The 72,089-nt window shown below is 41.2% G+C and overlaps 1 long non-coding RNA gene across 1 annotated transcript; it reads right to left on the minus strand.

The window, feature by feature from the left end:
* Positions 1–32,145: 32,145 nt before the first annotated feature.
* LOC146395176 (uncharacterized) lies at positions 32,146–60,123 on the minus strand. Its single transcript, XR_014832693.1, has 3 exons — positions 59,668–60,123; positions 58,448–58,559; positions 32,146–34,165 (listed from the first exon to the last, which is right to left on the minus strand). It is a non-coding gene; the product is annotated as an uncharacterized LOC146395176 (long non-coding RNA).
* Positions 60,124–72,089: the final 11,966 nt, after the last annotated feature.

The raw sequence follows: 72,089 nt of genomic DNA on the forward strand, positions 1-72,089 counted from the left end.
CAAAACTGAAGCTGAATTGCTCACCATCACACAGTCAGTAAGTGCTGGGGGCAGGACTTGAACTCAGTCACAGATGGCAGAGTCTTTACTACTAACCCTGCAGCGTTTGATATAAATGCCAACAAAAATTTTTCTGCCCTTGCAGACTCAATATGGTAGCCAATATTTTATTTAAAAATCTCATTAGGTTACTCTCTTTTTAAAAAAATAATTTTACTGTAGTAAAGTTACAATTTTATATCAGTTTCAGGTGTATAGCAAAGTGAATAAGCCATAATACAAATATATCCATTCTTTTTCCCCATATAGGTTATTAAAAACTATTGAGTAGATTTTCCTGTGCTGTAGGTTTTTGTTAATCATCTATTTTATACGGTAGTATGTATGCCTTATTCCCACCTTTCCAATCCCTCCACTTTTTAAAAAGCTTTCTGACCTTATGAAGACCTAAGGAATAAATCTCAGCATCCTATTGCAGCCATCAAACCCTTCTTTGAAGCATAATTTTCCCATAGTTCTTCCAAAAGAGCACAGTCCTTCACCTACCCACAGGTTTTTTTCTGGTCACTAAGCACACCTTGATTCTCCTCTTGCTTATTCATCTTAGTTGGGTTTTACTCATCCCTCTAACACCAGTTTACATATGCTTTATCTCCTCCTCTGAGGTTGAGTCTTCCTTTATGCATCCACTTCACTTGACATTTATTAAATCTCTCACCATTGTGAACTCTCTGAGTTGTTTTCTTTCTCTGTCTCCCCCATCAGACACATTTCTAAGATTAGGGTCCAGTTCTTTGTACCAATCCCATTGTTTAGGACCTGCTTTGGAACATGCTGTATTCTCAACAACTATCAAAAAGCAAACAAAAAACTTACTGGAAATAAAAGAACACACACACCAGAACAGCTAATGAGTAAAGATGAAAAACAGCAAGCATGTAAGCCTTTGAAAGATGGTTTGACCATGTCCACTGAAGCTGAGCATACAATATGACTCGGCAATTCTACTCCAGAGTATATACACTAAAAAATTGAGTATGATTATTGAAAAACTTGATCAAGAAAGCTTCTCATAGCACTATTTGTAATAGACAATGACTGGAAATCACTCAAATACCCATAATTAGTAGAATGCAAGTTAGCCGTAAAAAAGAATGAAGTAATGCCATTTGCAGCGACATGGATGGAACTAGACATTATCATAGTAAGTGAAGCAAGTCAGGCAGAGAAAGATATATATCATATAAGATCACTTATATGTGGAATCTAATAAAAAGATACAAAAGTTATTCACAAAACAGAAACAGGCTAACGGACTTTAAAAACAAACTTATGGTTACCAAATGGTAAAGGTATGGGAGGGATGGATTGGGAATTTGGGACTGGCATATGCACACTATTGCATATGGAATGGCTGGTCAACAGCAACCTGCTTATATAGCACAGGAAACTTTGCTCAATAGTCTATAATAACCTATATGGGAAAAATATCCAAAAAATAATGAATATGCATATAATCATCATTGAATCACTTTGTCATACAGCAGAAATTAACACAACATTGTAAATCAACTGTATTTCAATAAATTTTCTTAAATGAGAAAAAAATAAACCTCAAAAATAGTGGTGTATACGTGCAAAGGAATACTACACAACACGGAGTATGAGCAAACTAGAACTTGGACAATGTGGATGGATATTATAAACACAGCATTGAATGACAATAATGACAAGACAGATACAAAAGATTACATTAGCAGGACTCCATTTATACAGAGTTTAAAAACCAGCAAAATCAGTCTATGGAGTTGAATCCTGGAGAGAAGTGAGAGAAGCTTTGACCAGAAGGGGACCTAAGGGGATCTCTTGAGGGCTGGTTATCTTTTGTTCTTAACCTGGGAGCTGGTTATACAACTTTGTTTCCTTTGTAAAAATTCACCAAGCTGTCATGCAGGTCTGTGTCCATTTTGTAGCTGATTTTAAAGTATCGATAGAGGATATAAGAGCAGAGGAGGCCGGAGGAATGAGGGGAGGAGAGAGTGAGGTGAAAAATTTTATGGATAAATAAATTTAATAAAAAAAAGTTCTGCATTTTTATGAAGTCTCAGGTCCCATAATTTATTTCAACTCTTTATTCAGAACCACAGGAACTGCATCCAAGTTGGCATAAAATCCTATTTAGTTGGCTGGGGATTTTTTTTTTCATTTTTAAAAGTTTTATTAAAGCATAGTTGATTTACAAGGCTATGATAACCTCTGCTACACAACAAAGTGTCTCAGTCATACATATAGACACATCCATTCTCTTTCAGATTCTTTTCCAACATGGATTATTGCAAAATATTGGGTAGAGTTCTCTGTGCTATAGAGCAGGTCCCTGTTGGCCAATTGTTCCATATACCTCAGTGTGCATATGCCAATCCCAAAACCCCAGTGTTGGCTGGGGAATTTTAACAAGTCTCATTTTATATCTAAAATGATGTCTAAGTGAGTTCTCCATGTTTGTAAGGTCCAAAGTGGCACTTCTAGGAGGGGTGTGTCCTTCTAAGCATCCACATGGCCACCAGGGAGCAAACGAGGTATTCTAACGAGGTATTCTAAAACTGTTCTTGCCCAGTTTTCCAAGAACCCATTTACTGAAGAGATTGTCTTTTCTCCATTCTACATTCTTGTCTCCTTTGTCATAGATTAATTCACCGTATGTGCATGCACCAGCAATCCCACTCCTGGTTATCTATCTAACTGGAGAAAACCATAATTCGAAAAGATATATGCACCCCTATGTTCACTGCAGCACTATTTACAATAGCCAAGACATGGAAGCAACCTAAATGTCCATCGACAGAGGAATGGATAAAGATGTGGTACACATATATACCATGGAAAAGTAGCCACAAAAAAGAATGAAATAATGCCACTTACAGCATAATGGATAGACCTAGAAATTATCCTACTAAGTGAAGTAAATCATAAAGAGAAAGACAAATATCACATGTGATCACTCATATGTGGAATCTAATAAAAATGATACAAAAGAAATTATTCACAAAACAGAAACAGATTCAAAGTTTTCAGAACCAAACTTATGGTTAACAAAGGGGAAACATGCTGGGAGGGTTAAATTAGGAAGTTGGGACTAACATATACACACTACTATACATAAAATAAGTAAGTAACAAGGACCTACTGTATAGCACGAGGAACTCAATACTGTGTAATAGCCTACATAGGAAAAAAACATCTGAAAAGGAATGGGTATATACGTATGTCTGACTGATTCACTTTCCTGTACACCTGAAACTGACACAACTTTGTAAGTCAACAATATGCCAATCAAATTTAATTTAAAAATAAAAATAAAGAAAGAACAAGAACAACAACAAAAAAACAGTTTCATTTAGCTTACCAGGGGATTTCTGACTATCAATTGTGTGGGTGTGACTAGGTGTAGACATTTGTCCCTTTGCAGATGGTGGCAGCAGTGGGATCACAGGCCCCTGGCTAATTTGCACTGACCGGATTTCATTCATGAGCCTGTGGCTCCGTCGGACAATGTACCATTGCAGTGGCCAAATTCAGACTGTTACTTTCGTAAGCCATGAGGTTATATTTCTTCCCCATGTCACACTAGCAGGATTTGATCTGTGTGTGTTGGCAAGGCTGGACACATGAAGATCAGCACAAGCTTTGTCAAGCGGTTAGCAGTCCTCTCTTGAGAAAAATGACTTTGCTTTTCCTTTTCCTAAGGCAAGTAAGTGAGAATTTTAGCAGTTATGCTAGTGTTGAATTTCAGATCAGGGAAACTGACAAAGAGCCCTGCTGGGAATAGGAATGTTTCATTTTAGATGTTTTGGCAGCTCCTCGAAAGCAGAAAGTAAGCCTCAGACTGTCAGCCGCTGTCTGTGATACTGCTTGATGTTGACACTGGATATGAAAAAATATTGTACATCTGGGTTGAGAGCCGTGTTATTGTGTGTGTTTTTGTGCACGTGCACACTTGTACATGTGTGTATGTTAGAAATAACTTGAGCACAAAGAACCACTAAAAGAATCACAGATCAAAAGTCATCAAGTAAAAATATTTGAATGACATCCTCCCGCTTCTAACCTTTTCCAGAGAGGCACACACCTTTACTTTTATAGGCAGTTAAAAGCAATTGTGTCTGTCCTGTATGCTTATAATATTTATAATTGTCTTTGGTGTACATATGAGACTGTGTGTTCTTATATAAATTCAATCATCAGAGCCTCATCTATGTGACGAAAACATATGAGGGGATATTTTATTAGCAGAATGCACAACCATTGACTCGACCCTTTTTCCTTGCTGCTTTGATAAAATTTTCCACAAGCTATTCGGAATTATTTGAATTCTTTAGAGATACAAAATCTAGATTTTCTATTCCATGCTTCCATGACACTTCAATTCAAAATGTCCCTGGGAATTATTTGTCCTTAGTTATTGCCGGTTAAATATTTTTTAAATTAAAGTTGATTTACAGTGTTATGATACTTTCCGCTATACAGCAAAATGCCCCAGCTGTACATATGTATATTCATAGTATGTATACACACACACACACACACACACACACACACACACATATATATATACACACAGTATATATACATTCCCTTTCTTAAATTATCTTCCATCATGGTCTATCCCAAGAGACTGGATAGAGTTCCCTGTGCTATACAGTAGGACCTCATTGCTTATCCATTCTAAATGTAATAGTTTGCATCTACTAACCCCTAACTCCCCATCCATCCCACTCTTATCAGTTAAATGTTAATATGCATACATTTCAGAGTCTTTCCTGCAGATTGGTTTAATAGTCAGGGAGAGGTATCAAAAGGCTTGTGGTTGGAGCAGATTGCAAGGAGGAAGGGAGAAGAAGATTGTCAAAGGAGAAGGATGTATTAGCAGGGCACTTTATCATGTGAGAAGAATCACAGATTCCTTTTAGAGTCTGGGAAAAACTACAAATTCCTTCCTTAGAAAAGTACACATGCATGTATGTAAATATCAAATGTCGATGAACATCTTAGCTTGAATTCCCCCAGAACCAGAGCCAAGGCAGGATTTGAGGGCAACTAGTTTATTTGGACAGAACAAGAAACTGCACTGAGGTTGACACAGCGGAGAACAGGCAGGCAATGAAGCGTGTATTATTAAAGGCCTTCTTCACAAAGGCGACTGACACATAAGCCCACAGAGAACTCTGAAAAATGGTGCAAAACACATTCAGTATCATCCCTGCCAAAGGCCTGAACACTCAGCAGTCATTGGTCAGGGCTGCTGCAGGCAGAACCTGAATTCACAAGCGTATCTAATGTGGCTTCTGCAACCCCAAGACAGACCCATGACAGATAGGCGGGGCTTGGCCTCGGGAAGGTAAGCTGGCCTTCACAGCAATGGCGAAATGGTCAACATAGTATGGGTAGGTGAGTTTGCTGTAGGTCTATCTCAGGATCCCCCGGGATTCACTTGATCTCCTAAAGGCCATCTTGGACCAGTCTCTTTATACGAATTCTGATTGTGGGGAAAAGAATTCCTACAGGTGAAATGGCTGATTTGCAGATGACATCACCTATCAACATCTTTGAGGAGGCCAAGTTTTATGCCTAATAGTATTTTCAACTTGTAAACTCCTTCCAGATGTAAGGGCTTTGGTGAGTCAGTGGACACCTTCAGAAAAGTCATGAGCGGTCCTGAGGACTTTTTAATCTCCTCTGACTCACTGTATCTCCTAGGACTCAACATGTGTTCTCTCTTTATGAGAAAGTCTCCAACAGGGGATGGTATAACAATGGGCTTTATCATCCTGGAGAAGAAGCGTGACCAGGCCCAGGAAGCCATTGGACAAGGAGTTCCAATGCCCCTGTGGGACATGGCGCTCTTCCTTTTTGTAACCTCCTTCACCCCAAGCAATGGGTTGAGTCAACTGGGCAGTCCTATCTCAGAGTTTAGGAAACTGAGTTGGGAACACCAAACTGATGTACCCGAATCATCCCATGAGTCACTGTCACAGTGGGAATTAAGTGCTGGAACATCTAAATTCCAGGGCTTTCTTCAAGTCCCCAGGCCTCACCAGCTGTTCCTGAGAATGGGTGTTAATAATAGGCCTGGTCCTCCTGTGAACCAGAATGACTTATTCGCAACCTGGGGACAGAGTCATCCAGAGGAGGTGTGTTAACTCTTTCAGGCCCTCATTCCATGACCAAAATGGTGATAGTGCTCTCATTACTCCTGTGTTCACTGAACTGGGACCTTGAGTTACCAGATCCATTTTATACTCATGTCATTGGCATGTTTCTTCCCATATTGTTTTGGCATTAATGGACATGGTAGGAACCCTGCTGAGGTCTTTTGAAATATTTCAATAGATGAACTTGGGGAACATTAGGTGGTTTCTTACAGTTTCTTTTACAGATGGACATTTACTGCATGACCCAGAAATCTCACTCCTGGGATATGTCCAAGAGAAATGAAAAATTAGGTTCACACACAAAAAATGATGTGCCACTATTTATAGCAACTTTACTTATAATTGCTAAAATCTAGAAACAATCAACTGGTGAATGAATTACTGGTATACCATGATATACTGTGGCATAGGTACTCTAAAGGATACTACTCTGAATAAATACATACCTACCTACATAATTACATAAATAAATAAGCCTGAACATTGTTATGTACAATGGCATGGGTCAATTTTCAATGTTATTTTATATGAAAGAAGCCAGACACAAAAGACCATGTATTGTATAATTCCATTTATATTCTAGTCTAGCAAAATCAAAGGGATAAATTCAGAAAACTGATAGGTGGTTGCCAGAGCCTGAGGATTAGAGAAGAAACTGACTACAAAGAGTAGCACAGGGGAATTTTGGGTGAGGAAACTGTTCTATATCTTGATTATAATGATGGTCACTTGGCTTTAGGCATTTGTTAAAATTCATAGCATCATATACTAAGAAGGGCAAATAAATTATACCTCAGTAATCCTGACACACATCCCCTACCAAATAAGAAAGAAAAATGTCAGATCCATGCAAGATTGCAAAGGTGGTGGTGACATAGGGAGGGGTTTGAAAAGAGAGAAGTGTCTTAAGAGCCCAGCAGAACACTGGGAAGAATACAATAATATGTCAGTGTCTCTGACACAGTTGTGAACAACAGGCACCCAGGGGCCCAGAAACTCTGGGCTTTACCCATGCTAGCAATTAGTATGATATTGGTATATTTTCTCAAAAGCAAAGTCTCTCTCTCTCTCTCTCTCTCTCTCACACACACACACACACACACACACACACACTCCCTCACACACACTCACATACAGAGAGTATTACAAGCTTTGCAAAGTGCAAACATTTCCATTGCTGCCAAAGGTCAGGCTGAGGATGAAGCTCGAAGCCTCCAATGTGCCCAGCTGTCATCTCCCAGGCTCAGTCAATACTGTGAATGTCCAGCTCTACCCCGAACATACCTACAAATACATCTACTTGGAAAATACTGGCACATAAATTTAGAGAGGTTTAAAGTGGGAATGAATACCTCAACCTACGGGGTGGAAAAAACCTGTGCCCTGCTCCTTGTGGGCAACCCAACCTGTTTGAACTGCTAAAAACACTCAGGGCAAAATAAGAGCTGAAAAAAATAAGCTTTTAAGAAAACAGTTCTCTCAATATTCCTAAGTTTAATGGCTCAATATTTAGCATGCGTTTCACAACTCCAGCTTTTTTTGGGTGGAGGTAGGTAGGGGAAATGGGAGTATAGTAAAGGGTTTTCAAAACACTTGCTATTTCTAAGGCTTCTTTTTTTATGTACCATAACGCACTCAGCCTTCTCAGGCACGGGGTCAGGATGTTTCCTTGCTGTGGAATTGAACACTAATGAGGAAAAGTGGGAAACTGGGTTAGGCTACCATGGAAAATATGAAGAGCCCTGGCAAACTTCAGCCCAGGGGCTGACGATGGTTCCAGGGTTATTGGAAGAACTCCTTTTCCTCTCCCCACTTCCCTCCAAGTAACTTTCAGGATCCTGAGCTGTGATGCTACAATGAATTATCAACGGCACCCCAGAAGCTTGTGGTCTCCTGGGACAGTCAGATAGTCAGGGCGATCAATAGACAGGTAAACCAATGGTCACAACAAAGTGAGATGAAGGTGGGCACTGAGGCGCAGAAAGGGCAGGGGGCAGACTCTAGGGGGATAGACTGTCCATATTTGTCTTTGGCTCTCTTACTTGCTGGCTTGTGTGTCTTTGGGCCAAACTGCTTAACTTCTCCCAGCCTTAAGTTTTCCCTCTGTCAAGTGGCAATAATAATAGCACCACCCCAAAATGTATTTGAGGATTAAAATACTTTGAATGGTGCCTGGCACATAGTAAGGGGTCCTAAGTGTGAATCAGGTCAGTGATTTCATGGGAAGGGAGGAGGCTTCAAAGCAGCAGGGAGGTTTAAGCTGAGTCTTCAAGAAAAAGTAAGCACAGGTCACATAGACACAGAGTACCTGCCCATGAGGCTCAGAGGATGTTTTAAACAGGGAAAGAGGGATATGAAAAGGGTTGTAGGTGGGAAAGTGCCTGATATGTTCAAGTTAAGACCCTTAGGAGACCTGAGGAGCAATGGTACCAAGGTACGTAGATGCTCCCAAATGTCCTGTGACATCCTTCCGTGTGCAGCCATAAAGTATGAGCTATATTTTTGATGGACCTTTAACTGGATTGGACTCTTTATTTTGAAGTGTCAAACCTCAAATTTCTGCAAAAAGTTGATGCTTTTGTTACGGTTGGGAAGAATGCTGAATCTCCCTGTAGGGTCAGTCAAGGACCTATGGATGGAGCAGTGGCATTTTGGAAAATGAAGATGGAAATGCGAGCAGAGGCCAAGTTGGGAAGGGCTGTCTTTGGAAGTTCTAAGGAGCTGGTCTGGAAAAAACTGATGATGTGTAAAGGTAACACTGGTGGCCTTGGGAGAGTGAACTTCCTGGGAAGTTCCCACCAGGAGTGGGGAGAATTGGTGGCAGATCAAATGCCCTGAGAAGCCTTTTATACATAAGCATCCTTGGCTCCTAGGAGGGAAGGCTTGGGAGTGGGTTGGAAGATCCAGTATGGAGAAAGAATGAAAGGAATCCTGAGACAGAAATTGTTAGGAAACTATTAAAATATTGCCTTGTGGGAGTTCCCATTGTGGCTCAGCAGTAACAAACCTGACTAATATCCATGAATACGTGGGTTCAATCCCTACACTCCCTCAGTGGGTTAAGGATCCAGTGTTGCTGTGAGCTGTGGTATAAGTCACAGACATGGCTTAGATCCCACATGGCTGTGGCCATGGCATAAGCTTGCTGCTGGAGCTCTGATTCAACCCCTAACTTGGAAACTTCCATATGCCACAGGGGTAGCCTTAAAATACAAAAAAAAAAAAAATAAATAAATAAAATAAAAATATTACCTTGTTAACCTTCTTGTTTCTCTCTACTCACATTTCTGTCTGGTTTCATTTCTCCCTGTCCCACTAATAAAATAAATTGCAGAATGTGCACACATATTCTACATGATGTTTCACACTTATGTCAACTGTACAACTTCTCCAATCTAAAACCAGAAGCTAACCTCCTTTTTTATCCATCTTGAAGCCTCCAACTGAAGACTTACAGAGACCAAATATCCAGGTGTGGGTGGGAGCTCATGATGGTGTGAAACTCTCCATTCAGGCTTCTGTTCTCAGATGCTCTTGCTAAGAAAGTTACCACTGCACCTTCATTTGGAGCCAAATCTCTATTTGTTCTTGATCTATCTAGAATTTCTACTTCCATTGTCACCCCATGTTTGTTACTAAGTCAGACACTCTCTCTCTTTCTCTCTCTCACACACACAAAACAAAAGTGAAATCAGATTCAAGGGAGTATGGTCACCCAAAGTTTTCAGGATTAAATAGAAGTTACCAGATTGTGTGATTTGGTGTGATGGCTGTTGCTATTAACTTTGCCATGAAACAATATATGATACTGTCATATCATGTTTAATGATTCTCTATTGAACAACTTAGATTTATTTTTATGGAATTATGAATTAATCTGTGAATAATTTGCAAGAGCCAGAAGAATTAATGTTCAGTACCCCCAGAACTTGATCCAAAGGCTTACTTCAGACACAAATTGTCCTTTCATATTCTACGACAACTGTCTCAGAAATTCATGTATTGGCGTTCCTGTCATGGCTCAGCAGAAATGAATCTGACTAGCATCCATGAGGACACAGGTTTGATCCCTGGCCTTGCTCAGTGGGTTAAGAATTCGGCATTGTTGTGAGCTGGGGTGTAGGTTGAAGACACGGCTCAGATCTGGCATTGCTATGATCTGTAGGCCAGCAGCTACAGCTCCAATTCAACCCCTAGCCTGGGAACCTCCATATGCCTCGGGTGTGGCCCCAAAAAGACCAAAAAGAAAGACGAAAAAAAGAAAAGAAAAGAAAAAGTCATGTATATTTTGCTGTCTGAACTTGCATTTGCTTTGTGTTAACTTTTTGTGAGTGTTAACAGTGTGCTTTCTCATTTTCTTCATTTAGTATCTACAGCATATAAAACTCCATGTTAAATATTCTCTGCCTGTGCTCAATTTGGAAAACTTTTTAACTCAGGAAAAGACAGAAAATAATATAACAAACACCTACATACTAAGATTCAGAATGAACAAATGTTAACATTTGATCATATTTTCTCAAGATAAATAATGAATATGTCAAAACAATGTTATAAGTAAACATTGATAGGAAAGTTAAATTGTTTTTTACTTCCTATATTTTTAGAGTGGGTAGGTGATGGTTAAAATTTTTGAGAGAAGAATTCCAGACATATGATTTCCCAAAACATCTGCAAGTTCAGGTGTAGCCTGTGACTTTTTAGGCAAGTCAACCTTTCCAGGCTTCAGATTCTTTATGCATAAAGTGGAAATGAAAATCACGGTTAGCTCATAGGCTTGTTGTGGGGTTTAACTGAACTAATATGTGAGTTTGATGCCTAGGAAGTGCTAAGAAAGAGTCTGCTACTGTTATTCCTTTTTGTTGTGCTTTGTTGTTAACCAGCATGCTACCACATAGGTTCACAGTCCAGTGGAGAAACAAACAGAAATCTTTACAACATAATGATAAGTGCTGCAATAGAAGTTAGTGCAGAGAAATGGAGATAAGAGAGTAAACAGGGAGGTGAGGAAGGCTTCACAGAGGAGAGGTGAACTTTGATCCATTTCCTAGAGAAGGAATCTGGTTTGATCAAGTGAAGAAAGAAGTCACCGCAGGCAGAGGGAAGAGCCTGCACAAAAGACAACGGCACAGAAACAGTCTGATGGTGATGTGCGCACAGGGTCCATGGCATGGTAGATGAGGGGAACAGATGTGAGTGAGTGTGGGTCGGGGGCACTTCCAGATTCAAGCAAAGACTGGTAGGTCAAAGAGTATGCATCTCCAAGTGTTTGGGGATATCTGAGTCTGCTTCTTTGGGGGAACTTACATTCCAAAGTTGAACATTATTATTATTATTATTATTTTGTCTTTTTAGGTCTGCACCCAAGGCATATGCAGGTTCCCAGGCTAGGAGTTGAACTGGAGCTGTAGCTGCAGGCCTATACCACAGCCACAGCAATGCAGGATCATAAACCCACTGATCAAGGCCAGGGATCAAACCTGTGTCCTCTTGGATATTAGTCAGGTTTGTTAACCATTGAGCCATGACAGGAACTTCCATTATTACATTATTTATGAGAGGACTTACAAACGTCTCTCCCTTACCACACATCCATCCCTGTCATGTAGGTAACCCACTGACAATGCCTCTAGGAGAAAGACCCTTACACAAGGTCAGGCTACTGTAGTTGTTGTCACACATTAGTGCTGACAACCAGATCCATCTGGGCACCAGTCATGAATTTAGGGTTCCCTCAGCTCCAGCGGTCCTGTTAGATAGCCTAGAACATGTAGTGTTGCCTCTTATGTATCCATCACCAGCTGGACCTAAGGAGAGAGCTGTGCTGTAATCCTGGCTCTGTTCTGCTGCTTTCCCCCATTCAATCCCCAAACATCCTCTCTTCTTTTCTGCTCTGCTCTTGCATCACAAGCAGACACACAGATTGTGCTTTTAGGCTCCATCACCATCTGGCTTTGGTTGGGTTCAGGAGATGGGAATCTAGAAGGGTGTGGGAAAGCAAGAAGAGCGAGAAAAGTTGGGGTATTTATTCCTCTGCCTTCTTTTTTAAAATTTATTTTTTATTTTTATTTATTTATTTTTCTTTCTTTATTTTTTTTTTTTGCTTTTTAGGGCCGCACCCAAGGCATATGGAAGTTCCCAGGCTAGGGGTCAAATCAGAGCTGTAGCTGCTGGCCTATGCTTCAGCCACAGCAATGCAGGATCTGAGCCACATCTGTGACATACACCACAGCTCACGGCAATGCTGGATTCTTAACCCACTGAACAAGGCCAGGGATTGAACCTGTGTCTTCATGTATACTAGTCTGGTTTGCTACCCCTGAGCCATGACTGGAACTCCTAAATTTATTTTTTATTAGAGTATAATTGATTCATAATGTTGTGCCAATTTCTACTATACAGAAAAGTGACATATATGTATATGACTGGGTGCATGTATTCCTTTTCTGATATTCTCTTCCATCATGATCTATCCAAGAGAATGGATATAGTTCCCTATGAAATGCAGTAGGACCCTACTGCCCGTCTATTCTAAATGTAACAGTTTGCATCTACTTACCCCAAACTCCCAATCCATCCTACTCTCTCCCCCTCTCTGTCTTGGTAACTACAAGTCTCTTCTCTCTGTCTATGAGTCTGTTTTGTAGGTAGGTTCATTTGTGCCGTATTTTAGATTCCACATATAAGTGATATCATATGGCATTTATCTTTCTGACTTACCTCCCTTAGTGTAACAATCTCTAATTGCATACATGTTGCCATAAATGGCATTATTTTACTCTTTTGTGGCTGAGTATTATTCCATTGTATGTGCATACACCACATATTCTTAATCCATTCGAACATTAAGGTTGTTTCCATGTCTTGGCTATTGTGAATTGTGCTGCATTGAACATATGAGTGCCTGTATCTTTTTGAATGGCAGTTTCATCTGGATAGATGTCCAGGAATGGGATTGCTGGATCATATGGTTCCTCTCCCTTCTTCCCAGCTTCTCTCTGCTCCTCAGTGGCTACCCTCTGGTGACCCCTGTTCTTTACACTTACACTCATCAGGCTCCAGGACCCTCCATTTCTTCCCCGTGCTCCCTTCAACCCCCTGCCAATGCCAGTGTCAGTGTCTGGCCATCCCCTCTTGGTTTCCTTAGCTCTGCCCACACCCCCTAAAGAGCCCCTTTGTTAAATTATTCCCAGCTAAGCCCTTTTGAAACTGTCATCTCTTTTCTACTAGGACCTTAGTCAGATCAACTCTGGACTAGTTGTACATGATTTGGTCCAGGGACCTTAACCTCTTGGAGTCTCAGAGTCTCCATATGCAAAATCAGGATAATAGTGTTCTCTACTTCTTGAGGTTGTTGAGAGGAAATGATGAGATCATCTGTTTTGAGAGAATATTTTTCAAGCCTCTAGCTTGGTGCTCAACACACAAGAAGGCCCTCAATAAACATTAGCTACTGTTGTCATTGCAGCTAAAACTCAAAGTGTGATCATTATTAATATTCAATAGAACCATTGGGTGTCAGAGGTGGAAAGTACCTGGGACATCGCCAAAGACAACCCTATCGTGTTGTATTTGAGGAAACTGAGGCCCAGAACTCTTGCCCAAATTCACACAGCTCATTAGTGGGAGAGCTAAGGATAGTATAAGTCTATGTTGAAAAAAGGCCAGCTGTGTTTACATCAATTCTATTTAACTTCTTTAATGAAGGTGTTGATTCCTTCGGTGATGTCGCCCACTTGTTTTAGAAATGAGTTACATAAGCCTGACTCCCTCCGCTAACACTTTATTTGCTCTCTCTGAGAGGAGCATCATGCTGTCCCAAAATAAGCAAGAATTCAAGAGAAAATCCCTGTTTCACTGCTCCTGCTCCCTGCTGCTGACTCATTTACTCCTGGGCCTCTGAGCTCTCACACATCAATCACCTGTCCCCCGGGGCCCTAAGAGGCTCAGGCCAGGCTGGCTCAGCAATGCCACCCCCTGAGGCCCCCTGCCCCAAGGAGGAGGCCACTTCCGGGATCTCCCCTCTTTGTAGGGTGTGGTACTAAGGTAATGATCACATCCAGCCATTGGAAGGTCTGTTTTTTTAGAATCTGGGTCAGGCAGTCCTTATAGAGAGAGACCCCAAGCAGCTACATCTTTTACCCACAAGCTTTTGAAAGAGCTAGATAAAAAGCAAACATAGACTCCAGCATCCTACTACTGCCATTCAGATCTTTCACAGTTTTAAACAGATGCTCAAATCACCATGCATTTCAGTTAATGATACCCACTCCCAAGGCAAGCAGATTATTCCCATCCCAAGGTCAAATGCTAAATGCTCCATTATCTTTTTCTTTTCCAAAACAATGATAAACTTTACCTCCTTCCCACATTACTCTTAAAATGTGCTTTGTGCTCAGTCTGCATATGGCTATCAGTGCTGAGCTCACATGACCTGATCTTACTGCATGTGTTTGCAAGATGCCCAAAGAAGAGGGACAAAATATTAGTCAAACGATTTATTTCACTGAATTAAAGAATCAATTCAGGTAAAGCAGGGGAGCAGGTAGCCCGGGGTAGGTGAGGCTGCATGTCCTAGGATAACTCTCTTGGTTGCAGGTGGGCTGGGCTTTCAGGGCGATCCTGCAGGAGCTACTTTGGGCTCACAGCAACATTTTCTCTTAGTTGCTTGTTCTGCACCATTTCAGGCCATTTGACCCACTTCCCAGGCTACCTCCAGCTCAACCACAAGCATGTTTTCACTTATCATACTTGAATATCAGAAAGAAAAAGCCAAGACCTGAGCTCCCTCTTGTTTCTTTTCTTATTTGTTATGTGTGATCTTTTAAAACAAAATAACACTCCCCCTCAAGGTAGGGGAACACTCACTCATAAAGAGCAAGGATGAAGAGAACATTAAAAAGTAATAAAAAGATAATGAGAAAACCAGTGTTACAAAAGACAGTTTCAAAAGTGGAGGAAGGAAACTACCACATGTAGCGTCATGTATTTCCACAGGCTTAACTCAATCTTTACAAGAAACCCTGCGAGGTCTGCAGTACCAAAAACCCATGTGCTGTGGTGCAGGTTGTTCACTGCGCAAGGGGCACAGGGAAGGGTCAGAGGTGTCAGAACCAGCCTGCATTCTGCTGAACACATTGGAGGAAAGGAAATCCTTCTCTAATTTGCATAGAATATTAGTTTGGCTCCCACTAAAGCAGGCCTTAGGCAAGAATTTGGATGCAGGCAGTTAATGGGAGGTAATTCAAGGAAGCATGGTAGGGAACTGAGGTGAGAAAGGAAAGGCAGGAAGGGTGAGTTAATGAACAACCAAGTTTTAATCCCACGATGGGCCCCCAAGAGACTATAGATCATGCCTCAGTATTGTCCTAAGGGAGGGTAAAAATATCTGGGATATTTGTTCATCAACTCTCATCCCTCATTGAGTAAGGGTTGCTCCTAGAGCATTAATACCTTAAACAGGAGTGAAGCACAATCTAGGACCAGAGACCAACCTCAGGCCAGGGGCACATGGAAGGGCCCTTCAGGTGACCTCAGGTGGGCTAGCAGATAGGCTGGACTGCCAGAGTCCTCAGAGGAGCAGGTTATATGCATCCAGACATGTTTGGGTTCATTGAACATCTGTCTTTCAACTGATCCTCTTACAGTAAATGGAAGGATCATGAAAGTGTCAATCATCCTGCCTTTGAAAGGAGAGTAAGTGGCCAAAGATTAATTCCAGAGGCTGGGTGTTCGACCACCTTCCAGACATGGGACCATCATTTTATATCATTTACATAAATTCTCAGTAATGGATAATTCCTTACTAAGGAATAAACTAAGTTTTTACTACATCTAAAAGTCTTACCAGCATTTTTCATCTTCTGGAACTTGCTCAATGTGAAATAAGTTGGTTGCCTAGAGTTCAAATGAAGTCAAGAATGTCTGGAGTTCCCCTTGTGGGTCAGTGGGTTAAGGACCCAACATAGCATCCATGAGGATGAGGGTTTGATCCCTGTCCTCACTCAGTGGGTTAAAGATCCAGCCTTGCCACAAGCTGTGTAACAGGTCACAGACGTAGCATGGATCTGCTGTTGCCAGGACTGTGGCATAGGCCCCAGCTACAGCTCCGATTCAACCCCTAGCCTGTAAACTTCCACATGCTGCATGTGCAGACGTAAAAAGAAAAAAAAAAAAGAATAAAGAATAAAAAGTGCTTGTGGCACTCCTCCGAGACATCCCTGCTGCCCTGTTCTGTCATATTAATGAATCACACATGAATCGCCCTAAAATCTTGAATGTACAGAAATGTTGCATAGATTTAGTGTATGATGATGGGTGTCTGTGTAGTGGGTTGCATCTGGATCCTTCTACCCCCTGTGTGAATTTCCAGACATACCGACCCCGTGAAAGCCCCCATGCCCAGCAGTAAACATCAAGGCCTGGGCTGGGCACCCCAGCAGGATGCCCCAGCCCCATCCTGGCTGCGGCAGCTGTACTGAAGAATCAGGAACTCTTTGTGTCTCACCAGCTGTGTTCCCCCTGCTGCCAAATGGTGACCTAGAAGCTTCCACATTGTGGTGCTGTTTTGTTGTTTCCTGTTTCTGTGCTCTAAGCATTTTATATCCAGAGAGAAAAGAAGACAGAAGAGAAATCTACTTAAATGTCAGCAAAGCCCTGGTCTACACAGCAATATTTAGGGAAGCTAAGGATCCTTAAGTACTTGAGTGGCAGGGTCTTATGGTTAAGTCCAGTGTCCCATTTTAGAGGCCCAGGTAACTGCAGTGGCTTTTTCAAGGCCACATAGACTCTGGTGTCTCTGTCCTCTGAGATCTCTCTTCCGTTTAGGGATGCTGTGTTCTCTCGCAGGCCTACCAGCAGAAACTCCTCCCTCTGTGAGCTGGGGAGAGTCACATGATGTGCTGGTTATTCTCTGCATGTCTTTTTGGGGCATCCTCACTCCTCCTGGCCTTGTGCTGCATCCAGGAAGCTGGGACCACTTCCTTTGCCCCCAGACTTCCAGCTGATGCCAGAGAAAGGTTGGGGATTTATTCTATTCTTTTCTGTCAAGTCAGGTCACAGTTTTCCTGGTGGCTGTGCTCCTCAGGAATGGCCACGACCCCAGTCACATGCCCCCCCCCTCCCGCAGGTGCCCTTACAGGGCTTCCTTCTGTGTGCTCTAAGGGGCGGGGTGGGCAGCAAAGCCTCCCCCATCTGTGGCTGCTGGATGCCCCTGTCTCCACTCCTTCGTCTTATCCACACTTCTATATCATGTCTTTTCAGTTAACCCAGTGGAGGGGGCCAGGGGCTTCTTGCCAAGCCAGGGAATACTCTTAGGGGAGGCTTTTTTCCTTTAAGAAATGGAAAAAAAGGGAGTTCCCCTATTGTGTAGCAAGTTACAGATCCGGCATTGTCACTGCAGCAGCTTTGGGTCACTGCTGTGGCAAAGGTTCAGTCCCTGACCCCAGAGCTACTGCTTTCTTCAAACAGCCGAAAAAGAAAAAGAAAAAGAAAAACTCAGGAGTTCCCATCGTGGCTCAGCAGTAACGAACTCGACTAGTATCCATGAGGACGAGGGTTTGATCCCTGGCCTCTGTCAGTGGGTTTAGGATCCACCATTGCCATGAGCTATGGTGTAGATTGCAGTCATGGCTCAGATCCCATGTTGCTGTGGCTGTGGTGTAGGCTGTGTGACAGCTACAGCTCCAATTCGACCCCTAGCCTGGGAACTTCCATATGTCACAGATGCAGTCCTAAAAAGACAAAAAAAAAAAAAACAAAAACAAACTCTACTTTTGGTTTTGGTGAGAGTCAAATAAGGTGAGAGTCACGTATGTAAACATGCTATGTCTGGCCCCGATGTGCATTTTTTAAAAACGGCTCATTATGTCAGGGTTTTGGCCCACCCACAGCTTATAGCTGAACTAGCTTTCACTTTGATATATGACAGTAGATCCCCACCATCCTCACCTCCATTCAGGTCAGTTAAATTGATACCTCAGGGCACAGTTTGCACTTTGAAGACACTGAAATTGCAGTCCCATGCCTTGATCTGGAGGCGAAACAGCGAGACGTCCCACATTCTGGCTTCACCACTCAGGCAGCAGCTTGCATGGATCTGCAAAGGACGCTGGGCCTCTCCTGCCTCCACCTTTTACTGGAAAGCCAGACCAGGGTGACTCACCGGGGGCCTCATGTAGCAAAGAAGGGAAACTAGTTCTCAACCAGTGGGGTGTCCCCAGTTACGCTCTACCTGGTGTGTTGAGCACAGGAGCTAGGACCAGCCTTGGCAAAAAGACAAAGGGAGAAAGGCTACTCCAGGGGCCCTGCTCCAAGTCTGCCCAACTCTGCCAGTCTCCACCTGGCCACACCTGCCTCTCCACTCTTCCCTTCCACCTGCCCCCTCCCCAGAATCCCGACCTTCAGTCTTCCAAGGACTTCACTCAAGTTCATCCCATGCCCCTCTCGTGTCAGTGAGTACAATTCCACTCACACCTCTGGATGCCTGCCGCAGGCGGTGTTATCTAAGATACAGTAAAGACAAAGATGATCAAGATATTTGTTCATCCATGTCGGCAGATACCATTGTGAGTATCTGTGAAAATACCTGATTAACTCAGATAAAACTTCCAAGCAACCTGCTAAACAGAGATGGCCCTTCTAGTTGGTTCTGACTATGCTTCATTAAGGGTGAAATGTGTGGATGTGGGAGCCCGTCTGCCCTGGCTTTGAAATGCCACGGTCCCACATGCTTTGTGACCTGAAGGAGTAACTTAACCTCTTTGTCCAGTGTGTGCCGGGACCGGTCGCAAAACTCTTCCCAAGCCTGCATTCACAGACATCAGGTTGGTACTTTAAGTGGCAGAAACTAGCAAATGTTATACCCTGGGGCTTTTTTGCCTGGAGAGTCAGTTGTTAACATTTACCAACAAAGGACTTCCTCTTTCCCCATATTTTGCCTCTGGAATGGAGCTAAATAGCACCTACTGCATTGGGTTGCTGTTAGGATTAAATGATTTTGAAGACACAGGTGTCACGTGGTGTTTGCTAAGTATATATGATCATCTATCCGGATTATTGCGATTGTCAATGGAGTTTCTCCTTGGCATTTTTTGGCAATGACACAGCAGCCAGGTATTCTAGAAACCACAGGGCGTGCTGGCCAACAGGGAAGATGTCCCTTGCAAATCCCTATCTAGACTCCTCTAAGACTCAGTTTCCTAAAACAAAGCAAAACACAAAAGTAACTCTTTGCTCAGGATGACTCCGCTTCCTTTTGGGGGCGGCACTGCTCTGCTTCCCAGGAATCAACAGTGATTAGTGATAGAAGGAATAACCCTCCTGACCCGGGGTGATTATCAGGCTGCTGGAGAAGGAAGGAGCTGGGTGATGAAGTGCTGATCTGCAAAAACCGCCAGCACAGGTGTCCAACAATTTCACTCTTGAGAAGCTGGAGTTGAGTTTCTGGGGTTGCTTGGGAGGGATCAGGACATACTGCAGGGTAATAGGAAGGACATGGGGTGAGAAAAAGGTTCCTTCCAAGTTACTGAGAGACATCTGATAGCTCAACTGGGAATGGAGAGTCAGGTTTAATATTGTTTCTGCTTCACATTTAATAATTGAGGTCAACGGTTTATCGAGTCGTCACTGAGGGCCAAAGGGAGGCCAGTCTTCTAAGTGCAGAGAGGCAGCGGTCAAGCCAAGGCTGCTGGAAATAGAGGCAGAGTTTGGAGCTCTAATTCTCAATTGCTGCTGGGATTGGGAGCATTCAAAAGCCCCTTGGGGAGTTGCTGTTGCCACTCAGTGGGTTAAGAACCTGACTAGTATCTATTAGGATATGGGTTCGATCCCTGGCCTCACTCGATGGGTTAATGATCCCGCTTGCCATGAGCTGCAGTGTAGGTCAAAGACAAGGCTCAGATCTCTTGTTGCTGTGGCTGTGGTGCAGGCCGGCAGCTGCAGCTCCAATTCAACCCCTAGTCTGGGAACTTCCATGTGCCACAGGTGCAGCCCTTGGGAAAAAAAAAAAAGAAAAGAAAGAAAGAAAGAAAAGAAAAGAAAAGAAAAAAGAAAGAAAGAAAGAAAAGCCCATTGGCTCTTGACTTTTCACTGTGTCAAGACCCTGACATTAGGTCTTAAAGAATCTTTGAACATTTGTGCTTTCCACCAAGATAAGGCAAAATTGCCTAAAACACAAATATCTTAATAGCACAGATGCTCCTGTCTGATCAGTTTTCATCCATGGTCCCAGATCTGGAAGCAGAATCTAGAAACAGCACACTGGATGTGAAATGTGCCTGTGTTGAAAAGTAGAAAGACTCAAGGGATGCCTTCAGTCTAATAGGTAGCCATATGAAGGCCTCTGGGAAACCAGAGGGTGTGTGTTCTCTTGGGAACCGGGTGCTGGGCACAGGGAGGGCATACAGAGGCAGGAGCCTGACCCCTAAGTGAGGGGAGAGGGGAGCTGAAGGTCAGGGGTGGAGCCCACAGGAAGCACGAGGGACACAGCTGCTTGCTGGCCCTTTTCCCCTTTTTCCCGTGCTCACTGATGGGTTAGAAAGCTCAACAGGAAAGAAACTTGTGATAGCAAAAGGGGTCAAAAATGGGAAGGGCACACAGAGGGCAGCAAGCACCACGGGCCCTGCTGCCTGCCGAGAGGGTGTATTTTTGGCCTGTGGATCTCCTGAGCATAGAGAAATCAGGAAAGGGAAGCTGAGCATTTAATCCTACATAGATCATGGGCTAATCACACCCTGCAAAGTGAGAAGTTGTCAAGGCTTTTCAACAGCCTTGAAACTGCAGGCATGAGTAGATAGATGGCCTGAGCCCAGAGGGAGCACATATGTCACCTGGCGATGCCTTGAAGGCTCACAGCTCTTTAATGCTCCAAAGAAGGAGCCAGTGGTTAAGCAGAGGTGCTACTAAGAGTGCTCTAATTGAGCCGGTATCGTCCCAGTCCTCCCCACTCTGTGTCTCTCTCCCTCACCTTGAGAGGCTCCTGCCATTAGGGGCGGAGTTTTTGAATCTTCCAGAAATCACTTTGGCAGGCAGGAGAGAGGCCCTCTTTCCTCCATCTGGTAAATGTACACTGAACACACGAAATGCCAGGCACATGCCTTGTGCTGGGGATGCAGGAATGAGGTTCGTGCCTGAAGGGGGCAGCCCCTTGGGAAGACCTGCTGCCTCCCTCTTTCAGTAGACTTCAGAGCTGGTCACTGCCACTCCCTGAATTTATATCCTTCTGTCTTTCACTTTTGAGCTCTGAGAAGCCAAGCAAATGAAAATTCAAGGTGCTGAGCGTAGGAGTTTCTTTGCGAAGGATCCAGACTTTATTTTGGGCCTCTGAATTTGGCCTGCCACTCACTCTGCTTTGAGTCAACACCCAGGAAATATTATTTCTCATCTGTAAAATGAAGAAAGCCTGGGGAGGTTTATGCCCACGTTGATCATGTGAGGAGTCAATGAAACAAGGCATATAAAGTACTTACCTAGTGCTTGACAGTAAGCACTCATTAAATGTTAGCTATTATTATTGTGGTCGATATTATTTAAAACTGACCAAAATTGTATTGGGTATTGGCCCCTGGGCTGTGTATGAACAGTCAGGGACTGGGTTTAATTTATCTTGTTCAATTTCTGAAGAAAGATGAACACTTTTTTAGGAAGACTGGCTAATTCCTGGTAGACAGGCACACTCCCACTTCAGACCAGATTTCTGACAAACGTCAATGAAGATTCAATGTTGAGTTTTATCACAAATCTACCACACATGCCTATTTCAAAAATGTGAAGATGAGGGCTTGTTTGCTTGGAGAAAAAGAAGGAATAAGTGAGTACAAGTGAATGAATGAATGATTTTGGTGAGCAATGTTTTCTCTGAGTCTTATAATGATATTCTCCTGCTCTTAAAATGTGTGGCGAGATTTGTATTATTTTGTTTTAGAATTTCCAGTCGTTTTTCCTCTTTAAAATGCAACTTCCAAGGAAACAAATCTTTCTATTGACATTGAAAATGAGTCATAAAAGAAATGTCGCTGCTTTCCTTTTGAGGGATTTTTTTTTTAGGGTTTTCTTTTTTTTTTTTCCATTAAGTTTTAGCAACAGGAAAATATGGCTTTCAGCATCCACAGGGATATGATAAAATGGAAATATATGTCTCTTGTTTGTCCATTACTACAAACCATAAGGAAACTCACAAATCACTCAGAGACTTTCCAGAAAGGTTGACTGTCACATAGCCTCCTGCTCTCTTTATTTTTCCAAAAACCAAACGGGTATTAGGGTTTGAAAAAAGTGAAGCTGATTTAAAAAAAAAAAAAGAAAGAAAGAAAGAAAAGAAAAGCTAATGCAACATCAAAATTCCACAAGAGTCAGTTTTATTGCAGAAACCCTAGAGGATGGATAAGGGGGTCTGTGCTCACAAAGCCTCTGCCTGCACCTGCCAGATAGGCCGATATGCTGGCAAATTGATGGGAAAACCCCTGCTCGCCTTTTCACAGCCACATTTGTGCAAATGCAATTTTTTTTTTTTTTTGTCTTTTTGTAATTTCTTGGGCCTCTTCTGCGGCATATGGAGGTTCCCAGGCTAGGGGTCCAATTGGAGCTGTAGACGCCGGCCTACACCAGAGCCACAGCAATGTGGGATCTGAGCCACATCTGCGACCCGTACCACAGCTCACGGCAACACCGGATCCTTAACCCACTGAGCAAGGCCAGGGATTGAACCCGCAACCTCATGGTTCCTAGTCAGATTCGTTAACCACTGAGCCATGATGGGAACTCCTGCAAATGCAAATTAATGATGGGGCATAGGTCATAACATGTGAGTTAAAGATATTTCTCAAATGTGTAGAAAATGAGGGGCCTTGCCCACCATGGCTGAGAACACTATATGGCGACCAACTTTTAGACTCGTTTGGATTTTCCTTCAGCTTTTTCGCATAGAAAGGGCATATCAAAACCTTTGACGGGCTTTGACAAAAATCAAAAATTCCCTCTTATAGCCTCAGCCCCTAGAGAATCACCTGATGTTGAATAGGGAGGGAGTGACACAATACACACTCATGGGCTGGAGGGGGTCCCTCTGCAACATAGGTGTCCAGTTATTTTTTTTAACGAAATTATTTAGGATGCTCAGCCATCATGGCCAAGATGCCCACCTTCAGCCAAAGTCCTGTACTTTGAGGAAGTGGAATCATTTGGCCTCCCAAAGTGGAAAGGCCCTCTACTTCCTCCTCTGCAAACAAAGGCAAGGGTCTTTAAATGGTTATTTCCAGTTCAGGGAAGAAGAGAGATCAAATCCACCATATGTGGCCAAGGGGTTCCTTTTCTTCTGTGTGAGATACCCCATTTTTAGTTTTTAATTTATTTTTGTTTACATTTTTTTTTTTCTCCATTTTGTCCCGCTTTCTCCTTCCTCATCCTGCTTTCCCATTGTTTCCTCCTTGCAATCACCCACCTGAACACAGGCAAAAACAAGAGAAAACCCATCTCATGCCTTAATCCTTTAGTGTCTCCTCAAAATGACCTCTGCCAAAAAAGTCTTTTGGGGTGCTGTGTTCCCTGTGGTTTTCTATTTTTATTGTTCTCTGTTTGACTTATATTTTCATGTTTATTGGGACTGTGGCCATAGTTTCTTTGACTAGCCCAGATAAGGTGAGAAATGTTACTAATTCACATTACTTGAGCTGAGCATTAGCCAAAACCACTCAATGTCCCCTGAGACATGTTGTCCCAGCCACTTTGCAGTGTGGCTGTTTTAGCCACTTCATGTGACAATTAATCATGTGCCTAAAGGAAAGAGATAAACCTTGAGACAGAATTCAGCTCAGCAAATGTCTATGCATCATCTGCCATGTGCCTATTCTGGAGCTAGGTGTGTAGCGCGTACAGAGACAAGTGTGTCAGAGCCTCTGAAGGAGGGTGCAGGAGAAGCTGAGTGAGAATTTACTCACCAGCAAGTTTACTCCTGTACCTTAAGAAAGACCCAAAGTCCTTGGAGGGTTAAAGCAAGGGAGCGATTATGTTTGCATGTGGAAGTGATGTGTTTGGGATTTACCAGGATGAAGGCTTTCCATACTTTGAGTGTCCAGGTGTGGAATTCAGAGCTTCCTCACTGGGAGGTGGAGTGTCGTGGAAGGCTTTCGTGCCAGGAAACCATGATCCCACTGGTGCTTTGGGAAGGTGCATCTGGCAGGAATGTTCAGGGTAGTTTGTGGATGGGGGACGGGAAGGGGGCTGCCTAGACAGAGACTTCTCCGTGTCCCACTCTTGGTTGAAGTCTTCTTTGCCAATCCCTACTCCATGTGGTTGGAGCAGCTCACAGCTATAAAAATGTGTTGACCCAAGAGGTTTAATATTAACCAACGTTATAGTCAAAGTCAATTTGGAGGATTCAAGAAAAAAAATCTGATGCTAATAGAGAAATAGAAGTCAATATTTGTAATGTGAGTCACAGGCTCAAAATAGAAAAGTAAAACACATTGCTGCTACAGCTCCCAGAGGGCTGTGGGTTACACAGCGCAGCAGATCGGTGAACCGGGCTTGACCACTCTCTAGGGCTATTTTAAAATTTCCTCTGGCCCCTTCCTCTAATTCCTAAATTCCAGTTCCTAGTGGAACTTAACCAGATCTCCAGCCCTGGTGAAGTCATGGCTTGTTTTGAGTGGGTCAATGGAAAAAAGATTTTTTTTCCCCCAAGTTGTATATAATCTTTCTCTCTAGCGATTTGACATGGAACTAACTTATCATGATTTTATTTTGTAGTCAGTCCATGCTTCATTCCACAGTGGTTATCATTGTTTACATCCTAACCTCTTGCCTGTTGCCTATTTTGGAGACGACAAAGACGACGTGCAGGAAACAGAGATATCCAAAATGATATGCCCTTTTTGTTTGTTCAGAATTAAAACCAAAAAGTGGGAGTATTGTCCACTGAGGGACTCTGATAGGTTAAGCAGCTTCTGGAATTTTCCTTGATAAAATGGTCTTAGTGAGCATTGATGTGGCTTTGTTCTGACACTGATATTGATCTGGGGCTGAGGCATGCGTTTTTGAGAAAGTTGGGGAAACTAGAGGGTTAATGAGGATGGAGGAAAAAAATGGGGCAAACTATGGCCAGCATCTCTATGAACAGAAGTTACTTTTTTTTCTTTTTACAGCCACACTTGTGGCATATGGAAGTTCCCAGCTAGGGGTTGAATCAGATCTGCAGCTGAAGCCTACGCCACAGCTTGCGGCAATGCTGGATCCTTAACCCACTGAGTGAGGCCAAGGATCAAACCCACGTCCTCTTGGACACTATGTTAGATTCTTTTCTTTTTTCTTTTTAGGGCCGCACCTGCGGCATGCAGAGGTTCCCAGGCTAGGGGTCCAATCAGAGCTACGGCTGCCAGCTTACACCACAGCCACTGCAATGCAGGATCCAAGCCGCATCTGTGACCTACACCACAGCTCACAGCGATGGCAGGGATCGAACCCGCATCCTCATGATTCCTAGTTTCCACTGTGCCACAACAGGAACTCCACTATGTTAGATTCTTAACCTACTGAACCACAGTGGGGACTCCAGAATTTACTTTCTTAACCTTACTCAGTTAATGGTGTAGAATATGCAACAAGAAAGGCTAAAATTCGCCTATCTCACCCAATGTATTGAAATGTTATGGGGCCAAATAGCATCTTAGCATTAGTCCCCACAGGAAGAGCCACTCATTCAAAACTGAATCTTCAAGGGCTGCACTGAGTTTGATTGTACTCTGATATTTACAACTCAAGCAGTCCTTAGAATGAATCCTCTGGAAGGCCAGAAAAATGTGTTTTGCTCAGTTCCTCCTGACTTCCTTTTTATTTAGTTTGTAGGCAGCTCAGCTTATAAACTTCAGCTGGGATGACATCTGCTTCTGTGTGGTGCTTATATTACCTGGTGATGAGACTGAGGAAGACCAGACAAGGAAGATGTGGAGGATGGTGATGATGGATGGGGTCGGGGCAGGGTTGACTGACAAATGATGAACAAAGCTGGGCAAGTAGCTTAAATGCTCTGTCTTGGAACTGGCCATTTTTCCTCCTTCCGAATCCAGATTGGGTCAAGATTGGCTGGTTTACCACAAGTCACCGATCCCTGACCCAGCATCCGCTTCCTCATCAGCACGATGGTCATAACCACATCTCCCTCCCAGCATGTTTGGAGAAGTTAATTAATGCTTGTGAGGTGTCTTGAGAACACTGATAAAATACACTCTACCTGCCCAAGGTGTTATTATATTATTTTATTTTCTTCTTCATAGTCAAGATCATACCAGTGATAATTTAGAAATGAGACAAATTTGTAAAAAGTATACTATGAAGGCCCCCCAACCACTGGATTTCTATTAGACTGGACATTGTACTTGAACTATATACTTAAGAAGAGGTGCTTAGCTGTGCTTGGGAAATCTCAATTGCTTTCAGATTCGACTTTGGGTTACATTTCATGACAGGACTTAGACCTTCTTAGAAATGGTAAACCATTAAGAGCAGAGCACCTGCACACATTACCCATCAAAATAGACTTTAGTACCTGGCTTCAGAAATGCCCAAACTACACATGACCTTTTGAAGATTTGCTTCTGTTCCTCTATAAGATTGTGTATCTCTTTGGACAATAGACAGGATGTGTAGTAGCTGGTAATTTCTGTTTATTATGCTCATGTGAAAATTGGAGAGTCACCAAAATCCCTCCAGGGAAGGATCCTCCTCTTACAAAACTCACAACCATGATGCATGTGAGGCTGAGATTAAGAGAGCTTTTTTCCCCCTCAAGGAAGGGGCACTGGCCTGAAAACTCGCATGATTATTACAGGACACTGCCATCAGATCTTTCGAAACAAAGGTTGAGATGACCAAAGGGCAGGAGGTCACCTATGTAATAAGATCCACGTGAGACAATTAAGATGAAATGCTTGAAGAGGATACGTGTGTCCTGACCACATAAGTCCCAATAAAATTTTTCTAAGTCGATCTTCATTTTCCTTGAGATTTTCCAATACACCACATCCCGTTCCATATTCTTTATAAGAAATTCATGGATAAAACTCAGGGGATTGGAAAATGTCTAGAAATGAATGCAAAATGTTATCCACTTGTCTGTTTTTTTTGTTTTTTTTTTTTTCTGAATGATAGTTTATCTTCCTTTCACTGTATATTTTAACATGACCCTTAGGAACCACTATGCCATGTAAACTAGTATAGAGGAATCATGTGTATCTAAGCAAAAATTGAGTGAAATTTATATGCAGGCTCAATTTGACCTTACATGCAGATCATGACTTTACATTTCAGATAATATTTAATTATGTTTTCCTCGATGCCACATCCTGATTTTTTTATTGTCCTGTAACCCTCATCTAATCGCAACGGCTCAACCAAAGTCTTAAGTTGCATACAAAGTATGTGACCTTTTATCCACTTGCATGTACAAAAAAAGCATCCTAAGGCGTGTGTTGATCACAGCCCTTCTCAACAGAGAGCAAAGATCATCTCTTGGAATTTGGCCTAAGGTTGAAGGGGGAGGGGGCAGGAACAAAGGGTCAGTATCAAGGTGGGGCTGGAGCCATACATAAAAATCAGTTTCCATTTCTCATTTTCTACCCCACACATCCTGCCACTCAGATGTTTTAGCTAAGGGGAAGGACAGGTAATACTGGATAATACTGAAAATCCTAGAGCTGGGAAAGTATACACAGAGCTGGTGAAAAGAACCCTTGCACTTTGAGTTGAGAGAGTTAGTGGGGGAAAGACCCATTTCCATCCAATATGGTAGAGTAACCTAGACTGAAGATCAGGGCTGGGGACAGGGAGGGAGCATGGGAATCACTTCTCAATACAGTTCTTTTAGGAAATGGTCTGGATGTCCTTGGAAGGCAGAGCTCTAATTTCCCCTTCCGCCATATAACCAGGGAATGTGCCAGGACCAGGTCCACTCAGGGTTATGCCTCAGGCCACGTGATGAGTGGGCTAGAGCTGGTGAAGGAATATTACCTGCCTGATCTAGTGAAGAGAGAAACTGAGATTGGCCAGGGCATGAATTTAAGGGTCACCTTACATGTCATCCTGAATACAGAGAAAAGCCATTGTCAACAGGGCAAAGCAAACCATAAGGTCTTTGGTACACTGGCTATTGAGGCAACATTCCACAGCTCCCCCAAGTCTGCACCTTCATGCTAATCCTCCCATCAAGAAGGGGGAGTCTCTTTCCTCACCTCCTGAATATGGACTGACCTAGGGATTTGCTCTGATCACTTGAATGCTGTAGGAGCGAACTTCCAAACTGAGGCCTTAAGAAAACTTGAGACTTCTGCTTCAACTCTGGCAACTCTACAACACTCTCTTAAAAAGCCCAGGCCATCCTGCTTGAAAGAGAGGCCATGTGGAGAGAGAGGCTCTGGAGGAGGAGAGGCTAGAAGGAGAAGAACCAAGGCATTCTAGCAAACAGCCAGCACTGGGGCCATTTTGAATCCTCCAGCCCAGCCCTGCCCAGCTGACAGCCCAGTGTACCTGCATGAATGAGTTCAGCCAACCCCACATGAAGCAGAGACAAGCTGTACCACTCAACCCTGCCTGAATTCCTGACACACAGAATCATGAGCAATAAAATGATGGTCGTTTGAAGTCACTATGTACTGAGGAGATATGCAAAACACGCTGTAAATAACTGCACAGTGTCTGAATGGCCCTGGGAAACCTAGGGTTCAATATTGTAACCTTTCAAATGTGGGATATTTAAGCAGAAAGTAACAGCATTGTGGTCTTTCTGGTTTAGAATGACACTCCAGGTTTCTCAAAGAATAGCTCTTTGAGGAACAGACTGGCAAAATCAAGTGTAAAAGCAGAAGCCCTCAGTACAGATTTCAGGAGACCAATCCATTCATCTCCTTGCCTGCTGCTACTGAGACTCCTAATAGGCCATCTGTCTTGGTCACAACTGGTGTGGGTGGCTCTGTAGGCTGGATGCTGGAATGGCTGGTGGGGCTGCATTAACTATCTAGTGCTGCTCATACCACCAGCTTATGTACCCACTGCCCAGTGAAAGCAGATAAGGAGTCCATCCCTGTTAACCAGACCCTGAGGACAGATTTGAGCTAGACATTTGATTATCATATTAAAAGGGACAAAAAAAAAAAGTTCCTATTTGCAATAAGTCCATCATCTCAGGTTGTAATTTATTGTTGCTCTTCTTTTCAAAGCTGCCCTTAGTATTAATTCTAATCAGATCTCCCCTAACCAAAGCACCCCAGGGAGATGGAAATCTGGCAGAGCCCTTGAAAACTCCGCTGGAACAGGAACTTGAGCCTGAATGCAGACCCTGCAGCTCTGGTTTCCAGCATAAGAGGATGCAAAGTTGCATGGTTTTGTATGTAATTCTGATGCCCATACATGTTTATTTACAAATTTAAGATTTATCCTCTGTGACCAAGTCAGTAGGGAGATACTAAAATAGTTAACAAAATCTTGAGCATATTTTATATGAGCCAATTGCAGAAGAATAGAGAAAGAATTATTTTCGAATAGTTTGCCTGGGCACGGTATAACAGTTCTTCATTTGCTCTTGCTGTCATTTGTACTATTTCTAATAGGTTTTGGTACCTCTGTGTTTTGTGTTGAATTTCTCAGAGGTGGGGAGAAGTTGGGGCAAGAGTTAAAATTGATATAATCGATTCAATCCCTAAAATAGCAAGATCTTATTAAAAGAAGAGAGGAAAGAGGGAAAATAGATTATTTACCAGCCAATCTCTCTTGATACTCTTTAACTGAAACTATGAAGAATGAACTCAAGTTTAACACACTTTCATATCCCGTGGAGTGTGTGTGCGTGACATTCTGCAGTTACAAAGGTGTTGGCATTGTCTGCACCATTGTTCCTTTTAGAACCCTTAGTGCAATTCCATTAAGTCCCAGTTTAACCCATCAGACAGTGCCATAGATTGGAAACAATTCACCTTCCTGGTCTAACTGGGATGGGCTTTACTCAGATTAAAAAGGGTTAAAGTTCCAAGGGAATCACAAACTCTCTTTTGTTGGGAAAAGTCCTCCTAATCTGCCTTTTCCTCACATTCCAGCCATGCCTTTGCTAGAGGAACTAGGAGATTTCCGGGTCCATGGTGTATGATTTAGTGATTGGTGGAAGGCAAGAATGTTAACCTAGTTGATTACTCAAAACTGATGATAAGGTATCAGACAGGTTAATCTGCTACTTTTCTAACCTCTCCCAGAGAACTTGAACCAAGCCTCCTCCTCCATCGGTCATCTTTATTGCACTTCACATGGAAGGCTAAGAATTTATGAAGGAAATTAGCATTTTGTTCCTTGTGCTTTTGTTTGTTCCATCATTTCATTCCAGGGCGATAAGCCTTCATCTGTGATAACTAATCCTTTCCTCATCAACTAATGGTGATGTCACAATTGGCATACTTTTACCTCAGATGGAAACAAGAAACTGGCAGATAGCTCCTGTTTATACCAAGAAAGTTTTAGCAATAGGGGTAAAGCATTCTAGATTTAACACAAACACTAATTATTATCAGAGTGTTTTCACACAATTGCTTTTTCCTCTGTCCTCATTCCTTCTAGCCATCTCCTCCATAAAACCCTAGACATATTATACAAATGCATACTAACCCTAGATGTATAATAACCTCCAAAAGTATAATAATCCAAGATGTATAATAACCTCCAAAAAGCAGATGCAGAGGCTTAGTGATGTTCTGCTTAACTTGGTCTGCCAAACCTGTTTAATTTTTTAACCTTTTTTTTGGGGGGGCGGGGAGCGGTGTGCTGCGCCTCTGGCATGGGGAATTTTCCAGGCCAGGAGTCAAACCTGCACCACAGCAGTGGCCATGCCAAATCTTTAGCCTCTAGGCCACCAGGGAATGCCAACATTTTGTTTGAAATGTAAATGGTTTACAACATTGTATTAGTTTCAGGTGTATAGCGTAGTGATTCAATATTTTTAACAGATTATACTCCCATTAAATTTTTATAATTTTTTAAATAATTTTTATAATTTTTATAATTAAATGGTTATAATTCCCATGCTATACAATACATTGTAATTGTTTATCTATTTTATACATAGAAGTTTATATCACTTGATCCTCTACTTGTAGCTTGCCTTCCCCCTTTTCTCTCCCTATTGGTAACGACTAGTTTGTTTTCTATATCTGTAGCCTATTTCTGCTTTTTTAATATAAATTTATTTATTTTATTTTTTAGATTCTACTTGTAAGTGATATAACACAATATTTGCCTTTCTCTGTCTTACTTATTTCATTTATCATAATACCCTCCAAATCTATCCATGTTGTTGCAAATGGCAGAATTTCATTCTTTTCTTTGACTGAGAAGCATTCCACTGTGTGTATATTACATTTTCTTTATCCACTCATCTGCTGATGGTCACCTGAGTTACTTCTATATCTTAGTTACCATAAATAATGCTGCTGTAAACATTGGGGTGCATATATCTTTTCTAATTAGGGTTTTCATTTTCTTTAGATATAGGCCCAAGAGTGGAATTGCTGGATGATAGTGCCTGTTTTATATGTGTTCATGAGAAGGTGATAACTCTCTGAAATGAGCAAATAAAAAAGTTTTTCCTTTATACCCCCTTATTTTAGGAAATGAGAAGGTTAAAGTCAAAAGGTTTAAAAGTGAATCATAAATTGTTATGGTCTCAATTGCATCCTAGAAGCATTTGGCATTTAACTAAAGGACGTTTCTCAGTGATAAAAGAGCCCTTTGTGAGGCCATATAAAATTCCACAATATGATTCAATCTCATGTTAGAGATTTAAAAAAACCTCTACCAATAATAAGTATAATATTGATAATAGTATATACAGAAGATATATAGTCAGGAGTAATTTGACCTAGACCCCCAATAAATGTTAAGGCAATTAAAAATCATTAATTCTTCATCTTCTCCATTAATGTTTTATTACTCTTAGAACACACATGCACAGTCACACAAAAGCATGTTATTTACCAGATACAGAGATTTTTTTTTTAAATGGGTGAGATACTTGTGATAAATGAATGCAGGCTTCACATATGGGATGAATGAGAAGTAAAATTCAGATTTAAATACTCTCACCTAAAGTATTATGTTTTTAACTTTACAATAGGCACCCCAAAATTGCCTTAACACTGAAGACTGGGGGAAGTTCAACAAAATTTGGAAATAACGGTGGTCTTAAAAAAGGACATGATAAATCTTTAAGCACCAAATTAATGTGGACTTCAGTAAGAAGTGAATTGTAATTCTGTGCATTAAGCAAATATTACACAGTTCAACTGACAATAAGAAAAATGAGAATCATCGGAAAATCACTTAAGTCTTTTTAACCCAATTTCCTCCAAGTTTCAGAATCTAGAAGCTGTCTATATACAAGGCAGACCCTGAAGATATGTGGAAAAAGCAAGGCATCCACCTGTAGCCAGGTAAAGGAGGCTTCATTCGCCTTGTCTTAGATACGCACAGAGGACTTTCCAGCAGGCTTACACAAGCAGGACTTCTAATCCTCTTGGCTTTATAATCAGCCCTGGTTTTGGTTTTTCATTCATTCCCTGTTAGAAATGAAGACGCATATTTATTCTACACTAGGGTGTCACCCATGACAAAGGAAGACAAGAAATGGCCAAATAAAGTTCAACCTTTCCAAGTATCTGAAGTTACATTATAGTGAAAACAACCCACAAAATGCCTTGCTGTAGAGTCCTAATTATCTAAGGTAAATAGGGCTAAATAGCCCTTTGTTACTTAATGATTATGAAGAAATGAATTTTCTCAACCCTTGGGCTTCTCTGAAACAATCATTACACCTTGTAGATTAGACAGGTGGCTATAAAACAGAAAGTCTTAACAGTGCACTGAGTTGGGTGGAGGGAGGGGAGTGCTAAAGCTGCAGAAGCACATCAGGCCAAGGCAAAGCAATGCATGTGACAGGGGAAGGAGAGAGACCAAGGAGTGGAGACAGCAGCCAGGGTCTAGAAAGGAAGTAACTTGTGTTCCTCTGGCATGAATCTCTCAGCCAGCCAGCCTGGCTGAGCTTCATAAAGTAGCTCTGCTACGTGTTGGTTATGTGACACTGGGTGGGTTAATTAATCTCTCTGATTCTCAGCTCTCCACCTCTGAAAGTATAAAAGTATTGCCTTCAGAGTGCCTTCATGGTGACTTTTTTTAATTGAAGTATAATTGATTTGCAATGTTGTATTAATTTCTGCTATACAGTGAAATGATTCAGTTATACACACATATATATTCTTTTTTATTATTCTTTTCCATTACGGCTTATCTTGGAATATTGAATATAGTTCCTGGTCCTCTACAGTAGGACCTTGTTGTTTATCCATTATATAAATAATATTTTGCATCTAAGAATCCCAAACTCCCAATCCAACCCTTTCCCCGCCCCATACCTAATTGTATAATGTATGTCAATAATTCAACAAAATGTCTAAAACTCATTACACTGTTGGTGTAATGTCAAAAATTATATTATTATCATTAGAGAGTTTTAAAAGCTAGTCCTGTGATAAAATATGTATATGCCCCACAAAACCTCTGTGAAATGAAGCCATTTGGAACCGAGGTGACATGTATGCAAAGTGTTCACATTATGAGGAAATCCTATTTATTAATTCATTCCTTTAACTACTGTTAATTTCTCAACTGCCTTATTCTAGGGACTGTTCTGGTCATTCTGAATTAAAAAAAAAAAAAAGAATAAATCAAGAGTTCTTGTCCTCAAAGAGCATGTGGTTTACGAGGGAAAGAGCACATAAGAAAATACGATAAAATATGAGTTGCTATGGTAAACTTACAGTGTGGAGAGAACCTGGAAATGAGGCCACTAACTCAGATTATGAGAGTCCTGAACGTCTGCTTAGAGGCAGCACCCAATTTCAGTCCTGTAAGATGAGTCGAAGTTCTCCACACTACAAAACAGAGAAAAAGAGTTGCTGCTGTGGCACAGTGCAGAAGGTGCTGTTTAGAATATGACTGCGGCAGCGTAGGTTGCAGCTGTGGCTTGGATTCAATCCCTGGCCCAGGAACTTACATTTGTCACAGGTACAGCCATAAAACCAACCAACCAACCAATAACAACAACAACAACAACAAAACTGAGAGAGAATATTCCAATTAAAAGGACTGCTGCAGCAAAATTACCAGAGCATGAAATATCCAGTTTGTGAGAAGAGCGGAAATCACCAGAATTTCACCTACAGAAGGAATTGTGGGAAATGAGGCTAGAAGTTTACATAAGATAATTACATAAATGAGTTGCAGGTGTGGGGAAAGGCAGTGGCAGGGAGGCAGAGTCTGAAGATGAAGAAGATGGTGGAATCATTGATGTGAGCCTAGAAGAAATGGGATGAGATGGGAGAGGTGATCAGTGCTGAGGTCTTTGGGTCTGGCCTTAGCAGAAGGAGTGACACCTCATCAGCTGAGAATGTAGAAGAAGGAAGTAAAGATGGGTGTGGGTAAAGATAAGATTATAGATGGTGGAAGATAGAAGGAGTTCACCTAGTAGAGCTTCTCTAATGTTAATCAAATAGAAACAAGGCTATTCATTGAGATTAGGAATGTAGGCATGAGCTGAATTGGAGATTTGAGGAGGGGGTGAAAATCCAGAAGAGTGGCTCAGGAAAAAGAGCAACTGTGAATTAACTAATTGTTGAATTGTACAAGAGCCCAGCTGTGTGTCACCAGCTGGCAGAGTTGGGTAATTTTCTCTAGTCCACGTTTGGTTTTCTAGCTTTAGGAAAAATAAAGGCAAATGATAGTATTGCTTCAGATGTAGCATGAAAAAAACTAGGAACCCAAGGAATTTGAGTGCTTGTGAGAAAAGAGTTGGGAAAATCATATGACCATGTAGAAGACCCAGGCTACATATACAAGGACAAGAGTTCAGGAGACAGTGGAAAGGCATCAAGGATGGAGGCATTGAAATATCAAGGATCACTGTAGGGAGAGCAGAGGGACTTGGAGGGACAGGAAGACAGGGAGTGGGATACCGGGGTTTAAATTCTCTGATAGTGTAATTCTGGATAGCAGCCAAATCTAGGGTATGGTGCTTCGAGTGGGTAGCTGCAGGGGAGTGGAAATAAAGTTTCTTTACAGTTTTAATAAATAAGTAAGGAAGTGTGAGGGCAGGTATTGGATGAGCTGGCTACAATGGACATTGTAGACTGATCACAGGAGGTGGATCAGAGATCGTGGTTATGCTTCAAGTGCCAATCTTTATCAAATGATGGGATCTATCAGATTACAAATAACAGTGACAAGGGCAGGGAGGTGGTGATATAGTCATGGCTTGAACTTCAAAGAGAGAAGAGCAAGGGTAAAAAAGAAATGTTGAAGCCACAAAAAGGCTATCCATCATGATGACATAGAACAGTAGATCTGAGCCAGTGGGACATAGAACTGTTAATTTTTGACAGAGAGTGGAGAGAAGAGAGGCACTGGCCAGAGAAGATATTGTGGGAAAGGAAAGACCTGGGGGCTGGAGAGTTCTGGAACATCTCACTAAGTGTGGTCTAAGACTAGCAGCATCAGCATTGCCTGGGAACTGGTTAAAAAAATGCAGGATCTCAGGCCTCAGCCCATATCTAATGAATTAAAATCAGCATATGAACAAGGTCCTCTGGTAGTAGGTATGCCAATTAAAATTCTAGAAGCACTACTCTAAAAATAGGCAAGATGATTACCCATGGGAAGGGAAAGGGGGTTTCTGATGATCCTAGCCCAAAGCCCATGCTCAGAGAAGAAACTGTACTTCTCCAAGGAGAAATAAAATGGTACTCTAACTTGGATGTCAAAGCACCATAAAAATACCAGTTTTAATTCCTTATACGTTCAATGAATTGATTGCTGTCTTACAGTTATTTATGCCCATTGAAAGACTGTTAGCAACAAATAAGTTTCTTCCTTTGACTTCAAGTTTTGAGAAAGGACAACAAAAAGACATTTCCTAAGGGGTACATTGCTTTCAGACCTGGACTTGGTGGGGGAGTCAGGAGCCAGGGCCAGGGCTCAGACTCCTCCACCACTGTACATTCTCAGCATCGAACCACACTTCCTCCTTCAGCCAGTCAGTCCCTCCTGGCCAAAAAGCCAGGAAGAAACCATGCCAGGGAGTCAGTAATTGTATAGCTTTTCCAGTGAACTGCTCCAGATCCACGTAACGGACATGTCAAAGCCTACTTTTCCCTCTGAACATTCGTCAGTGACCAAATGGGCTAGAGGAAGTGGGAGAAATACCGTGAAAAATCCTGGGCTGCACCTCAGAGACTAATAAATAATTACTAATGGGAAAGAAAACAGAGGAAAGAGAAAAAGCAAAGTAGCAGGCAAGACAGGCAGAACAGATTCTGGCCCACAAGAGGGAAACAGACTGGGGGTTAAGTGCAAAAAAAAAAAAAAAAAAATCGAACACACCAAAGTGCAGTGACCCAAAGACAGCAAAGACAGAGAATAAAACTTGTCAGGGAAACTTTCTGTTCTCACATTTGATCCCTCTGCTCACAGCATTTCAATGACTTATTGAACCTTAGAATTGGACTGTTAAATCATTCAGCATATGAGATTTGTCCCAAGTTAAATGGATTGCTTCCCCTTGTAGGTTTTTTGGATGCTGCCTTATTTTTTAAGGAGAGAACTGGAGGGTCTCCGCTAAATTATTGATGTGAAAGAGACTTTAACCCAGGCAGCAGAAATGACCGAATGGAGAAGCATGGGCAGGTGCCATATTGTAATTTGTCCACCTCTTAAATTATGCAGCATATGTATCACGATATATTGAATTTAAAACCTGAAGTATGACATTCAGTAAATAATTCATACTGGCTCTTTCATTAAGTGTGAGCTGAGGCTTAGGATAGTGATACCCAATTTTATCTAGTGCCTCATTTAAATACAGATGTGGGAAATGGAAATGTTATAGATTCTTGCATGATAACTTATGAGTAGTTCATTGCATCTAAAACATGCTCTGCTTTTGGATCTATATACCTTCAATAACAGAAATGTGGACTATGAAATTCTATATGTTTAAATTCTAAGTTATTATTTTTCACTAACCCTTTATTCTTATTTCTATAAATTTGCTATAAAATGGCTTAAAATACTGAAACTAAAACAGTGTTTTGGACCCCCGAAAATACAGATGTGGAAAATGGAATTCTTTAGCACTACTATAAGCAAGGCATGCATGGCTATGTAGGAAACTGGAACTGAATCACACACACACACACACACACACACACACACACACACACACACAATTTACCCAGGAATGGTCCAGGATAAAAATAAATTTATTTTTGTTATTATTTAGAAAAAAATAAATAATAATAAAAAATAAAAAAACTTGGCTTTCATTCCCCCTTCTCCTGTCTGGCAAGTTCTTTAAAATATATAACTGATAGACTGATAGACAGTTATCTTATGAGGGATATTATTTTCTTCTCACAGAAGATTCTGATTCCAAGACACATGCCTGGAATTTTAGGGATGACAGTGATTCATAGAGTGAAAAAAATCCATAAAACACCTCCTTTAAGGCTTTCTTCTCTACAGGGAACTCACAGCCCAGAGATAAATCTCTGATCTAATTCTAGGAGACTATGCACACACATTTGAAACCTGAAATAATCATGCAAAACCACACATGCAATGTTTCAAGTAATGCACATCTTAGCTTCCAGTGATGGATGCTACCAAAATATGTTCCATGATGTTGAGAAAGGAAGGAACTTGAGACTGATAAGGCTATAAGCATCTGAGCTGAGAAGCTTGGGTAGAAGTTTGGAGTTCCCGTTGTGGCACAGCGGAAATGAATCCAACTAGGAGCCATGAGGTTGCTGGTTTGATCCCTGGCCTCACTCAGTGTGTTAAGGATCCAGCATTGCCATGAGCTGTGGTGTAGCCTGCAGACATGGCGTGGATCTGATGTGGCTGTGGCATAGGTTGGCATCTGTAGCTCTGACTGGACCCCTAGACTGGGAACCTTCATATGCCATGGTTGCAGCCCTAAAAAGCAAAAAAAAAAAAAAAAAAAAAAAAAAAAAGTAGGAAGAAGTTAATGCCCTTTTTTATTCCTTCTTACAACTTCCATCATATTTTCTTCATTAGCTGAGCAACTAGCATGTTAAGATACTACTTTTAATTTTGTGAAACTCGGAGAATATGCTCAAAAGGCATGATTCTTGCCTCTCCCTCTTCCCTCCCACACTGTGTTTGAGATACTAAAGATATAAGCAATGTTAACTGATATAACTTTCAATAAGACTGAGCTGGGAAAAGATGGCCAGTGGTCTACAAACCCCAAGGTAAATTGCTTTTAAGTTTGGTGCACCCAAAGACATGATTTTTTTTTACCTTGATCTTAGTGGGTGTATTCATTTAATCTATATTTATAGACAGAATACAAAATGTGCACTAAGTGCTTCTGCCTTGTCATAGTCAGGTAAAATTGCCATTGCACATGAGTTTGTACAGGGTCAAGTGTCAACTCTACACAAAGGTAGGGGTGGAGAAACAGGAAAGACCACTTCTGGATGGAGCAATTAAGGAAGGGTAATCGAGGAAAAGAATTTCGAATGAGTCTTAAAATTAGGGTTTTGTTAATCAGACATTGGGAGAAGGAGTTTCCATGTACAAAGACACAAAACCATGGGAAGACAAGGAATATATAGGTACAAGAAGTTAGAAGATGGGCTTTGTGTGGAGCAATAAAAGGAAAAAAATATTACAAATGGTAGGTGGATTTTGACTGGGGGGGAAGGGCTTTGAAGACAGACTAGAGAAGTGAAAGGCTTTGGGTGAGTAGTGGGGAGCCTTGGAAAGGTGTGAAATGGATAAAGATGTAGTCAAAATGCACATTCAGAAGATTACCCTGATGTGTAGTGTAGAATTTGCTGGAGTAGGGAGGGACAGTGATTAAGCAAGTGCATTAAGAGGCTACTACCATGATTTCAGGTAGAAGATAAAAGTACCATCATGAACTACCATGACGATAATGGAAGCTTGCCATCTCCACCTTCTTACCTCTAGGTCAATTATAACCTACTGTCATCTGCCTTCCTCTATTCAACAGAACCCAAACTGAATTTCTCTTTCTCAAAACTACTCTTCCCCATATCATCCACATCTCGCTTATGATACCACCTGCAGTGACAGCAGTTAGAAACTTCCCAGTTAAGCCTGACTTTCCTCTGTTGAGCCCTCCTTTATCAATCAACCTCAAGTTCTCTTTATCTATCCACATAAGACTTTCCTAAATCTAATCATTGTGAGAACTACACTATCCCTACCTAGCTCATCTAATTTTACAATCACCTTCTAATTGGTCTCTCCATATCCAGCCAAAACAAATAATATTGCAGTTCATCATTTTGAACTTTGATATCAAATTGTCTGGGCTTTCATATTTCTTAGCTATATGGCCAGAAACAAGCTTTTTTTTTTTTTTCATTTCTTTCTGCCTCTCTTCCTTCCTATGTAAAATTATAAATCATAGTAGCTTACCTACTGAGGCTGTTAGGAGAATTAAATGAGCTAATGTTTGTTTAGTGTTTAGAAAGCATCTGGCATCTAATAGATGCTACATAATGTTTTCTGTTTTAATTAAAATAAAAATTAATCCATCCTCCCTACTAGGGAGGCAGGATCGGACCATCCTTCCCCTCCCAAACTCTGTAGGCTAAATGCTAAGCTGTGTGACATGGTGTAAAAATTTTTGCATGACCCAGACTCTGCCTAATTTTCCCATATCATCCTACCACCCTTAATTTCATAATGTCAGCCCAGATAATGTTGAAGCCCATGTAGCTCCACGGATCCCCACACTCAATCACGTCTTTCTGGTTCTCCCCAGAAGAGTCTGTCTGTTAGCCATGCCCCATCACCTTTTCCATAATACTGCTTACTCATTCCTGAAATGCCATCATTTGTCATCATTTCCTGAAGGCAGCTTTCCGAGAATGCCCAGGTTGGGCTATGTCCCTCTCCTCTCCACCTACAAGATAATTTTATCATAGCATGAATTGTATAGTGCTGAAGTCATCTTTATAATCCTACTCTCAGACCAGATTGAAGACTACTTGAGGGCAGGAGCTGTGTCTTATTCCATTTTAAATTACACAGAAATCCGATGCTAGATCTATAATATATTTCTATTAACATTTAAATAAAGGGAAAAAATCAACAAGCTTGGGAGTTCACTAAATGTGGAAATAGTGAGAAAGAGAGAGGTTGGAAGCTGATTCCAAGGTTTGAAGTCCAAGTTGCCATAAGAATCTATGTCATATTTATAGAAATAGGGAAGTCAGAAGGAGGAACTTCTTTGATAGAAAAGAAAAAGAAAAGCCCTGATGAGTTAATTTTTAAACAAACTAGGCTTGAGATGCTAACAAAACAGAAATATGGGCTGTGTGGCACTGTGAGAAAGCCACGGTACATTTTAGAATAATAGTGTTTATCATATTTCACTAGCTTATGCTGCATAACAAACATCCCCCAAGTCTCAGTGGCTTGTAATAGCAGAAGCCTCTTGTTGTTCACCTAACATGTCACCCGTAAATCAGCTGCAGCTCTGTAGTTCTATCACTCTGTTTCTGGCTGCATATGGATTTGGTGCAAATTATCTTCATGGTGAAGGAGGGGATACAGAACCAATCATACAACTACATTTAAAATATATGCTCAGAAGTGACATATTAAATATCCGTTCATATTCCATTGGCCAAAGAAATTTAGATGACCAAACCTGGTCAATAGTGTGGGAAAGTATGGCAAGGGCATGGGAGGAAATGAGATATTGTAAAAATATAATGCACTCTAGCATAGTGGGGCTAGTTGGATTAGGTAGGTAGATCAGGTCAGACACTTGATTTTTAATTGGAGGAAAAAGAGAAACCAACAAAAGAAGAAAGGAAGTAACTTAAAGGCAGTCAGAGAGATAAAGAGAGGAACCAGAATGATTGATTATAATGCAAGTCAAAGGGAAAAATTTTCCAAGAAGTGGTGGACACAACGCCCACTACTGCAGATGTCAATGAAAATGAGGACACCATGGGACTATGACAAGGAAAATGGGGAAATTGGAGAGAAGGGGTTAATTACCTATGCTGAGCCCATGTCTTCATGTATTTCTGATTAGGTGGGCTAATCTAGGTTTAGGGTGGCATTCACAGGATATGATCTAGAATGATTTTGGACACTAAATCCCATAGTGGTTGAGTTGTGTGGATCAGAAGATAAGAAACTGAGAGCATATAACATAGAACTCCTAGTTCTCATAAATTATTAGGAATATTATCACAACGGGGTGGGGTGATACCTCTAGGCCCTGGGTAATTTAGAGAACAAGATTCTCAATCATTGGTGTGGGTAATCCTAGAGGCAGATTTTTTCTCGATTAAGAAAACAATCTTCTACAGCCTATAAAGTCCAACAGTGGAATGGTAGCCTTTATGAAACAACCACCTGGAATTTTTAAAAGAATTTAAATGACCACACAACAAATATGTGTGGAAAAGTGCATAATGCTCTAGATAAAAATTGAGGCCACTGGATCTTTACTGTCCCTTTAAAGTATAAACCTTATACTTTATGAGAGTTTTATGATCACCATACGAAATACGTTGGCTATCATACATCGACCATTTGCTTTTTTGGCTTCTCTAGTCCTTGTAAATAGGTTCAGCTTTATTTTCCCTATTAAACAGGTGTTTTCAGGTATCTGAATGCTATGGTTTGAATTGTGTACTAAAAAAAGCTATGTTGAAATCCTAATCCCCAAACCTCAGAAGGTGACTTTATTTGGAAATAGGGTCTTTGCAGATGTTGTTAAGAAGAAGTCATACTGGAGTAATCTTGGCCCTTAACCCAATATGATTTGTGTCCTTAAAAGAAGAGAAGAGGTGCAACTACTATGGAAAATAATATGGAGGTTCCTCAGAAAATGGAATATAGACTACCATATGATCACACTCCTGGGCATCTATCCAGATAAAACTACAATTCAAAAAGATTCACACACCCCTATGTTCATAGCAACACTATTCACAATATCCAATACATGGAAACAACCTAAATGCCCATTGATGGATGAATGGATTAAGAAGATGCAATATGCATACATATACATACATATATATATATATGTGTGTGTATATATGTATATATGTATATATTCACCCCTATGGGTTTCAGAGGGACTGTGGTCCTGCCAACACCTTGACTTTGGACTTCCAGCTCCAGAACTAGGAGAGAATAAATTTCTATTGTTTGAAGACACCCAGTTTGTGGTACCTTGTTAGAGCAGCCCTATAAAACCAACACACTGAACCAACTTTGGTTTTTTTTTTTTTTTTTTTTTTTTCCTTTTCTCCCGCAGCATATGGAGATTCCCAGGCTAGGAGTCTAATTGGAGCTGCAGCCACTGGCCTGTGCCAGAGCCACAGCAACGAGGGATCTGAGCCACGTCTGCAGCCTACACCACAGCTCACGGCAATGCCAGATCTTCAACCCACTGAGCAAGGCCAGGGATCAAACCTGCAACCTCTTGGTTCCTAGTCGGATTCGTTAACCACTGCACCACGACGGGAACTCCCAGAACCAACTTTGAAAAGGAGCAAAGTTTCATTTGAAAGTCTGATAATTACTTTCTTGTAATTAATTTTAATTAGAATAGAATTCTTTTCCTGAAGCCACAAACCCCCATCAGTATGAAAGATGGATAAAATCCTACCACCTCTGAAGATGCAGGAAAATGTGTGCTCAGTATATTAACATCTGCCCTCCTATGACTTGTCATGAATGAAGTAACATGACTAGAAGAATTCTTTTGTGAAACTTACTTTCAAGAATTGGTCTTGGGAGTTCCCATCCTGGCTCAGTGGTAATGAACCCAACTAGTATACATGAGGACGCAGGTTCGACCCCTGGTTTGGCTCAGCGGGTTGGGGATCTGGTGTTGCTGTGAGCTGTGGTGTAGGTCATAGACACAGCTCAGATCCCGTTGCTGAGGCTGTGGTGTAGACTGGCAGCTACAGCTCTGATTCAACCCCTAGCCTGGAAACTTCCATATGCCGTGGGTTTGGCCTTAAGAAGAAGAAGAAGAAAAAAAGAATTGGTCTTGTTGATCACATCATTGTAAATCAACTACACTTCAATAAAACTTTTTTAAGAAAAGAATCAGTCTTGCAGGTGTTTATACTGTAAATCTTATTTGCTTTAAAGATTTGAGTTCTAGCTTGAGGAGAAAACTCCCTTGAGTAGTTGTAATTACTTTAAGTAGACAGGGAAAAATAACGATTCTTATTTCATTAAATAAAATACTTTTGCTCTTTGTGTTAAATGCAGCTGCAATGGAAACTTCATATTCCATTATTTACATTTTCCTGGGAAGCACTTGCCTTCTGTAGGTTACAAAACAAAGGACAGTAGGCTTTCAATCTAATGGAAAGGATGTGTCTTTGAGACAGGTTATTGGTACCACAGAATGTATATGTGACAGCTATGGTGAAACCCTGGTACAAGTACATATATGTGGGGACAGAAATAGAGGCTAAGATACAGATGTGCCTGGAAACAGTTATCCTTGCAGCCACTAATACTTAATGCCTTCAGCTTACAGGGAAGTCCCCATGATGTCCCCAAGGGCAGCCAGACCAAGCATGAATGAGTCTGAATCCTACTGAACTCATCCAGTGTTTTTAAGTACCCACTATGTAATCCATTGGCCACAGTCCCCTGGAGGTTACACATGATCTATCCATAGCACTTGAGCACCTAGATATTGTTCTCGCAAATTTCTAGATGAGACAAGCTAGTCCAAGACAGGTACCATTCCCTTCCTCATGTTATATAGCAGGTGCATGGCAGAAGGCGGTCTGGGCAGAAATTGGCACAACATTGTAAATAAACTATACTTTAATAAAAAAAAAAAGAAGAAGAAAGAAAAAAAAGAGAAGAGACCCACAAAGTGGGAAGGTCGTATGATAAGAGAGGTAGAGGTTAAAGTGCTATAGCTGCAAGCCTGGAATGTCAAGTGTTGCTGGAAAGAACAATCAAAAAATATGAACACCATGGTCATTTTCTTATACATTTGTGCAAAAGGCACATCATAGTCTACAACTCGTATCCATCACTCTCATACGAGTAAGCCTCAATCCACGCTCTGGTCCACTGTTGTTCTCATCATGGCTTTGTTTTATTTTAAGCCAGGATTTTTCTTTGACTTTGAAATGCCACCAACAAGTATATGCCTAGAAGGAAAATCCATTCCAGATCCACTGTTGTCATAAAACCTTAATCATCTCGGCAAGCAGCCATTTCCAAACTGCGTATGTTGTGCACCAATACTTTCTTTAGAAATATACCAAGACCTATGTGTCCATAGAGAGAACAGAAGTTTGCAATCTCTTTGAGAGTCTGGGGAAAATCACCGCTGAGTCATAAGACAGTTCCCTTCCTTGCCCTGATGCCAAGGGTTCTGCCATTAAAATCAACTTCATTGTTGCTCTATCCTGGTACCGTGGAAATCCATGGATTGCCCTTGAGTTTTTCAGTTCAACTCAGGAACCCAGTACAAGAGCTGATTCTTGGATATGAGGGGACCCTGAGGGGAGGATTTTGCCAGGGAAGAAGCCAAGATTAGAACTAAATAGCTAAAGATGTAGTCAACAATAATATAAAAAAATAAAGTTTGCTGGTTTTGGACACTCTTATATTCCAGAAACAGTCTACACGTTGTTACCATACCCTACAAACAAGGATGCTTCTTAACATTTTCCACACTCTGATGTTGTATGTTTCAGAAATTACTCAGTAACCCAACTAGAAAGTGGCAGAGCTGAGACTTAAAGATACGAGTGTCTGTATCTAAAATTCTATGCTTTTTTTTTTATATATACCTTAAAACCCAGCTTTCCCATATTGAGTCTTAGTAGAATAGGAAGTACACAGTGCTGTCCTGGCCCCCTGTGCCCACAGCATTTTGCTCACAAGCAGACATCACCAACTTGCAAATGGAGGTAAAGCTGGAGAAATTCTTTTCGTGGTGGGAAGTGATAATGCAGCAGGCAGAGTCACATCTCCAGGCCACAAGCCCTCCTTCCTGTCCAGCCAGGCTGTTTCCCAGTAGAAAATGGAAGAGAAGCTCCATGCCTGAAGGACTGAAATTTCAGTCGCTAGAGTTCAGCAAGTGGCCTGAAATGCTGATCTGCTCTTACCAGACCCAGGTGCCCTCCCAACATACCTTCTTTCCACTCTGACATCCCAGAGCCCCACAAGGATGGGCGTTGACACTCACACATTGGCTCAGTCATCAGATTCCCTGCAAGATCTTAGAGACCAGTGCTCTAAGAAATCATACACATTCTAGATGTTCTTCTGAATATCCAATTAGTACATTTCAACAGTGATCAATTTCATGTCTGGTACATAAAGGTGCATGGTAATTATTCATCATCTTATTCATAACAGCATTTCTGTGTAGAATCACCTACTGCCATGTCAATTACATGTGTTTCTTTTTCTCCTACATCTTCCTTTAAAAATGCTATCTGGGAGTTCCTCCACAGTGTCTCTGGAGCGCTGGGTCACAGATTTGATCCCTAGCCCAGCACAGTGTGTTGAGGATCCAACTTTGCTGCAGCTATGGCATAGGTCCTAGCTGCGGATGGGATCTGATCCCTGGCCTAGGAACTCCATATGCTGTGGGGAGGTCAAAAAAGAAAAAAAGAAAATGCTATCCGGTAAGTGCTCAAAGTTAACAATAGTAATAAGATACCATCCTAATGTCACCTTAGATGTGACACACTTAGGAGGGCTTGATGCCACTTCTTTGTTATTCTTAACAAAGGTTTGTAACTTCAATCTAATCATGAGGAAAAAAATCAGATAAATCCAAATGGAGAGACATTCTACAAAATAACTAGGCTATTTAAAGGTGAAGATATCATGAAAGGTACCATTCAAAGGTGAAGATATCATGAAAGGCAAGGGAGACTGAAGGACCGTCACAAATTGAGGGAAACTAAGGGGACATAATAATGCAATGTGGGAGCCTAGGTTAGATCCAGGAACATAAAGGGGACATTATTGGAAAAATGAGTGAAATCCAAAAACATCTGTAGTTGAGTTAATATTGTACCAATGCCAGGCCCCTGTTTTGATCATTGCATGATCAAAAATTTTTTAGTTTTTAGTTTTTTTTTTTTTTTTTAATTTTACTTGGTAAGTAGAGAAAGGCTCAAAAATCAGACTGAGGAGTTGAAACCAGGCTGCTTGCAGTGGAATCCCAGCTCCACCACTTCCAGACTGTGTTGCCTCAAACAAGTTCCCCAAGCTTCTCTATGCTTGGGATTCTTGATTGTCAAGTGAAAATAATAATAAATACCTCATAGATCTATTACAAGCATAGACTAAGACAACATATGCAAACTGTGCAGTGCAGGGCTTGGCACCTGGTAAATACTCACAACTGGAAGCTATTGTCATTACATTTAATCCATACATCTCTTTTCTCCTTGTTGCTGGAGGCCTTGTTCTCGAAAGGACACTAATGGTGGATAATATTGATCATACCGCCTTTTCAGGAATATTTGCATTGTAATGAAATTATATTAAGGAGGCTATGAGAAAATGCAGTGACAGATCACATTATCTAAAGACGTCACCAACAATCTTTCCCATGCCAAAGGCTTTTCTAGGACCTTTCCACCCTCCATCAAGAGATAGCATGTAGGCACCCTCCCTTTGTATCTAGGCAGCTTCTGTAAGTGCCTTGACCAACAGAGTATGGTGGAAAAGATGCTACATGATTTCCAAAGACAGGTCTGAAAAATGCCACTATTGAGAAATGCTTATTCTCTTAAAATGCTCACTCTTGGAACCCAGTCACCATGCTGTGATGAAATCGAAGAAGCTCATGGGAAGACTCACATGAAGAGGAACAGAAGTTGGTGCCCGTATCCCCAGTTGATAACAGCTGACACCAACTTGCCAACTGTGTTAATGAATCATCTTACAAACGTGTCTTCCTAGTCAGGGTGCTCAGGTGACGACACATGGAAAAGAGTTGGCCTGCCCCCATCAAGCCCTGTCCAAATTAAAATTTTGTAAGCAAAAAATACTACTGTTGTTTTATGTATATATATATATATATACATATATATATATATATATATATATATATGTAACATTTTTTTTTTAATACGGCCACACCTGTAGCATATGGAGGTTCCCAGGCTAGGGATCAAATTGGAGCTACATCTGCCAGCCTATGCCACAGCCATAGCAACACAGGATCCGAGCCTCCTCTGTGACCTACACCACAGCTCACGGTAATGCTGGATCATTAACCCATGGAGCAAGGCCAGGGATTGAACCCCCAACCTCATGGTTACTAGTTGGATTTATTTCTGCTGCACCACAATGGGAACTCCGACATCTATAGGTAACACCTTTTGATGGCAGAACTAGAGTAGGACCAGGAACAGAAATGAGATTTTTTTTTAAATGTGGGCAGAATTGAGAAGTGAACCTGGAAAGAGGCTTGAGTAGCCTTGAAGAGTACTCAATGGTCTTGATATGTGTTCATCTTTTCCAGAATGTAAGGCAACTCAAAAGCAGTTTGTTTGTTTGTTCTGTCCATCAGACTAGAAAATGGAACAGAGTGAGCACTGGACCAATGAAGTGAGGCCAAGTCATACAGAGATTCACAGAGAAGCTGGTGCCCACCATCAGGGTCAATGTCAACGTGAGTCCCCAGGCTGGTTTACTGTAGTAGATGAAATTTGGGTTTTGAGGTACTAATTCAGCATGCCTTTTTTCCTCTCCTGGTTTAAATCAATGGAGAACAAATCCAAATGACAAGATAAGAATTTGATCTGGTATCAGAGTTTTGATCTCCAGATAGAGGATCTATGGTATGTTTCGTCTAAGGAAGAGGTGGCTGGGGCCTGAAGGCAAAGTGGAGCTGCCAGCTTGTTCCTTCACATCCTCATCTAGAACATGCCTACAGGAAGGCCTAGGTTTGTGGAGCAGGCACCTGCTGGGCAGTTGCACTGGTAGTCACTGCCTGCCTGGCTCACATTCCAGGGAGAAGTCCCCAGATTTCTCGGCCTTTCTCTAAAAGCCCAGCTCCATCTGACCTGTACCATGTGTGCTGGCTATTAGGGAGCAAAGCAAATTCAATGAGCAGCTGTGAGCAGGGATCTGCCAGAGACAGAGCCAAGGGCCTGGACCATGGAGAGCTGACTCTGCCCCAGCTGACCATCAACGAAGGGAGGAATTGGGGAGGAGCCGGGGGAGAGAGGCAGAAGCATCCTCCCCATCCTTTCTGAGAAGGTGGAGTGTCCTAGTTAAGGTCTGAGACAAGATATGAGCAGAAAAGAGCTTCTTTCTAAATAAAAGCAGAGTGTTTCTGAATAGTACAGTGGCCGGGAGGGCTTGTTAAACCACAGATTCTTGCATTCAATATTTCATTTATGAGAAACAAACAAAAAAACAAGCAAACACAGGCCGGAACATGGCCCCGGGGTTTGGGATGCACATACACACACTGAGGAATATGGAATGATTGGCCAACAGGGCCTGTTGGAGAGCCCAGGGAACTCAACCCAATAGTAGGTGATAATCTATGGGGGAGAGGAATCTGAAAGAGAATGGGTGTGTGAACCCATATAACTGAATCACTTTGTCCCACAGCAGAAACTATCACAACATTGTAAATCAACTATACTTTAATAAAACTTTAAAAAATGAAAACAAAACAAACAAACAACAAAAAACCCCACAGATTCTTGGGTTTCATAGCCTGAGTTTCTCCAACTCAGGAGATCTGGCATGGGGCCAAGAAATTGCAATTCTAACACATTCCAAATAGTCATAATACTGCTGGTCCAGAACAAGAGTTTCGACACAGTATGTTTTGCAGTTAAAGAGACACCAGCACACAACTGAATTGTCTCACATCATTCATCACTGACAGGTGAAGAGGGAACTGAAGACATCGAGGCCTGAGGGACTCAATCAAAGCTCACACAACACAAGTAAGACCGAGGCTTCAAATCAAGGCTTTTGACACCAACTCAAAAATTCTTCTCACTGAGCCATAGTTCTTTACTGGAATAGAAGCAAAACAAAAAGAGAAATCCAGGCATCCTTTAAGCATTTACAAATCAGAGATGAGTATTTTGTGTTCTTATTAATATTTTTTGTAATTTCTTTTATTTTACAGTTTCTTTTGAAAGATTTCAAAGGATCTCACATATATTGAGACACATAGGACACAGAAAGTTTGTGTGTTTGTGTTTTATCTCCACCGAGACCAGCAGAGCTAGGAGACTTGAGTGTCGCTAGAAATAACCATGGTTGTGGTAGCAACCATCATCTTGCCTGCAGATTAGTAAGAGCTGGCATCACTGGAATAAGGAGTGGGAGAGTTGGCTAGTCAAGACTTGTAATTCTTTTCAAAAATGAGCCATTTTCTTAACGGGTGACAAGCCTTCACAAAAATGAAGTAATCTGCAACAGCGCTATTTAAGACAATATTGGGGAAGATGTTTTAAAGAATAAGTACTTTACATCCTCCTTTATACTGCTCCATTTGGATGGCAACCATAACTGAAAAATCTCCATTGGTTCTCTTGACTTCCCCTTAATTAAATTTTTGAAAAACCAAGACCAAAAACCAATCAGTGTGAGGGATTAATGGCAATCACAAGCTAACAAGTTCAATTTTCCATGTCTCCTTTTTTTGCACCGTTAAAATGAGGACAAGAACCCTCGTGGACATTTTTAAAGATTCACACCAATTTTTATGGCCTATGATTATTTAGTTATCACAAGTCACCTCCACTTATGAGTAGGTCTTTTTTTAGATAAATTTTTTTGGCATATAGTTGACTTAGAAAGCTGTACTAGGTTCAGGTGTACAGCAAGGTAAATCAGTTATACATACCTGTTCTTTTCAGATTCTTTTCCCATATAGGTTATTCTATAGTGCTGAGTAGATTACCTGTGCTATACAGCAGGTCAGCAGGTCCTTGTTGTCCATCTATTTAAATATAGTAGTTTGTATATGTTAATCCCAGCTCCCTAAATTGTCACTCCTGCCCCACATTTCCCCTTTGGTAACCATAAATTTGGTTTCAAAATATTTGAGTCTATTTATGTTTTGTAAGGTTTTTTTGTATCACTTTTTTTGTTAGATTCCACATATTAGTCATCTCAATAGGATAGTTGTCTTTGACTGATTTACTTCACCTAGTATGATAATCTCTAAATTCATCAATGTTATTGCAAGTGACATTGTTTCATTCTTTTAAGGTTGAGTAGTATTCCATTGTATATATGTGCCACATCTTCTTTACCCAGTCTTCTGTTGATAGACATTTAGATTGCTTCCTTGTCTTGGCTAGTGTGAACATTGGGGAGCATATATCTTTTCGAATTACAGTTTTTTCCAGAGATGCCCAGGAGTGGAATTGCTGGATCATATGGTAGTTCTATATTCAGTTCTTTAAGGAACTCCCATACTGTTCTTCACAGTGGTTGGCACCAGCTTGCATTACCACCAACACTTACAAGTAGGTCTTGATGCATTATCGAGCATACTTCCATCTAGTGTCACAGTTATTTTGGCCCTCTTAACTTGGACTTCTAGGCACTTGCTTCTGCCCATTGACTCCATTTTATAAATCACAGTTGCCAGCATGCTTGGCCAACAAGTTTTCAGCTCCTATGATGTGTGCATATATTTGTGTGAATATGTGTATGTGAATGAGGGTGAAAGATTGAGAATATAAAAGCTTTCCTAATTTTTGGTACTCTTTGCTTAATAATAATATACTCACAGAAAAAGGACACAAATCATTAGGTGGTGCAGACATTGACAAGTTTTCACAAACTTAACACACCTGAATCATCAGATCAATAAATAGAACATTAGCAGCCTATGGAAGCTCCAGTTGTACCACTTTCCTGTCTCTACCTCCAGAAGGGCAACTACTTTCCTAACATCTAACACTATAGATGAGTTTTAGAAATCATACTAAGTGAAGTAAGTCAGAAAGACAGATACAATATGGTATCACTTATACGTGAGATCTAAAATATGGCACAGTGAACTTATCTACAAAACAGAAACAGACTGACAGACAAAAAGAACAGATTTGTGGTTACAAAGTGGGAGGGGAGAGGGAGTGGGATGGACTGAGAGTTTGGGGTTAGTAGGTGCAAACTATTACATCTAGAATGGATAAGCAATGAGATCCTACAGTATAGACAGGGGACTATATCCAATTTCTAGGGACAGAACAGGATGGAAGATAACATGAAAAAAGGAGTATGTATATACATACATACATATGTGTGTGTGTGTGACTGGATCACGTTGCTGTACAGAAGAAATTGACACAGCATTGTAAATCAACTATAAAAATAAAAAGTAAATTTAAAAAAAGAAGAACTGTAAAAATATGCCCTATGGTTTGTACTCTTTTGTATCCAGCATCTTTTGCTCAACATAGTTTTTATGAAATATTTATTTTTTTATAATGTCCACTTTCATTGCTGGGTAGTATTTCATGATGTAAATTTACTACAATTTATTTATCCATTCTACTGTTGGTAGATACTTACATAACTTCCTGTTTGGGGTTATTATGGATAGTGCTGATATGAGTTTTTGAGTGTATGTTCCTTGGTGCAACATGTGTGTGTTTCTATTAACCATAAACCTAGGAATGGAACTGCCATATCACAGGTTCATAGCTGTGTTTCAGTGCCTACACGACTACAAGCACAGCACTAGAGTTTTGTTTGCTCTCTATTCTTGCCAGGACTATCCTTGCCAGTACTATCCTTGCCAGTACTAGGTATTGTCACTGTGTTTCATTTCAGCCATTCTGGTGAAGGTATGATGGTAATCCATTTTAGTTTGAATTTGCAGATGTTGGATATTTGAATACTGTCTTTGTGAAGTGCTAATCTAAGTCTTTTGCCCACATTTCTGTAACTTTTTTTTTTTTTTTTTTTGCTTTCTAGGGCTGCACCCAAGGCAGTTCCAGGCTAGGGATCGAATCAGAGCTGCAGCTGCCAGCCTACAGCAGAGCCAAAGCAATGCTAGATCCTAGATGCATCTGCAACCTACACCACAGCTCATGACAACACCAGATCCTAAACCCACTGAGCAGGGCCCAGGATCAAACCCACATCCTCATGATTCCTAGTCTGGTTTGTTATCACTTAGCCACAATGAAAACTCCCTCTGTAACTTTCTTAACTTCCTTCTCTGTCTTCTCTAACTTATTTCCTCCTTGTAAGACTGTATCTTACTTCTATTTATAAAACCCCAGTGTCCAACAACAAGTAAATGGATAAGTCCACTGTGGTATATTCACAAACTGAAATAATACTCGTCAATGAAAATAAGTAATATCTGTGATATCTGGATACCCATAGCATCAATAAACTCAAAAACATTGTCCAAAGAAAAGAAGCCAAATGCAAAAGAATACACACTGCATGATTCTATTGGTATGCATTCTAGAAGAGGCAGAACTGATTTATAGTGACATAAAACAGATCAGTGGTTTCCTGGGGTTGGAAGAAAGTATTGGCTGAAAAGGGGCATGAGGGAACATTTCAGGATGATGGAAATGTACTGTCTTGACTTCAGCAGTGGTTAGTTGGATGTATACCTTTCTCAAAACCCCTTGTACACTTAAAATGGATAACAATGGAATTAAATTATACTTCAATAAAACTGATTAAAAGAAAAATTTCCTGAGCCCTACCATGTGTAACTCATAGAATATGGCCAAACAAGGGCTTTTCTTTGGTCTTAGTGACCAGTAAAGATGCCCAAAGACCCAAGTGTACCCTTGGAGAGCCCTATCTCCCTAGAAGGAAATGCAGCATTGCCAAAATCTTTTGAAATAACTGTTTTGATTGAAGACATCACAAAAGGCTGATTCTGGCTACTTTGGCCACCACATACCCCACAAATGGTTTCATTTCCGCTCACTTACGGCTGCCTGCCAACCCAACTAGACAGCCAACACACTTAACAAGCTGGCCCATCACCACATCTAAAATATACCAGAATGCAGGCGTGTTCAACCCAGGACTGAGGAGAGAAGCCTCCTCAGCTAGTTTTCCCAACACTTTACCTCACAGGAGCCAAACCCTAGCCTTTTGTTCCCCCTTTGTCCCTCAAGGGAAACCAGACAGGGACCACATTTCCAGAAGCTCCCCTCCCACTGAAGACCAGAGTTCTGGTATTTTAATGGCCTCTCTCGGCCCATTCACTGAGAACATAAGTGATGGGCAAACCTCACTGGGTTTCCAGGTTTCCATCTGTGCCAGAAGTTGCGAGTTCCTGCTTTTTGACAGCTCCATATCTCCCCAATTTTCTCCTACTTATTTATTCGTTTTTTGTCCTCTTTGCTGGTTCCTTCTTGATCTAGTCCTGCCCTTCAACCATTTACCTAACTTTTCACCCCAGAAAGAAAAAAGGGAAGGAGATGAGATAGGCGGCCTGAGTTCCCTGCAAATCTCTCACCTGGTAAGCCTACTGTCCCTCTCTGTCAATGTGCCCTGGATCAAACAGAATTGTAATCAGGCCCAAATAATTGAGGTGGGCAATAAAGAATGACTGAACATTTGTTGTGGGCCCACAGTCACACCTGGGAGTGCATGGTGAATCTGTGAGTCAACAAGGCTTTTCCTCAGAAGACCAAGAGTGTCACTGACAGCAGCCTGCCAACATCACTTTTGTGGTTGTTGTTGTTGTTGTTGAGAGAGAAGGGAGGCAGATGCTTTATTTCAAAATAAGGCATCACAGCCATGTCCCTGCCACGTGGGAGCCCTGGGCACAGGTACCTGGGCAGTGACAGCCTTCAAGAGACAAGCAGAGGGAAGTCTGGGTGTGTTACTTCCTTGTCCAGAGGGACAGGTTGCCACTGCTATGGTATGTTTCCTCTTGGTTCTTCAGCTGTCCCCAGACAAGGGAGTAAAGGGACCAGGCCCAACATTCTTTAACATCAAGCTGAGGTACCCTTAGGACTAAGTAGCCAAGACTTAGGAAAACTGAAAAAGGAGTTTTGAATAGTTGCAAAAAATATGTGAACACTCTTCCTTGGAGGCAACAATTTCTGTTTCTACAATATAAGAATAGGGAGTTCCCATCGTAGCTCAGCGAGTTACAAAACTGACTGGATCCGTGAGGATGCAGGTTCAATCCCTGGCCTCATTCAGTGAATTAAGGATCCAGTGGTGCTATGAGCTGTGGTGCAGGTAGAAGACACAGCTTGGATCCTGCATTGCTGTGACTGTGGTATAGGCCAGCAGCTGCAGTTCTGATTCAACATCTAGCCTGGGAAATTCCAATGTGGCCCTAAAAGAGAAATAAATAAATAAATAAAATATATGTGTATATATATATATATGAATAATGCATTAATTTCACTATATCTAAACTCAAGCACTGCTATCACCCATCCTTGTCTATACTTTTCTCCCTTAGAAAATAGGAATATTTATTCCATGAGCTATTGTGTCAGCAAAGGAGCTGAGTGGAGTACTGAATTTTTAAAGTAGGGATTATATTCAATTCAAATCTATAAAGCCTCCATCATAGGGCTGGAAGTCAAAGCCTGAGTTTAAAAATGGACCCACCAGCTAGCGTGGGTCATGAGGACAGTGGGGACATGTAGTTTTGAGCCCTTCCCATCTTCCATTAGAAGAATCCCAGAATACAGCATGTCCCGTGACCTTGTGCAAGGCTGGGAATGTCCAGGTCAGAGGCAGCAGCTGGCCTAGGAGGGCTGCCAGAATTTCCAGGACACTGATGCATTCAGAGTAGGAGAAAAAGGAACATTGGAGGGGGTGCCTGGCAGAAGGAGGGGAAGGAAAGCCTAGGAAGCCCTGAGCTGATAAATTCAGATTTGTGTATTTCACTCAGTCTGAAAACACCGATGAGTCACTTATGCTAATATGTATTTTCTCTTTAACACATTTTCCCCAGTTGGTCTGAAACTATACTGTGTCTACTATGAGTAATCTCACACAGTCACAACACAAAATTTGCTTTCCTGCCCAAAGAGCAGCCACTTGTTTTTGGACCAGACTCCCCCGATGTAGCTAAATCAGGGAAACCATTTCTGCCACAGTTTAAGGCCTTTCCACTGCTTTCTGTGAAGCTACTGTGACTGAACCTACTTCTTAAGAAATTTTTCTAGAAGACTACGAGTTCTGTACCCTATTACTTTTCTTGTTCTCTTTAATCAATCTTTTAAAAAATTTTTATTTATTTTTTGTCTTTTTTAGGACTGCGCCCCTGGCATATGCAGTTTCCCAGGCGAGTGATCGAATCGGAGCTGTAGCTGCTGGCCTACACCACAGCCACAGCAACGGGAGATCCAAGCTATGTCTGTGACCTACACCACAGCTCATGGCAATGCTGGATCCTTAATCCACTAAACAAGGGCAGGGATCAAACCTGCATCCTCATGGATACTAGTCAGATCTGTCTATGACTTATCTGTATGAAAAGTCCACTGAGCCATGATGGGAACTCCTAATCAATCATTTTGATTCTCCCCGACTTTGTTTATCATTTTGTCTTTCCATCTTTAGGTAATCTCAGGTCAAAGAAAAAGAAAAAAAAGAAAGAAAGGAAATGATTATTCAAAGCATTATGTGTTTTCCCATCTGTTCTTCTATAATTGTATTGATGGTATTTTAGAAGGGGTTTGACAAACTGGAAATTGACAGAAGGTAGAATGTGCATAGAACAATGATATCAGCAATGCATGAAAAATTATGTCAAGCGAGGTAACTACTTCTCAGCTGCCAATTTCATTGATTAGTAGTGACTATTGACAGTGTTGTACAGAGGAGGAACCGGAGGCCAATTCCAGGCTTCAGAGGAAAGAGGGCCAGGGATTGATTAGTAATGTCTGCCACAGCAGTACCTTTGTGATGAGAGAGAAGGAGATGTGTGGCAGAACTTCAGCACAGACATTTTTTATTTGTCATTTCTGATCTTGGCAAAATATTTATTCAAACAACTAACATATCAAGTGGAGTTCTGCAGTTACTGATTAAATTGAATCAGTAACATTGAAACTGAGCATTTTGTTTTGAGTAGGTACTGGATCAAAATACATCTCAGAGCACTTCTAAATCAGTGATTCCTCATTGACGTAATATTATACTTACCCTGACACAGAAATAAGGGGCTCACTCTGGACAGCCATACCACCCTGAATGCACCCAATCTCATCTTATCTCAGAAGCTAAGCAGGGTTGGGCCTGGTTGGTGCGTGGATGGAAGAAATAAGGGACTCAAAGACTGTCTTCTGGTTTAAAGCATAAACAATGGGAATGTATTTATAATTCGTTTCTGGTGGTGCAAGTCCCTTTCATGTAAACACACTCTGCATCTCCCTGCCCGATGCTCTCTTCAGTGTCCTTTCTCATTTCATGCTCCCATGTGTCCCAAACGAGTTGTGTGACTGATGCCCAGAAGAAGGCATTTAAATGAGGAAACGATGATGTCATTCTTTTTTAACTGTTTGATTTGCTCCCCTTGTGTACCTAGAAACCAGATAGAGCATTGAGCAAAGGGATCTTTGGTCTTGCCAGGACTGAGAAACCATGTCTAGTGAGTGAGTCGAAAGAGAAATGGTGGCCCATCTTTTGCAGTGTATAATTGCTGAGTGCATCATCTGTATGAAAAGTCCATAGATAAGTCTTAAATCTTTAAACCTTAATAAATGTGGTTGTTGGTCTGAAAAAACATGTTTTTTTTTTAGTGTTTAATAGTAACTTTTTTTCATACATGGTAAGAACCTCCGTTTTGCTAGCCATAGGGGATGTAGACTATCCTTTGGCCTAAAGCAGGCATTATTTATTTATATTGGGGTCAGAAATAATAATATGCTAGATTAAATGTTCATAGTAGGTGCCAAAAGGTACGGATATATACAATTGTGCTAAATAGGAAGATAATTTGCTTTTCAGCACTGATTAGTTCTTGCCAAAATAAAGCTCCATAAGAAAGCACTCCAAATCTTATGGGCTTACAATAGCATTTATGTTTCTCACTCATGGGTCTATAGGTTAGCCAGGATCAGGTTGGGGGTTGACTAGGTTTGCCATGTCCTTTGGGTTGGGTTCAAATCTATGCCATGTGTCACTTTTGGGGGGTCTCAGTTATATGAGGCTGTTGCTACCTGGGTACTGATTTTTCTCTTTGTGATCACAGGAGCAGAAGGGAGTGAATGAAACCACATTTTCAATACACTGGCACAGTCATTCCTACCTACATTTCACTGATTAAAGTTCGTCATATGGCCAGCCCCAACAGATAAAAGAATTCTACTTCTAGAGGATAAAAAGCAAAGTTACATGGCAAAGGATGTGGATATATAATTCTAAAACAGGAGGGGTGTGGGAATTGAGACAATGAACCAATTTACAGAAATAACAAAAACTTTCAACTAAAACATCAATTGGGAAAGTATTATAGTGAGATATTTTTTAAAAAATCAGGCTTTAAGGACCAAAAAGATCTGAGTTTGAACCTTGGATCCATTTTTTTTTTTCTTTTCTGACTATGTGACTTCAACAACAGACAGATTTTAGGAAAGCAAGTACTAGGAAAGTGTCCATCAGCAGAACTTAACAGATATCTCTCCCTGTGCTCTGCCATACGTAGGACTTCTTTATTATTTTATTTTTAATTTTTTTTTTTTTTGCTTGTCTGTTCTTTTCATGTGACTGTCTGCTTTCCATATTTGGCAGTTCAAACTCCTCAAATATAGCATCAATTTGACTCAACCAAAAAGTATTGTGCAAGTTGAGGCATATATTTTTACAATGGGCCATGTCTGGTGCCAATGGCCAGTCTATGTCTAGGGCGGGTGCGTGAAGGGAGTGAATGAAACCATGGCTGATGGGGAGTCTTACATAATATAACTTCCTCTGGGAGGCATGACTAGTTGTCGACAAAGGAGTCATGCTTTTAGAGCAAAGCTGCTGTCAGGCTGGGAAGTCCTTTCTTAGAAAGAAGCCACAACTCCCAGACCCTCTTGAGGCTATGCCTCTTGGGCCATGTGACTAAAATTCCCCAACAGAATATAAGCAGAAATTATGTGCATCACTTCCAAACAAAAGGGTTAAAACTCTGGTACCTTTTCTACTATTTAATTTCCTCTTCAGTACTTAGATGGTGATGACTCTGAGGCCCCACAGAATAGCAGAGAGCCACAAGATGGAAAGCGCCTGGATCACTGACAAGGCATCCTGTGAGTAAGAAATAAACATTGAAGGATTAACACTCTGCTTTCTTTTTCTTTCTTTCTTTCTTTTTTTTTTTTTAATGTCAGTCAACCAAGACTGTCCGTTCTGCAGGATTGGAAAAGGACATTTGTCCCTAAAAGGGGGCTGATGGCATAGTAGTCATTGAGATAAGGATGCAGAATGGAGCAAAACATAAAAGGCTAAACAACTGAGCAAAGGCTTCTGCTGGAGAAGCCCAGATGTTCACAATATGATGGCCTGGGGTGGCTTCACTGATACACACTCAGCAGAGCAGGGTGCATTCAATAAGGAGTCAACTGTAACTGCCAGGGAGCATGGCCTTTACGAAGAGTGAACTCCACAGCCAAACAGTTGTCCACACGTTAACTCTCACTTGTTGAGGAAAGCGTCCATTAACACAGAAAAGTAAGGACTTTCTTTGTGGGCCTGTGGCTCCCCTGGATATGGTTTCTGAAATATCTTTCTTAAGAACTAAGCACCTCTCTCTTTCTCTTGGGGTTTCTGCTCACCTAACTCCACCAGTTTTAACAAAATTTGAAAATCCATTGTCTCTTTGGGGAAGGCACACTCCCTCTTAGCTTCCATCAGTACGTGGCATTGATACAAACTATCCCCACTTCAGCTCACTGATGATGAGGGGGAGAGGGAGGTGTTCCCTCATCACTAACCATATCTGGACCCCAACCTGAAGACTGGGATTGTTGGGGTGTGGGGGTGATGGTATCCCAAGCCAGATGACTTTTAAAGGAATTCTACCTTTGACTGCTGGGTATTCCAAGGCCAAATAGAAGCTTGCAGAAGAAAGCCCAGTACCTTGCAGTTCTTTCTCTCTGTCTGTCGTTCTGCCCCCCTCCCCTGTCTTTTCCCTGACACGAATCCAGTTATCCAGTTGCTGCCCACCCCCAGTTGGCACACCAGCCCCAGCAGCTGAATTTACTCTGTGCTCCAGCATTTTCTCTGGGAGCTGTACTACAGTTGCTTCTGCTTCTCTGGTTAAAGCAGCTTCCTTTCTCCCTTGCTGGATCTACATGGCTCACCTCTCATTAAGAGAGTCCAGCCTCAGTCTGTGCATTGCCTCCATCCCACTCACCCAGTTCTTCTCCTTTCCTCTGACAGATTCTCCTTTATCTGACAGGACTCCTTTTGGATCCCAAGAGGCTGCTAGCGTGGCGGCTTCCAGCCATGAGAACAAAAGCAGACTCCCTTTTGGATCTCCATGGCATAGGCAGAAACAAGAACCGTGCCCCAGCAGTAGAGGAATGGGGGTCATTCAGCCTCCAAACAAAGGCTTTATTCTGAATCTTCCTTTCCCAACTGATAACCAGTCTGTCACCGCAAGAGGGAAGGGTGGGGGTGGCAAGGCATTGAAGAGAGGAGGGGAGAGCAGCAATCTTATTAACCTTTCCAAGAGGCTTGTGATTCAAGCTTGTGGAGCTTAACATTTTTTTTTTCTCTCCCAATTATTTTAATGATGCTGCAGAAAAGTCCTAACTTCTGTGCTGAGACTGTGTTGCTGCCACAGTCTGGGCTGATCACATGGTAACATTCCGACCCAGGCTGGGTCACCCCGTAAGAAAAATCAGCTTGGGAAAACCACTCCTCCTACTGCATGCATCTCACTCTCTCTTAAAGGGGGGCGGCGGCGGGGAAGCTTCCTTTTTAAGAGCTTTGAAGCTTAAGTCTCAGATGTGAGCTTTTGCTTCAGAGTTTATTAGTTATTTTTTATCCCCATCCACCACCACCACCAGCCCCCCTCAAAAAAGTTTATGTTCACTCAGCATGGCAATTATTTGACTCTAATTCAAACCATTTTGTGTCATTTAGATCCAGGCACTTTGCTTGATCTCAGTAATAAGGGAATGTACCAAATATTTTTGTTGCTAGAGGAACTATAGTCATATAAGCCAGTTCATCAATCATGTGTTTTTTCCTTTCCCAGTCCTAATGTATTCCTCATTTCATTTTGAGTAAGAAAATTAAGCCTATAACATAAACTTAAAAGCCAACTACTGTAGTCTGTACTTTGAACCCAGATACAAAAGCAAACATTCCTTCCTATTAGGTTTAGATCAAGATGTATTGATTTAGGAGGTTAACTAATACTTAACAGGAGGCTGATTGGGGACTGGAAGTGTGGGAGGCAAAAGGCGGGAGGAAGTAGAAGTGGCTTTTCTTTTTGTCTATGCACATACACACTTATCTGCAGGCGTTGCTAGATTTTCAGTAATCCAACACGAGCATCATCATGATGGCAGGGATTGTAAAGATGGAGAAGAACATCTTTCTGCAAGGCCAGCCTCCCTTCTTCTCCAACAAGAGCAGACTAAACACTGCTGGGGACTGGACTTCTAGTCTGGATTGTCACCTACACATACGCTAACTTTTTAAGCTGTCATTGACATGTTATCTACATAGGAAAAATTATACTTATCATAAGTGTACACTCTGGTGAATTTTTACAGACTGAACACAACTGGGTAACAAGGGTCCAGACTACAAAAGGAAGCATCCATAGCACCTTCATCCCCACCCAGTCACTATCTCACCAAGGGTAGCTACTATCCTAAATTCTAATACAATCATTTTGAATTTTTTTTTCAAAATTTTTTGAAGTTTTTTTTAATGCCTATAACATAGAATTTATTATTTTATGTGTGGCTTATTTCACTCAATATGACGTTTGAGAACTCCATCCTTATTATTGGGAGTAGCTGCAGATTACCTGCTCTCTTTGCTATTCACATTCATTGTGTGAGTGCACCAACAATTCTATACCCATTGTGCTGCTGATGGGTATTAGCGCTATTTCCGCTTTGCTATTTCAAATAGTGCTGTTATGAATATTTGAACATGTCCACCTCTTTGCTGGGCTTATTCCTAGGAAGGGAATTGTAGTATGTGGAGTATGTATGTGATTAGTTTTAGTAGAGACTGCCAGTTTCCATATTAGCTGTAACCAACTGCTATTCTGCCAGCAAGGTATGGGAGTTCCAGTTGCTCTATATCCTCATCGGTACTTGATATTTTCATTATTTTAGTTCTTCTGGAGGGCATGGAGTGATATTCCTTTGTGAGTTTACTTTGCAAGTTTCACACCCACTAATTTTAATTTCCATGCTTCAGTTAATTTCCAATCAGCCCTTAAGATTAATCTAGCAAGAGCCAACCTGACTATCAAGTCTTCCCTCTGCAAGGACTATCGTTGCTATAATGATATCCCCACATCACCTCCTCCACCCACCAACATGGGCTTCTCCTTTTGTTGAACTCTTATTGAACGTATGCATAGAGCCACCCCATTTATACTCGATTAGCCACTGGCTAGTGTTATGCTCTAAATGCTTTTCCTGTGTAATTCTGCTTTTCTGACTGGAGGCAGAGTCCCTTGAGGTCAGAGTCCAGCTCAGCAGGCCATGTGGACCCACACAAATCCACCGGGCTGAGTTCAGATGAATGTGGGCTATGCCCCGATCAGACTGAACTTTGCACTTTCTGCCCAATCATTACGATACCCAAGAGCTTTAGCCTAGATGACTGATATTGATTAAAACAATTCAAGATTCAAGAAGGTAAACAGGGCAGGAAGTTGAGTAATATGGTTTGCAAAAGGATTCTTGGAGTTAGAGCTGGATTTGAATCTCACACTGACCAATTTGGTTCTTTGTAAACTTACAAAGTCATTTTATGCTTCTCAACCTCAGTTTCCACATATATGGAAAGAGAAGAATTAGAGATTATTCAACAAGAAGAGCGTATCTGGCACGTTGTAGGTGCTGGAAAGTCCATCCTTTCTCCATGCTTTCCTTCATTGGAGAGGTCTCAATCTCTCAGCCTTTTAAGAGGGCAAGCAGCCCTCTACACATTTAGCTTGGTCTGGAATTGGCCAAGCCTTCTTTGTCAGCCTCTCTGACAAATATGAATTTCGAAATACATTTAATAAAATTTTACCACAAAAAATACTCTTTCGAACTGAAATTAAGGAGAATGTCTTTTCTGAAGACTAACTAGGTCCCTTAACAGCAAAATCTTTAAGGCAAGGCTAGTTAACAGTTTTCTCAGTAATCTTCATCTTTCTATCTGCTCAGCCCACTAGATAGAGGCTCCTTAAGTGCAGATGATACAATTGCCATCCATCTCTGCTCTCAAGTACGCTCTTAGAAAAGTGAATGAAGATAGGGCTATTTTGCTATTAGTGCTTTTTTGCTCTTTCCTGGAGGTTTTTGGCAGCCTTTCTCAATGGGCAGGCAAGCTTTGGAGCCACGTACAGACTTTGCCCCTTAAAGTGACTCAGGGCTTGGAATGGTGGCCTCTATTTTTCTTCTTCTTGAACATTACTGTGCTGTGCCAGGGTGGGTTGGTGTATCCAAAACCAATTTGGCAGGTCACTCGTTTGTTTCCTCTGATAATGCTACACTGGAGGCAGGGTTACAAAACGCATTCCAGCTGGCTGGACTTCTGATATGAGTATCTCAGAAAGGTTCCATGGCCTTTAGTTAGATTTAGTGGTCAAGATTCCGGTAGAATTCACTTTCTCTTTTCTTTTTAATTTCCAGCCAATTTCAGTAGAACCACATTATTATATTTTTTTTTAGAACCACATTATAATACAGCATTAATACCACTGGTCAAACCATGAAGTATGAATCTTAGATGCTAATCTTATAAACAGATTTGCTTATAAAAAGTCTCCATATAAAGTAATTTTTATTTTTTATTTTTTTGCCTCCAACAGGAGAAATGAATGGGAGTGTTCGAAGGAAGATGGAAAATGCATTTGATAATTTTTCCAAGGCTCTGTCATTCAGTCATGTACCCAGAGGAAGAGTTATTACTCTCTCCATTTTACAAAGATGAGGAAGCAAAAGCTCAGCATGGTGTAATACCTTATTCAAGGTCACAAGTTGAAATCAGAATCTTGAGTATCTGGCTCCCAAGTCTGAACTCTTTCTTCTCTCCTCTCCTGACTAGAGTCCATATAGCCTTGACACAAATCTTTCAATGTTGGAGATATACATGACCTAAGAGGTCAACTCATGTCCTATCAAGCACAGGAATTCCCTCCACCAGGTCCACAACTGCAGGTGACTACAATAATGATAACCCCATGCCTCCACAGGGCATTTTGGATGGCTTTTCCTCTTATTTAGGAAAAAACAAAACAAAACAAAAAACAAACAAACAAAAAACACTTCCTTGAGAAGATTCCGGTAGATTCCAATGGTGCACAAGAGCAGGTCCAACCTACTCATACCAACTCAAGAGCTGACTCCAGCTCCATACTTAGTGACCTTAAATTTGGCACCTTAAAATCAGCTATGATGGGTGTGTTTATACCACTGAAATTGCCAAAACCACAGATCAGGGCTTCTCTCCCCACCCCCGACACTGAGAGTCCATTATTAAACATTTATTACCAAACCACTGCTTCTACCCTGGGAGGACATTTCTACCCTTTGTCCTCACAGAGAAAAGTCCATGTCTTCTTCCACAGCAGCCTCTCAGAGATTTCAGGACAGCTCTTCTGTTCACTCTGTCTTTCTGTAGTAGCTTCACAGAAACTTGAGTTTGAGTCTCAGATCCATCCCATAGTTGCTGAGGAGCCATAAACAAATTATTTAATTTTTCTAAGCTTCAATTTCCCTTTATGCCAAATAAGGATGATTTAAATAAAAAATAAACTTTACCTCTGGGGTGAATGTGAGGCTAAAATGGGACAATGCGTATAAAATGCACTGCCTGACCTATAGAAACTTCTTAATTAACCTTGTTATCAGAAAGATTATTATAATTAATCATAATACCACAAGCATCCATAGAGTTTCTCAGGACATCTAGGAAATGAAATTATACTTGTCAGGGTCCCAGCGGACGCAGGTAGCCCATACAGAGGATTGGATTACAGAGAGTTGAATGCCTAGACCATGTGCAGAATAGTGAAGCTGGTTGGATAGTTAAGGGAGTGAGTAAGGGATATTGAGATCCTCGGAATCCACTGTTAGTGGATTAGGAAGGAATTTCTATGAGCCCCATTCTGAAGGTTCAGGGAAAGGGAGAAGTAATACCAAGAGGGGAAGCAGCTGCACAGGAGCTGAAGCACAGGATCACACCCACTCTCAGGCATGAGGAGGAGAGCCCAGAGAGCAAGTGCTATACAACTGCCATCTTTCTCTTGCCCACTTACCAGTACCATCCAGAAGCCAGAAGCCTGGGATGATTCCATCCATAGATATCACTTTGTGGGGCACAGAGCAGGGTAGAACAAAGAAGGCTGTGGATTAGGGGCGGGGTGGATGTGTGAACAAACAGAATAACCAACCAACACTTGAATTTTCAATCTGATATGAAATCTACTGAATCCACATCTGGCCTCTTTTTCCTGTAGAAGATCCAGATGAAGAAACTGTGCAAAAAATATAATTGCCAAGAGTGGGGCAAGATCAGTGTGAGGGGGTGTGTTTGGTTCTTGGTCTTAATGATGCTTTAAATTCAATGCGATGCACTGAAAAAAATCTAGACCTGAGCTTGCCAGAATTCCTATTAACCTTGTATTTTTAGAGTTCCCTCATACCCCCCAGGAAGAAAGGTCACAAATTACCTGATCGACTTATATAATCCTATTCAGATTTTGGTTTTATCCTAGGCTTGCCTTTACTTTATTTTCTTTCTCTTTGAAAATATATTTTTTGGTAAATGTCATTGCTGTTGTCTGTTCATGTGTGTTTCATATTTTAGGGGTCTTCAGTTGTTCCCTTCTACTAGCATTCCCCTTCCTTTTGAACAACCTCTGTAGCCTATTACAAAAAAAAAAAAAAAAATCTGCAGGACCTGAAATATATTAAAGCCTCAGACTTCCCCCATGCAATGTTTCCATCTGTTTTAAAGAAGAGACATTTTATAGTTCTGGGAGAGCCACTTAAGAATCTCACCTGCTGAGCCAGCACATGCCCTGTGTGCTGAGAGGTCTTGACTGACAAGAATGGCTTTCCCTCTTACCTGGCTCTTGCTAAACCTGTCAGATCCTAAGAGGTCAGTGACTCTTTCCTCAACTCATTGTTTACACAAAATTCTATGGTTATTCACACAATTCACTAGGGATAGTATCTTTTAGCCTTTAAAAGCTATTTCCAGAAAACTTTTTTTAACAAAACTAAAGAGGAGGCTTGGTGGTTCAAATAAACCCTAATGATCTGAGCAGATAAGATCTTGAGCCCAGTTGCCTCATACATCTTGATGTCTAGATGCCCTTTATAAGGGCTTGATGTAAAGGAGACTTTTAAAGCGTGTTTGCTGTCTACAGAACAAAGATGGAAGCGATGACACACTTCACAAGTGATCATGTCTGTACCACAGATCAACCACTGTCAAACTCACTGTCATTTGCACCTTTCAAGTATTAATCAATATAATGCAGGCTCTCAAACTCAAATACCTATGACAGCCATGAGTGAAGTTAAGACAGGAATAGGAAAACATTCCTTGGAGTTCCCTGGTGACTCATTGAGATCTGGCATTGTCATAGCTGTAGCATGGGTCACTGCTATGGCACAGGTTTGATACCTGGCCTGGGAACCTCTGCATGCCATGAGTATGGGAAAGAAAGAAAGAGAGAAAGAAAAGAAGGAAGAAAGGAAGAAAGGAAAGAATGAAGGAAGAACACATTTCTTGATGTGCATAAAGGCTTTCAGTTTATCTCTGTTTCCTACATTTGATAGAGACAGTAATACAAGATATATTTTACTTTTATCTTATTCTATATTTTAAAAAATGTTGAGTGTGTTGATAAATGGCAACAGAGGGCAAGGCCAATAGGGAGTAGAGGAGTCTGTGGAAAACTGTAAGAGAGCAGATATCCCCAGAGAGATACTCCCAGTGTGCTGGCCCAGCAAACTGGGGCTATGTGTGAATGAAGACCTGGTATTTTCAAATCTCTCTCTCTTTCAAAAAGCAGGGATTTGGATTCTTACGGAAGTTTTTCCAAATTTTAATGTTGGCAACAAGTTTGCAAAAGTTAAAACGTACTTCAAAGATCGTATTTGATAATTTTAAAGCTAGCTATCACCTTAGTAGCTATCACCAATAAGCAGCTGCTAGACTCAATGAGTCCATGAATGAAAAGCCCCTGGACAGACTTTTACAGGGAGTAAGGAAGAGAGGGCTGGCAGCTCTAATCTCCTTCTACAATGATAAAAGTACGGAAATGGTAGAATGTTCTGCCACTAAGATGGTACTTGGTTGCTTTTTGGAGCAGTCTTGGCTCCTGATCACCTTTTCCTGTGCTCACGGTCACCTGTTCCACATCATCCTCATGCAGATACACTCTGCTCTTACCCCCTCCCCACACACACTCAGCATGGTTATCTAAGGATAGCCTTCCTTAACATCCAGTCTGTGTCTACATGACTTAACTCTCTTCTTGTGCATTTTGCCATTACAGTGTGAAAATAACTCTGGAACTATATTCCCATCTTACCAAACTCTAAATTATCCTGGATTCAATGTCACCTAGGTGCAGCCATTGAAAGCCTCTGGCTCTTAGGAGCATTCCCCCATGTTGCTATTTACTAGCAGCATAAGTCAATTGATGATTTATAAGCACTTACCTAGATCTCATTGACAACAACATAGTGTGTGCTAAACATGAAGGCGAATCTTAGGATTTCACAATCCATTGATCTCATAAGGAAAGCCATCTAAATTACCAGTTATTGTTGTACAGATAAAGGCTCCTCAAATGAAGGATCAGTAGAGGCAATTGGACAAGCCACCCCTCAGTGCTTGACAGCATTCCAGAGCAATCCTGTAGCTCCTACTCCTGGGAAGGACAATTTACAACCCTAGGGTATCTGAGTACATAAGGAAATTAGCCCATACGCCAGTCTGTTGCCTCTATCTCCTCTCTCTCCACCTCTGCACTGTCTGAACAGGGCTGTTATGGTTTTGGCATTGGTCTGCTGGCTGGACTCACACCCGCTGGCTTTTTGAGATGGTCTGCGTCCTGTTTGCTGCATTTTCTTTCCTCAGGTTCTGTTGTCATTTTTTCCAACCGGAGTGCATTAACTTTGAACCCTGACTTCTTTGCTAAGAGTATGCTGTCCTTGACAGCATGAAGCCAATTTCCCACCCCCTCCAAGAGCATCTACCTCATGGAAGGATACACACGTTTTTTCCCCTGAAAACAACCCCACTTGCCAGACTTCATGCATTAGAAACCCTGCCTGAACATTGCCCATCGTTTGCACTGAGTTGCATTGGCTGAATACTTGTGCACAGGGCATAGCAGAGTCACAGCCCTGGAAATATTATTTTATGTCTTTCCCTTCATTTAAAAAAATATTTAAAAAAAAACTGGTTCCATAAAGAACAGAAAGCATGACGTTATTGACCTGAAAATAAAAAAAGGCAAATGCTTATTAAGGCATGTTGGTCACTATGTGTGAGAGGACAGGAATTCCCGGTGATGCAATCTGCCTCATCCAGAAACTGAGTACAGAAAAGCTTTTCATATGTGCTAAGTCTGCAGCTGCAGTAAAGCCTCCGTGCAAACAGTCAGCTCTGACTGCAGATGGTAGCCTCTCTACTGAGGTTCAGACCCCTGGGGGTATGGCATTTCCTGATGGAGCCCAGACCTAAGTTCTATATCCAGGTTCCCAAATTGATACCTTGCAAGAAAATAAAATGGTTTATGGGAAAGTATTGCTACCAAGTCTTGATAATCTTGAAGTCAATAAAAATGTTACTTGAGGAAAAGACTCACCAGTGTCAAAGATTAATTATCTGTTAAATCATAGTAGTGAGAGTAGCATTTTCTTAATAGGTGATGAGTTTATATGCAACACATGCCATGTGTAAATTTGACATACTGCATGCTTGGTATGACAAATACAGAATATGCAGCAAGGAGCCCATAGGAAGGTGAACAAAAGAGAATGATTGCATCTGAACATGTAATCCACTCTCTTGATCAGCTCAAATCTCATGTCCTCTAAATGAGCAACTAGGATTCTGTCTGTGTATATTAAAAACATAACTCGTTTAGCTCAGGAGAAAACAAAAATTAGCGTTAAGTGTGATAATGTCCTTAATATAGGTATATTATATGTATAAAATGTCAGGCCAATAAAATAGTGCTACTCTTGTATAACTGCACATTTTAGATCAGAAACAATTAAAAAAAAAAAAACCCTGCTTCTGGGTAAATGTGAGAGTCCACTCAGGAAAACTGGAATCACTCTAGGTGTTTTAAACAGAAGGGATTTAATAGAGGGACTTGACGACAGAGATGAGAGGAGGTCAGAAGCCCTGCTAGGGATAGTGAGACAATCCAGAGATACTATCCCTAAGGTTAACAAAAGGAAAAGTTCCCAGGAGCAGAATTTGGGTGCATCTATTGGTATCTAGAATTCATTGAGAGGTCTTCCCAATGAAAGCTGAAATCATAGAGGAGATGATGTAGTTTGAAGAAGAGCGAGTAGGGGAGAAATATCTCGGCAGCTCCCATCTTCCATCCCTCAGTCTTCCATCAAAGCTTTCCTCTGGTTGACTCTACCAGGAACCCAGGGCACAAGAGAGGCTGGGAAATGTAGTTTTCAAAGCAGAGTGTGGGAAACATTGCAGACTGGCAGAGGACTAGCACATTTGGCATCTCCAAAGACATGTATGTTTGTGTATTTGCATTAGCTAATGGACCTATCTCTTAAGTGGACTTTGATGAGCAAATTTTAGTTCATTTTCATTCATTTTCATTTAAAAAATGAATGAAGGAAAACCACAGATGATCAGGCTGTGATGTGTTTGCCAGTAATTTACCCTGAGAGATATCTGGTAAGGTCTCCCTGTACCCATATATCTTCATTTCTCCTTAAATGTTCTTTGCTGTCTCCCCAGTTCCTTTTTTATTTTAGCTTTGGGATTATCCAGTAAACAGGAATGATGATTTCATTCATTTTTATAACCTAATCCCTCACAGGGTGAGGCAAGCTGCGGAGTGGGGGAGTACATGCTGGTAACTATTTTAGACTTGTAAATTTTATAAGTTCAACTATCTTACTCAGTGCTAGAACAGGAGTAGGGAAATGCCTGGTTCATTGATGTAAACACAGCACACATCAGCCTAGACTGTAGAAAGGGAAACACAAGCAAAAGAGTTTTTTCAGAAACATCCCTGCTTTTCAGACGCTAGCATTTTCTTCAGTCTGAATTGCTCAAGTTCATTAGAGCTTTAAACAACTTTTTGCTTGCTACCATAGGGATCTGTTCTCTGAAATCCAAAATGCAGAATGGTTTGCTTTTGAACTGTATTGAGTTCAACCTGCTCCTAAACCTGGAAGGCCTATCCAAAAAGACATGCATGTTTTATATAACAAATACTTCCATTTCTGTCTATTTTTTTGCCAGCAGTATTCTAAGCTATTAACATTCTACCCTTTAAACAACTGTATAAGGTACAGATAAGAGGACAGGTGTTGTACATTAGACTATTATTTCTCCTTCATTTCTAACTGAGGAAACTGAGGCACAGAGAGATTAAGTAACTGTCTCGAGGTTGAACAGTCAGGTAGAGCCAGGATTTTCAGTTATTGCTTGGCAATTCTGGGTTACTGGGGAGAATGTTTCAGTGAACAAGGTAGAAGCTACCTGGCCTTTTGTGATTTGGCCTCAGAAACCACCTAGTGTAACCTCCTCTGTCTCTTGTTTGGAGCAAGGATAAATCGAATCAGATCCAGTCCTGCAGAAGGGCTATCCAAGTGTCAAAGTATTTGCGGCCATGCTTTGAAGACATCACAGTGAGCAAAGGACCAGCAGCAGTGACCACAATATATGATACCCAGATGGTGGGTTGGTTTTTATTTGCTGAAATGACCTTATGGTTTCCTATATTTGGTCCTCATTTATCTACAGCAGGAAATGGAAGGAAATAGAGTCTTTCCTTAAGGCAGTTCTCTGTTCCAATTGGTATTCCTCTAACACCTCCCTTAGCTCTGACAACCTTCTAAATGGTATCGGACAAGACTTCCACTGACTCAAGTTTCATTGATGTAGTTGTACCCAAGTAGAAAATGTTCTGTTGCCTATATTCAAAACACATTGCTAAGCCAATTTTCTTTAAATTCTCCTGAATTTCCTCCCCTGGGAGGATCATACAACTGCCAAGTTTGAATTTTAAGCTTTCAGATACTTTTGAGTAATACTCAGTGGAGGGGAAATAAAGCATTTTGGTAAGGTGATGTGGGTGTGTGTTGAGGGGGTGTGGGGGTGTGTTATACTCAGAGAAAAATGCAGGTTTTCTATTTTAACTTAACTGTAAAATGCTGAACTAATTTAACTCAAATCTTTTGAAAACAGGTTCGATTTATGGGGCCACTGACTATCAAAAATTTTAAGCAGAAAAATATTGGAAAAACCACTCAACTCACCAGAATTCTGTTTTTGATTAAGATCTGAGTTTGTGACCAAGTGTTGCTTTTTAAAAAATAGCTCTGGTGAATGCCACAATTAGAGTATTCAATGACATTTCTTTATGATGTGTCCAGAGGGAAAAATTTGATTGGTATACAGAGCAAATTTTTCAAAAGAAGAACATTTCCTTCTGTGCCAGAGTCTAAGACAGCAAATGCAAACAGGCAAATATTGGAGTGATCTGGCAGGGTCATCTGTCATGCCTTCATGGCCAATGTTAATTCTAATTACATGGCTGGCTGCCAAATTTGTCCTTTCCTCCCTCACCAAGGCATCAGCAGACAAAAGATAGCCCACCGCAACAGAATAATTCACTGCTACATTTTCATTGAAAACCTCTAAATGTCAGACAAAAATGTTAAAGGAGCTATCAATAACATGGTTTTCATTGACTAAGGATGAGCCAATGTGAAATTTAATTATTCAATCAAGTCAACAAGAACTTTGTAAACCCAGTCACCAAAAGTACTATACTTGCCACATCTAAATGAATGGATGGAGTTGACTAAATTAGAAAGCTAGCACCTAGCCTTCCTAGGACAACCACACATGAGGCAATATAGAAAAACCTTCATGTGACTTGGCAGTCTAAGGTAAGAGTTAAAGTCACCACTTCTGGGAGAGGACCCCCAAATTTGAGTCCTATTTCTACTACTTGGAGGTAAGTGTCTCTGGACAAATCACTTTACTCTATAAAATGAGGATGATTAAGGGGTATAGTTTATAGTGTTTCTGTGAGGAGCAAATGAGTTCACTCAGGCTCAGTGCCCACTAGAGTACATGGCACATTATACATGCTAAATAAACATGGCTATCGTTTATGCTATTATTTGCTTCTGATATTCTCACCAATTTGTCAACATACTTCCTCTAGTCATGACAACTGAGAAAGTGGGATAAGTCTGACCTTCAACATAGTCATCTGGTGGCCGTGGGGAAGTCATTTACTGTCAATGAATTTTGTGAGATTTTAAGGCTGTTCTTTCACAATGACATCTGCCTTTAAATCAAGCAAACTAAAGCATGAAATAGGATGTGGTAAATAAACAGTGGCTG

The sequence above is a fragment of the Sus scrofa genome, chromosome 17 (genome assembly GCF_054392235.1).
Source record: "Sus scrofa isolate SSC_HxYL_T2T_F1_AM1 chromosome 17, Sscrofa_HxYL_maternal_Yorkshire_Landrace_v2.0, whole genome shotgun sequence".
Lineage (NCBI taxonomy): Eukaryota > Metazoa > Chordata > Mammalia > Artiodactyla > Suidae > Sus > Sus scrofa.